Source organism: Pinus tabuliformis, chromosome 9, assembly GCF_031772625.1.
Source record: "Pinus tabuliformis cultivar Carrire ecotype Pingquan chromosome 9, CPIR1, whole genome shotgun sequence".
Lineage (NCBI taxonomy): Eukaryota > Viridiplantae > Streptophyta > Pinopsida > Pinales > Pinaceae > Pinus > Pinus tabuliformis.
This window is the reverse complement of record NC_142307.1, coordinates 1177066032-1177138120: the sequence shown is the minus strand read 5'-3', so window position 1 is coordinate 1177138120 and position 72089 is coordinate 1177066032.

Sequence of the window (72089 nt, the reverse complement as noted above, 5' to 3'; positions counted from 1 at the left end):
ATACCAGCAGAAAATGCGAGCGCCTTCTGCTCCATTGCACCCTGTGGTTTCCGTCGGCCCTTTTGCAAAATGGGGCATTGATTATATGACCTGTAACCCTCGCTCGGACGGGGGGCATGGGTTTGTCATCGTTGCCGTCAATTACTTTACTAAATGGGCCGAGGCGATGCCTACATTAACTGAAGACGGTCACACTGCGGCGCAATTTTTATTCAATCATGTTATTTCGCGATTCGGCGTCCCTCAAGCCATTGTCACTGATCACGGAAATCATTTCCGTAATCATATGATGTCGGAGTTAACAACCCAGCTAGGCTTGCAACACGATAGTTCAACTCCATACTACCCTCAGTCCAATGGTCAAGTTGAAGCTGTCAATAAAATCTTGGTTACAATGCTTCAACGTATCGTTGGTGTGCATAAATCTAACTGGCATTTGATGTTATTCCCTGCCTTATGGGCTTACCGCACCTCCGTGAAGGATGCCACTGGTTTCACTCCATTTCAACTAGTTTATGGACTAGAGGCTACCCTTCCAATTGAATGTGAGATCCCTTCATTGAAATTAGCTGTCGAGCTGCTTCCCAACACCACCCCGTTAGAAGAACGCCTTCTTTACTTAGAACGGTTAGATGAGACTCGTCGCCTGGCCTCTTTGGCCATCGAAACGCAAAAAAAGCGAGTCAAGACTCACTTCGATCAGACCGTCCATCCACGTTCTTTCGTTGAGGGAGACTTAGTCCTACTCTATGATCAAGCGAAAGATAAGCTAGGCGCAGGAAAGCTCGAGTCTATGTGGCTAGGTCCTTATATTGTCAAGAAAGTCCTGCAGAAAGGGGCCTACGAGCTGATTGATTATGAAGGAAACCCTCTTGGGAAGCCCCGAAATGGGCTTTACTTGAAAAAGTACTATGCGTGATGCTGGTACATTTTATTGTGTACATACATGTACTTTAGTGTATTGTGTGTCGGTTTTCGAAACATAGCTACCACTTATTGTGTTTTTCGCTTCTTGTGCAGATGCCGGATGCACCTTATGTTGGTTTCACTGATGGTGCCTGCCGCAGTACCCGCGATTTGTCTTCTGCGGCATGGGTAATCTACGATCCTCATAGCGAGCTAATAGATTGCCAGGGTGTGTGTTTAGGCCGTACTACTAACAATGTCGCCGAATACTGTGCTGTAATCGAGCTACTTGCTAGAGCAATTAATTTCGGTATTCGCGCATTGATAGTAAACCTGGACTCTCAACTTGTTGTCCACCAGCTCAACGGGCAATATTCCGTCAGAAACCATCATATACTAAGGTTGTATTTACGTGTAAGGTTGTTAGAAAGGCATTTTGATTTTATTACATATCAACATGTTCCGAGACAATTAAACACATTATCTGATGCATTGGCCAATCATGTATTAGATAGACATCTGCATAATTTGTAATTAAAACATTATGTAAGCAAGCACATGAAAACACAATAATGAACCATGAACATATGTATATATATACGTGTGTGTCAAAATGTTTGCGGCCCGTGCATTACATAATCCAAAAAATAATACATGTCCAAAACTCATACAGCCGTCGACAACATGTCTCTCAAAAAGGTGCAAAAATGAAACCTAGGCATCTAATCGCGGTGATGCTCATGATAGCATGTCACCGCCCACACCAAATGCCTCAACAGACGATGGACGCGAGTAGATGCTCCCACCGTATGCCTCTGGTACGCTCTAGGCACGTCTGCCAGTCTGCCATAATCTGGGATCCCTCGAGTAAGTGCCTCGAGGTTCTGTACTAGGTCATCATCGTCACCCTCTGCCTGAGGGTCCGCTGCAGGTTGTACTCTCCGTACGTTGTGAGGCAAGTCGGCTGGTCGCTCTGCACCAACGTCTGCATACATATATATAGGTGCTGTAAGAAACAGACATGAATTATAAAAACTTGAATATGTAAAAATATTAAAAACATAAAGGGTTCTTACCTAGCTCCTCGTCCCAGTCCTCTCCCTCAGGCAACGGGAGGTCTGGATCTCCAGTAAAATCAGTGCCCGCATAGGGCCAATCCTCCACGACGATCAACTGGTGTTGGAGCCAAATGAAGAACTCGGGCCTCCAGGCCATCTGCTGGCCCCCACCTCCTCTAGGCATAAGTGGTGCCCATCGAGCCAACCTCGGCTCCCGTGGCGCTGGATCTGCCACTATACCTCCTGGGATCCGGAATATCGGTAGCCGCTCCAGGAAAAACGATACTATGATGGATCCATATCCGAACTGTTTATTTCCATCATGCTTACATTTGGTAAGCTGCCTCTTGATATTTGTTGTTACTGCCATGGCCCAATCAAATAATGTAGGGTGTAGGCACTCAGTTTCCAGCAGCAAGTGATTCTTGCTGGCCTCGTGGGGTGCTTGTACCCCAGCCGCTCGAGTGATAGTGAATAGTACCACTCGTAGCACCAAATCTGGGATAGTGACAATGTCCACCTTGGCACTGTTGGATCCAAAATGGGCCCCAGGATAGACTCTGGCCATTACCTCCCCCATCTTTTCCCCAGAAGGTCTGCTACCGGTCAAGATGGGCCGTGCACCCCGCCGTGATAATCCTGTAATAAAGTAGACATCAGAGACATCCAACTCCAATGTCTGGTCCTTCAGGCGGAATACCTAATCCTCTATGTCCCAAGCATCCACAATAAATCTCAGTAACTCAGGTTGTGCACGTAAGTATGAGGTAAGGAAGAATTTTTTCAATCCGCAATCTCACAAAGCATCCATGCATGCGTCATCTTCCAATGCCAAAGCATCTATGGCCTCATGTTCCCTTTCTCTCCATTCTATAGCCATTCTGACCAATCCCTGCAACCAAAACACCAAAATGTCATCATAAGATCAATGGTGAAACCAAAAATCAAGGAAAATTGCAGGTTCAACAGTCAAAATTATGTGAAAATTGGTTCGTGCAATTGGCGCGACTGTTTTCCAAACAGTCGTGAAAATGGCGCGACTCCTTTTAGGAAAATAGCCCATTGGCGCAAACCCGCGCGGGAAACTCGCGCCAATGGGCGCAACCCTATTTTTTGCAATACCCCTTGCAGAGGATCATTCTGTGGATGGAAAACTGAAATAATGGAATAAAAATGAAGCTAAGGATGAGGCCCCTTACCTGCTTCAGACGGCGGCTCGAATGGTTTCCTGGATTGATCGCAATCAGCAGTTGAAGTTTGCACCCAAAACCCTCCAACGGTAAACTTACAAGGTAAAAAGTGAAAAGTAATTTTATTTTTTACCATTTCACTATTTATAACTTCTTTTGGCTTAAAAAATACATTAAAATCATGTTTTTGTGAATGTTTTTATGTCAAAGTAGGGTTTTACGCTGTTTTTGTATGTTGACAGGGATTAGTGCTACTCAAACAACATAACGAGCTCCTTTTTTCGGTTTTTCGAGCTCGGTAAAACACGAGAAAAGGTTACTTCAAGGTCCGCTTTCAGCTCTTTTCTGACCATTTAAAAAGGAAAATATTGCCGAGTCGCTCCTCTTGACTCGTTAAATGGTAATAAGGGGCGGTCGTTTTAAGTTCTTTTTTACGACCGTTAAAACATAAAAAGATTACCGGGTTTTTGTCATTTCAAACTCGTTAATGGTTACGAAACGACGTGGTTTTGACCGCTTTTTTACTTTTTCGGGTCGAAATCACTAATTATGAAAAGTACTCCTCGATCGTAATGATCGGGCGGTTCTTTCGGGTATTATTTTATACTTTTTCGGGCCCGAGAGACACTACTTTACGAAAAAGGACATCCCTGGAGTTTCCTTTTCTGCTGTCTTTTCAAACTCTCTAAACATGAAAAGACGCCGAGTTCTTCCTTTGTCAGACTCATTAAAACTTAATGACATCGGATTTTGTCACAACACAAGCATATGCTATCCCCATCAAGCTTGTTAAAAATAACTGGGGTACTCGCCAGAAATGGCGGGGGGAAAAGAAAATTTTTGAACCATAATTATTACCGTGACGACAGTATGTCGCTCTTGAACATGGCACTTTTCTGCTTTCGTGTCCAGGGTGGGGATATTTCATCTCATATCTTTCACTTGCTTCCATGGACTTGGGTACCTTATTTGACCTCTCGTCCACTCATTGCCTCGTCATCATGACCTTTGATACATTGATGTCAAATACTGTCGATTCCATTAATGTGCCGCCGATATGTTCAAGAGAAGTTGACCTCTGCAAAGAAACAACCTCCCTCTGATAGTTCGCACAATCTCAATTCACAACATTATCTCTCTGTCTCGTGTCGATGATGTGGGAAACATTATGGCCCACCTTTGATCAAGGTCACTTCCTATCGACTTCAACTCATTATCCAGGAAGTTGATCTAGAGACTCCTTTTCGGTGCCTTGGAGCCTGCATGCCTCAATGGCAGGTTCTTCGTGTTCGACGTGAGGTTTTCATCATTGGCCTCCGATCGAATAATTCTAAGGGTGTTCGACTTCGAATCATTGATTCACACGTCGTAGATTGTACCTATAGTACCTTGAGGGCCATTGTCATTATTGGTGGTACCTCTCGCGTCTGTTAACAGTTTCCACTATTGACTGGTAATCAGACGATGTTCATGCATGTTTGACTTCAGCTCATATATTCACATGCTTGAACTTGTACTCTTGTTCGGGGTGAGATGGAGCGCAAGACCCTGGATTGTGTCTATTGTAATCCAGGCGTGATTCTTGATACTTGACTCATTCACTGGATGGCTGCGACCATACCTGAGTCAATTCATTGATCCTAACCAGATGGCTGCGTCCATACTATGGATCTAGATTATTTATGTACTCTCTTATGGATGGCTGCGACCATACCACGTACATCATGTAATTGAACTATCAGTCATGTCTCTTAATACAGATCCTCAGCGGCAGTAACTATATGTGCTCTTATGTGTTCTTGTGTGTTCTTGTAAAGCATTTCACCCCTCTCCACCTCTCGGACTTCATGCTTTAGGGGGCATCGGTTACACAGTAATTTGTCACCATCCCTGTTACTCCTCTTGTCGTACCTTGGAGGACTCATCCCGGGAGTTATAAGAAGTGACAAAGTCTAAAAACACTTGCATTATGTTCCCCTGAGTATGTACTCCATGTTCCCTGAAGACACCTTCTGCAGATTATCCCTGAAAAGTGCTCTTTTTCCATTGGCGCAAGTCCACAGTATCTTACCCGTGCCAATCATGGAGATCCTCAAAAGAGGGCGCGACCATTGGCGCTCTGTCTTAGAGCAACAGTCGCGCCAACCAAGTTTAGTCATGCTTTTTGCCTTAACGCACGCCCGACTGTTGTTTCCTTCGTTACATGGAGCTTTTTGAAGATAAAAAATCAGCCTTATGTCGAGCTCTATCCTATCTCCATCTTTAATGGCTTTTGGGGGATAATGTTAATCCACAAAAGGTGTCCCGGTTCATCGTATCCTCCTCCCTTCTTCATCTATATAAGCTTGTCATTATGCATTGGACAAGCTAGTGATAGTAGTGATAATCGTTAGTCATGGATTGTTAGAGGTTGAGTTCTTGAGTTCTTGGAGGAATGTTAGTGAATGCTAGAGAGGTTATGCTGCCGGAGAGGAGATGCATTGCAAGACACATATAGTTACTCGCCCAGCCAGGAGAGGTTCGACGTCAGAACCATGGTTGTAACTTTTCCTGTTTATTATTAATTAATGAGCGACTGCTATTATAGTTCCAATCTCATTGTCTATTATGGTGATGTGTTGATTTATTTCCTTTCTGACTGAAATATAGTTGTGCCTTGGTAGATGTTATGTTGGTATCTGTCTCTTTCTTTTCATGTGCAGGTGTTCATTTATGATCTGCTGGAGCGAGGGAGCGGGGATATCAACTTTGCTTCAATCATAGCGTTGGACTCCAGGTTGGTCTTCTTAATTCATCTTTGATGCATAACTAGGAACTTGCGTAGCAGCGTGGTTTGATTGTGGCTAGTTCTGTTTTAGGCTAGTGGGATCGCCTCTGTCCGCAGAGGGGATTTACCTGACCAACAGTGTTACCGGGAAAAGTGTCTATTTAGAACTTCTCTATCCCACTAAGGTGTGACAGCTGCCTTAGAAACAAACAGAGAAAAACTACTTTTGTATTTCCTTTATGAATTAAAGATAGAGGGGTATAGAAAGAACCGACCTGTGTCTTGCGCTAGTTCTTTGATCCAATCCCTCTCTTCTTTGACAGCTTCCAGCTACTTGCTCCCTTACTTGCCCAGCTTCACCAAGTACATATAAGATCACAGAAGAAGAAAACTATACAAAGACATGGATCTATATTCATAAACAGCTTAGGATCAGATTTAAGCTAACCATACAAATGTAACAAGCATCAATGATACAAAAGCATGGAGGAGAAACTCAAATAGTTTTTATTGATATACAAGAAGATCCAGGAGGAGTTACAACCGATGATTCCTGACCCAGCATCAACCTCCCAGCAAAGAAGCCCCTCTTCACCTCCAACCAAGCATAAATCACCCAATACTCTGATATCTATCTCAAAACCAACAACAATTCCTTACAATGTGCAAAATTCCAGCCTCTGGATCTCTGGGATGAGGGATCCATATATAGATGTATGCAAGGAGGATGAGTTAGCCTGTGATTTGATTAGTGTCTTCTCTCTGTCAGTTCTTGCTTCCACTTGGAGACTGAAAGCCTCTTACTCATCCTTGGTCGAACTCAGTGAGGCAAGTGTCATAGGAGAAGATTCTGGAAGCTTCCATTGTCTTTCCACCTCGCAGAATGGCACTGCCATTTGTCATTTCCTGCTCAACGCACCCTCATAGTGCATTTAGGTGCGTTGCAACGCACCTAGCTAGTGTGTTTAGGTGCTATGCAACGCAGCTAGCCAGTGGAGCAGCTGAAATGATCCTGTTTTGACTTATTCTGAGCAGTTTCTGGTGGAGAACTTCTGGGAGAAGCTGTAATTTGTTGACCTTGTTCCTTTAGGGGTTGGAACAACACTTTTAGGGACTTAGGAGCCCTTGGTTTATGGAAATTTCATGCTTGGAGCTGCAAGGCACAAAAATGTCTATAACAGTTGCCCCCTAAAGTATGAGGTCGTTAATCGGGTGAAATGCTTTATTATGAGGATCCGAAGTTCTTTCAATGTTGGGAGGAGACCTGTAATAAGATACAATACAATACATTATCTTCATACTATTTTTCATGATCTAGCTGAGGTGGGAATTCCCATGCTCAGCTTTATAAATTCATTTTCATGTACATAGGACAGACAATCGTCTGAGTGTAGACTGATGATTCTGATAGAGCCATCATCCTTTTGGTAGGATGATTATCTGTGCTGCAATGCTGTACATTTAATGTCTTTATTTCCCTGAATATATATCGCAGCCCGGATGGATGAAACTAGATCCGGGGTCTTCAATCTCGTCCGATCTTCACTCGAAGTACAAGTCGATCCATGTGAGAAATGTTTTGAAGTCGAACATGGAAAGACATCGCTTGATTACCAGTCAATGATGTAAATTGTTAACAAGTGCGAGAGGAATCACCGATAATGATAATGACCCTCAAGGTACTACAGTACAATTCACATGGTGTGAATAGAGGACTTGGCGTCGAACACCATGCAAAATCTTTCGGTCGAAGTCCATTGATGTAAACCTGTCGCCGGAAGTGAGAAACTTGCCATTAAGGCATGCAAGCTTCAAAGTACTGAATGGGGTGTTCCTAGATCAACTTCTTGGATAATGAGCTGATGTCGACAAGAAGTGATCCATCAAAGGAGGGCCTTAATGAATCCCACATCAATGACACGGAATGGAGCAAATGATTTTGATGGAGGTGAAAACGATCTGATGACATACGGTTCAGGGTGGCGGTCATGAAAGTATGGAGTATAATGTATGGTAGTGGGTGGGACACAGGTGACTTCTCTTGAACATGTCGGCGACACTAATGTGATGGATTGGTAGCATTAACCCCAAATGTGGATGGTATGGTGTGACCATGGCGATGTGACCGGTGAATGAAACAACCCAACCCGACTCGGACACGGAGTGGAAGTGTCATGTTCAAGAGCGACTTGCTACCAATAAAGATTCTTTGAGTTTTCTTCCAAATTTTTCCCCAGTCATTGCTGACCAGTACCTCTTTATTTTTGTCAAGCTTGAGGAGGATAACATATGCTTGTTCTATAATTTGCCCTTCGGGAAAACCCATCGCTATGTTTTAACGAGCCTAGCGATAGTGAAACTCGTTCTCGTCTAAAGACAAGTTTGTCGCTATTAATCTTTTTAACGAGTTTAACGACAAAGATAACTCGGTCCTTTTCATTTTTAGAGAGTCTGAAAAGGTACATAAAGGTAACTCCAAAATTCCCTTTTCGTCATCTAATCCCTTAAGTCCGAAAAAGTATAAAACAATACAGAAGGGATGAATTTTCGATAGTTTTAACGAGCCGAACAAAACAAGCGCTCGATCGTTTTGTGCAATAATCCCTCAGGTCCAAAAAGATTAAAATCTAGATGAGTTATAGCACTTCCTGTCCCTTTAACGAGCTGGAGAGGCCAATGGCTCGGCAATCTTTTCATATTTTACGAGTCAGTTGAAAAGAGCTTAAAGGAGACTCGTCTTTTGAGGAACGAGTGATATAACGGGTAGCAGCTGATTCCAGGTAAGGTTTGGAATTTTCCAATCATGGCAGTGTCACAAGGATGGCTAGTGAAATCACTCTTCGCAGCTGTTCCTCAAAATGGGTAAACAATCAAATGGAGGTGAATGATCGGCCAATGTAAAAGTGGAGGTGACGGTGCAAACACAACCAAGGCTTTAATGGCTGAAGTACTACATTCACGGTTGTTATTTACTGGGGAATAGTTCATTTTTTAATGAGCTTAAATGCAGGTGGAAACATTTGCTCATGTCTTATGTTTATTTTTTAACGAGCTTGAACTATGTGCTAAAACTGCCCGATTAATCCAGTCGTATGATAAGAATGTCTGATATAAAATGGCAATTTTTAGAGTTTTGCCCCACATCCTTTCTTTATGCAAGTTAGGAAACGACTAATCCAAAAAGAAGATAAATAATCGCTCTTTGCTTGCACTCCAAAAGGTTTGCATGCCCCCATGTATAAAACAGAGTTTCAAGGTTACCTCTACTTCTCTCCGCCAAAACATTTGTTTTGACGAGGGAGGCCTACCTCTTACAGGTTACCCAAAGATTGTTCTATTTGCGGCGCAAACAAAACACTTCTTCGGCGATGTCTACCTAGATAAACAAAGGCAAGTGGCGGCGCTCGCCAACTCACATAACTTTGACAAGAGAATCTTGTACTAGAATAACCCCCTCTTCCACTCACGGACGGGGGTACAGACTAGGCATATTCTCCCGCGGAAACCTACTCTATACCCGAAGTTTTCCTGCCGAAGCAGACCAGGATGCATGCCCACTGGGTTTCAGTCATATCCCTCCGAATTACTCGCGCTCATCGGGAGGACGGACTGGAAATTGAGACATTTCTTGCGTGAAAAGAACATTTAGGGATGGTATATGACTATTTGCTATGCGTGATCCGGGAAATGAAAGCTGGTCCATGAGCTTGACCACTCTTCCTTCATGCAGAAAACACATTACTCTAAAGAGTGAGGAGACAATTGCTCCCATGCAATAAATATAGTCTCGTCCAAGGAGTAGATTGTAATCTAGGGGTCCTTGAACTACCATTACGTTCAGGTGAACGGTTTTCCCTCTCAATGTTATGGGCACATCGGGAAGGATCCCTAAAGGTCGACTGGTTCCTTTATCAAAGCCTGTCAGATTTCTCATCTCAGGTAAAAGCGATGGTGAACCAAGCGCTTTCCAAGCAGTTGAGGAAAGGATACTCACAGAAGCCCCCTCATCTATGATGGTACCAGCCATAACCATTCTATATATTTGAACGATAATTCGGAATGGTATGCTAGCTGGTAAACGGGGTCTGCCTAGTTGATTCCAGTCAAAGGAGACAACTAGGTTGCTTGGAGGTGGGACCGAATAGACGGCCGGGTACGACTCTGACGAACTTCCTTCCTGCGGTAAAGGAACGGGTAAATTGCCCCTGTTATCACAAAATCAAGCACTGGAAGGCTGCTGACCAGGTAGACTCTGTGTAACTGTTTCAGACCAATCTTTTGACTAAGGCTTAGCCTCCTTAGCCTGAGAGGGCTCTCTCAAAAGGTTATTGATTTTGACTATTGATGAGATGGTTAACTCTTGCAAAGTGAATTTAACAATTATGTTGGCTGGACAGGCATTACACAGACTTCCATTGGGCTTATGGAGTTAATCATCCTTCAGTAAACTATAACACTACTATTTCATAGAAGTTAGGGCATGTAATGTTTAAATACTCAAAACACATCTCATAGAAACCTCATCTTATAAATACACACAGGAAATCAGAGCAGCAAAGTGAATTCTGAGTGATTGTGTATCTATACAACTGTAAAAACATAAAGGATAAAGCAAAACCACATATCTTGAGCATTTGAAACACTGTATGAATCTTGAGAAGAAAAGCAGTCACTTGTATTACTGAAAATGAGTTTGTACACAAGCCAAAATAACACTCTGTTTTCTCAAATATCCAACCCTCATTACATAAAAGTTTCAACTATATATAGAAACATAACTTTAACTACTTTGAGCTTCCTCCTCCAGCATGAGGGGAGCTCGATGACTGCCACTAATGATACCTATCTGCTTTGCAACAAACTATTTAATACAATAACCACTAACTGAAGTTCTAAAGAGTTCTAATTTAATTATAATTCTAACTCTATCTCCTTCGTAGAATGATTCCTCCTTGCAGATTTGACACCTGGTTTCCTTTTCGTTTGGCTGAGATGGCATGAGATGAGCAGTTAATGCCCCATGTTGGCTTTGGATACTGAAGGCTTTAATCTGCTCCGTGTTGGCTGAGAATATCCCTTACTTTTCGGTTCTGGTCCCCCATCACTTTGAATATGCAGCAGCATGTACTTTAAGTCTCTTTAATAACCCAAAAACAATAGAACACCACCATGTTTCCTGATGAGTTGGATGCTCCATCGATGGCCAAGTGTGCAAGCCAACATTCCATGTATGCAATTCATTCAACACCCTATGACCGGCAATAAAGTGGCTTTATAACCGAAAAATTTACACTTAGGTTAAAACATTTCACCTTTTTGAAGGCACACCTGTCTTGATCGGAATGGCTGGGTGTCTTCATTTTATCTTTCACATAACCTTTAGGTGTTCCCTTTTGAAAATTCCTGCACATATTACCAAACTGTTTATTTGCTTTGAAAACGCCACCTACAGCAGTTTCGTAGCGCGCTACGAAACTGCTGAATTTGTTAAAACAGCTTGTATTTGCCCTGAGGTATTTACTGCTTAGACCTTTAATTGCTAAAACACCTTTACATATGGGATCACTGAATGTATAGAATTCGTATGTAACATCATGAAATAATCACTACCTACACAGAGATCATGGGAAACTGACAATTCCTCCACATCATCTTCACAGTAAATAATTTTCATCATCTCATCAGGTGAAATCCACTCGAACCCTTCACTGTTTCATCATATTTTCTCAGTTTGTAGCAGGAAACAGCACGATTGGCAAAACCCATTGAACAGACTTTGTTGGCCATGGGATCCTCTGGGGCAATTTCCAGTGCACTTGCATAGTGTGCCAAAGCTGCTTCATATTCTTCAGCTGCAAATGATCTATTTCCCAGCACAGAACAAGCAATATACTTGCATGTTGTAGACACATGACCTTGAAGTTCATCTTCAATCCTCAGGGAATGCAATGTCATCCTTACAGTCCAATCATTCTCCTGCTGTATAAGATTCACCTTTTGGATATCAAAACCTCTGTTGCTTATGGCTGCACTAAAGTGAACCATCTCCAACACTGATAAATGAGCCTATATCTAGCTCCACATTCAGGGTATTGTCATTTTTGAACCCACCCGAGCCAACAGAATCATGAGTTATCAAAATAAGAGGAAGACTGTCCATACTTTATTTATAGAAGGAGTCAGCTGTATTAAGAGATTTGATTAGTTCCTCGACAACTGAAAAGTTCAGTTGGGACTCACTTGTCCTTACCACCACTTCTTCAGTGCATTGATTTGCCTCTTCCAAGGAAAGAGTGCTCCAGTTAAACTTATTAAAACACCATCTGCTGGGGTACTAAAAACCTTATAATCTGACAACTGTTGATGCAAACCAAATGGATTTTGATAAACATGACAGCTGGGTAAGGTCTGCTATGGATTAGGATAAATCCCTGATTTCGTAGCGTAGCCAGTGCAACATATGAATTATGCGCTACGAAATCACTTAAAACATGCCGCGCTGCAGAACTGATAGAAAGGATTTATGTGCCTTTGACAAACAATCGAACTGTTGTGAAAAATTTAAATTTTTTTCCTTGAGTGATAACAGTGGCTCCACTTGGGATAGTGTGCTCCTGTAGTACACTAAGAACTTGTAGCTCTAGTGCTTTATCCATTTATTTTGCTTGACAAACATCCCTCTCCAGCGTTTTGGGCCTTCACCTCAGGCTTAAGCTTAATGATCACTATAGGAGAAAGAAGTCTATATCTACTGAAAAATAAAAATGCTCAGTCACCTTGAGCTTATTTTCACTTTCCTACCTACCTACCCTAACAATTCAAATTTCTTTCAGCTCAATCAATGTGAAATTTCCAATGTAGCCAATCATTTGTCTTATCTGATATTTGAGTTTTTTGACTGCATCGGAGTTCAGAGCCACTATGATATGGCGATGACCACTGCCACTGAAATTGCCTCTGACCTTCATAGAAGAACTGAAACACTGGAGAGTAAAACTCTTCCATGTAGTCAGCTACAGGATCCCAGAATACATGATCAGCTTGATGATTCTTGTAACTTTCTGGTTGTGCCAACTGATCTTCAACAACAGTGTTCAGTTCCTCCATCGTGAAAAAGAAAGGAATCAACACTCTCTCCTTGTGTTCTGCCATAGTAAGCTTCTGAAAATAATGATCATGATTATGAAAATTATATGCCTGAATTTGACCTTCTAAACCTTCAATGTCTTTCTCAATGTCCTCAGCAACTTCATCCAAAAATTTCATCTTATCTTCTGTCTGGCAGTCAAATGATTTTAGATACGAGGACAAGGACAAAGAAAAACTTTCATTTGTATCTCCATTACTATGATCATTATTCCATTGTTTGAAACCTTGAATTGAAGGAGAGTTTTCCACCACATCTGATCTATCTATCCATTCATCCAAAAACATAAGCCAAAACTCTTCAAATGACTTAATGGATTTGGCAGGAAAGCTTTCAATCCACTGTTTGCATTTCCCTTGAAATGAATCATAGAACAACATAATGCAAACATCCTCATGTTTAACTCTAAGAAGCTTAGTAAAATCATAGAAATCTGATATATGCTTCAAAGTTAAACTCAAATCTTCTCCATTGAATTTTGGACCATTCCTTAGAAAATATGCATCCTTGGGAAAATGATTTGGGAAACCATGAATTCCTGAAAAATCTATGCATGCATACCTTGAGATAAGAATGGTAGCATCTGGGTCCTTCATAACTCCAGTGGAATCACCATGAATGTATGAATTTTTATTTCTTCAACAATGGAGTCGCCAAGGTAGATTTGCAGCCTCAAAAAGATGTCTGAGCTCCTGCTACCTTCAGAAGTTCAGCCTCTTAATTTTGGGAAAGAATAAGCTTCAGACTCCCGGCAGACGCACCAAAATGTTATCACAAAATCAAGCACTGGAAGGCTGCTGACCAGGTAGACTCTGTGTAACTGTTTCAGACCAATCTTTTGACTAAGGCTTAGCCTCCTTAGCCTGAGAGGGCTCTCTCAAAAGGTTATTGATTTTGACTATTGATGAGATGGTTAACTCTTGCAAAGTGAATTTAACAATTATGTTGGCTGGACAGGCATTACACAGACTTCCATTGGGCTTATGGAGTTAATCATCCTTCAGTAAACTATAACACTACTATTTCATAGAAGTCAGGGCATGTAATGTTTAAATACTCAAAACACATCTCATAGAAACCTCAGCTTATAAATACATACAGGAAATCAGAGCAGCAAAGTGAATTCTGAGTGATTGTGTATCTATACAACTGTAAAAACATAAAGGATAAAGCAAAACCACATATCTTGAGCATTTGAAACACTGTATGAATCCTGAGAAGAAAAGCAGTCACTTGTATTACTGAAAATGAGTTTGTACACAAGCCAAAATAACACTCTGTTTTCTCAAATATCCAACCCTCATTACATAAAAGTTTCAACTATATATAGAAACATAACTTTAACTACTTTGAGCTTCCTCCTCCAGCATGAGGGGAGCTTGATGACTGCCACTAATGATACCTATCTGCTTTGCAACAAACTATTTAATACAATAACCACTAACTGAAGTTCTAAATAGTTCTCATTTAATTATAATTCTAACTCTATCTCCTTCGTAGAATGATTCCTCCTTGCAGCTTTGACACCTGGTTTCCTTTTCGTTTGGCTGAGATGGCATGAGATGAGCAGTTAATGCCCCATGTTGGCTTTGGATACTGAAGGCTTTAATCTGCTCTGTGTTGGCTGAGAATATCCCTTACTTTTCGGTTCTGGTCCCCCATCACTTCGAATATGCAGCAGCATGTACTTTAAGTCTCTTTAATAACCCAAAAACAATAGAACACCACCATGTTTCCTGATGAGTTGGATGCTCCATCGATGGCCAAGTGTGCAAGCCAACATTCCATGTATGCAATTCATTCAACACCCTATGATCGGCAATAAAGTGGCTTTATAACCGAAAAATTTACACTTAGGTTAAAACATTTCACCTTTTTGAAGGCACACCTGTCTTGATCGGAATGGCTAGGATGTCTTCATTTGATCTTTCACATAACCTTTAGGTGTTCCCTTTTGAAAATTCCCGCACATATTACCAAACTGTTTATTTGCTTTGAAAACGCCACCTACAGCAGTTTCGTAGCGCGCTACGAAACTGCTGAATTTGTTAAAACAGCTTGTATTTGCCCTGAGGTATTTACTGCTTAGACCTTTAATTGCTAAAACACCTTTACATATGGGATCACTAAATGTATAGCATTCGTATGTAACATCATGAAATAATCACTACCTACACAGAGATCATGGGAAACTGACAATTCCTCCACATCAGCTTCACAGTAAATAATTTTCATCATCTCATCAGGTGAAATCCACTCGAACCCTTCACTGTTTCATCATATTCTCTCAATTTGTAGCAGCAAACAGCACGATTGGCAAAACCCATTGAACGGACTTTGTTGGCAATGGGATCCTCTGGGGCAATTTCTAGTGCACTTGCATAGTGTGCCAAAGCTGCTTCATATTCTTCAGCTGCAAATGATCTATTTCCCAGCACAAAAAAAGCAATATACTTGCATGTTGTAGACACATGACCTTGAAGTTCATCTTCAATCCTCAGGGAATGCAATGTCATCCTTACAGTCCAATCATTCTCCTACTGTATAAGATTCACCTTTTGGATATCAAAACCTCTGTTGCTTATGGTTGCACTAAAGTGAACCATCTCCAACACTGATAAATGAGCCTATATCTAGCTCCACATTCAGGGTATTGTCATTTTTGAACCCACCCGAGCCAACAGAATCATGAGTTATCAAAATAAGAGGAAGACTGTCCATACTTTATTTATAGAAGGAGTCAGCTGTATTAAGAGATTTGATTAGTTCCTCGACAACTGAAAAGTTCAGTTGGGACTCACTTGTCCTTACCACCACTTCTTCAGTGCATTGATTTGCCTCTTCCAAGGAAAGAGTGCTCCAGTTAAACTTATTAAAACACCATCTGCTGGGGTACTAAAAACCTTATAAGCTGACAACTGTTGATGCAAACCAAATGGATTTTGATAAACATGACAGCTGGGTAAGGTCTGCTATGGATTAGGATCAGAGCTGCGAAACTGATAGAAAGGATTTATGTGCCTTTGACAAACAATCGAACTGTTGTGAAAAAATTAAAATTTTTTTCCTTGAGTGATAACAGCCCCCATGTTCGTTGGAGTCTGTTCTTATGAAGAGAATTTGGACGGTGTCATCCTTGTTCTCCTCAGTGACTGTATCATCTGAAGATGAAACCTCTAGAGGCAAGACCGGGTCAACTGTCGCCTCGACCTTTTGAATTTCGTCTGGTATGGATCCAGATGGTTTATCTTCAATGATAGGTGCTTCAGCCGACCACCTGAGCGGGCCAGCCGGATTTTCAACTAGTGACGAACTCGGCAAGAGTTTTTTATATCCAGGAGGAAGTCGTAACAGTGAAACCGAACGATCATCCAAAACTCTTTTAGCTTCGTCTAAGAAGGGACAACAGTGGACGGCATGATCGCCTTCGCACAGCTTACAAGGAAATCTATATTTTCCTTTTTGTCTTGGGGCTTCACTTTCACTAGTCGACGGTGTGCTTTCAACATGGTCATCAGAGGTTGACGACACTGGGCTGTGCAAACGAGGAGACCAGTCCCTTAATATCCGAGGGATGCAAGGACAATCTCTGTGAAAGTGGTCTCCTTTGCAAATGACACATGGCGATTTAGGCCTGGTCGGTGCAGTGTGTGGATTTTCGGTAAACGACACTCGTTTTCCCCCATTTGCCTTTGGCTCCTTCTTCTTCTTCTCTTTCTTCTTCTTTTCCTTCTTCTTCTTAGGAACTTGACTTTTGGCCTTACCAGCCCCATCAAGCGAAGAGGAAGGAGGAGAAGAAGAATTAGAGGAAATAGAAGGCTGGTGGGCAACTCTGGACTCGTCTAATTGCTGATTCGATTGTTCAGGAATAGTGGTGTTCTAAACGACAGAGGTTGAGAAGAGCCATACAGGCAAACCAATTGTCAGTCCTGGAAGCGACAATGTGGCCATATGGGGTGCACCAACATCTCCCCAAGAGGAGAAGGGACTAGGATTTCCTCCAAGGGGAATTCCTTGGTTGGTAGACTCCATTTTCTCAACCCAAGATCAACGTAGGAAAGGGTAATGATTGTTCCGTTTAAAATAAATTTTTTAGACGCTTTGACACAACTTGTTTTTTCAGTTTTTAAGAGTCGAGAAAAAAAAAATATGACTCTATTCTCCTTCGATTTTTAATGAGCCTGAAGTGACAAGTGCTCAGATGGACCTTTTCCGTTAAAGAGTCTGAAAAGGAACGAAAGGGACTGCTCTGGAGATCTAGGTAGAGGGAGTACCAAACCAATCGCAAAACTGCAGAATACTTTTTACGGTACGGCAGTCAATCTTCCCGAATGTTGTGTTAAGTGCATTGCGATGGATAGGGCGGCGGACACGGCTTCCTATGGATAAAGGATTTAAGCCTATAGGGGTCTCCCAAAATATACTCGACGGTACGTGGGAGCACAAGTCCGTACTGGTACTTATCGTCTCAAAGTGGAGGAATCACCCAACCATCAGTGAGGACAACAGTTACCAGGCTTTACGATGCTGGAATACGTCTCTAGCCTAGACCTCTAAATGTTGTGCGTTAAGTTCCAAAGCGTTGTTAGATTCATTGAATTTATTTTAAGTTGATCTTTATTATGAAGTTTTCCTTTTGGGTTCACCATGAGATGTAGATGTAATTCCTAAACTGCAATCGAAAGATGATAAGCAAACTTTTATCTCTTTTCTGCAATGAAAATCCTAGCTACTAGGGGAAAAGAAAGACACAATCTTTTCACAAAGAGCAAAGAGCACATTGTAAATGCACTTTCCTAAATCAAGCCAAACAGACTGTCAATATGCAAAATGCACATGTGCATGTATTTGTTTTCGACTTTCTTAGTATTGATGCTAAAAAGAAAGTTGATGTACAAATCTAAATTTGCTTTCAAGCAACAAACACAAACAAGCTTCTTTTCGAAATCAAAAGATAAAGACGATTACGACACTTTAAGATTTTGAAATAAATACTCGTTTTTGACACTAGAAAGTCACAAATTCAGACCAAAGGCAATAGTAAAAATATAATCGACCATCAATAGTAATCAAACTTTCTCCTATGATCGAAATCGACACTTGCGACAGATCTAAATCAAAGGACGACAATACGACTATTCTACTTTTGCAATGGAAAACTGTAAATGACACAACAAACACACAAAAACATCTACAGTTCGTTTGTACAAAGGAGTCGGAATAACTGTAAGGAAAAGGGGTTTTAGACAGACATATACTGATCACAGACTGCAAAAATCAGAGACAAAACTGGAAAGAATGAAGCACAAGAACCTCAGCTGCACAGGGCTAGTCTGATCAGCGCACCTATAACACAAAGAAACTGGATTGCAGCGCAGGTTGCCCTTTCGGGAAGTGCGCTGAAATGCAGGAACTCTTAACAGTGCCTGCGCTGGGCCAGAAACGAGAATCTGTCCGGGTTCTGGGTCACGATTTGCAGTTCAATCTTTGGTTTTTGGCCGAGTAAAAGCAATCAGTAATGCACAATTAGGGCTAGATCTATGGAGGGTCTAAGAGCTATCACAAGGGCAATCAGATCATTTGTGAATCAGCTGTTCAAATCATAAACAGATCTAGTGAATGGATTGAAGCAGCAGATGTCTACTTTGCATTTGCTATGGCAAATGCAATTCGAATGCTACTTATAAGTTTATGAAACAAACAACAAAAAGATGCACAAACAAACTAATTAGACAATCTTCCCCAGCGGAGTCACCATTTTGTTACTGGGAAAAGTGTCTATTTAGAACTGCTCTATCCCACTAAGGTGTGACAGTTGCCTTAGAAACAAACAGAGAAAAACTACTTTTGTATTTCCTTTATGAATTAAAGATAGAGGGGGATATAATGAACCGACCTGTGTCTTGCGCTAGTTCTTTGATCCAATCCCTCTCTTCTTTGACAGCTTCCATCTACTTGCTCCCTTACTTGCCCAACTTCACCAAGTACCTGTAAGATCATAGAAGAAGAAAACTATACAAAGACATGGATCTATATTCATAAACAGCTTAGGATCAGATTTAAGCTAACCATACAAATGTAACAAGCATCAATGATACAAAAGCATGGAGGAGAAACTCAAATAGTTTTTATTGATATACAAGAAGATCCAGGAGGAGTTACAACCGATGATTCCTGACCCAGCATCAACCTCCCAGCAAAGAAGCCCCTCTTCACCTCCAACAAAGCATAAATCACCCAATACTCTGATATCTATCTCAAAACCAACAACAATTCCTTACAATGTGAAAAATTCCAGCCTCTGGATCTCTGGGATGAGGGATCCATATATAGATGTATGCATGGAGGATGAGTCAGCCTGTGATTTGATTAGTGTCTTCTCTCTGTCAGTTCTTGCTTCCACTTGGAGACTGAAAGCCTCTTACTCATCCTTGGTCGAATTCAGTGAGGCAAGTGTCATAGGAGAAGATTTTGGAAGCTTCCATTGTCTTTCCACCTCGCGGAATGGCACTGCCATTTGTCATTTCCCGCTCAACGTACCCTCATAGTGGATTTAGGTGCATTGCAATGCACCTAGCTAGTGTGTTTAGGTGCTATGCAATGCAGCTAGCCAGTGGAGCAGCTGAAATGATCCTGTTTTGACTTATTTTGAGCAGTTTCTGGTGGAGAACTTCTGGGAGAAGCTGTGATTTGTTGACCTTGTTCCTTTAGGGGTTGGAACAACACTTTTAGGGACTTAGGAGCCCTTGGTTTATGGACATTTCATGCTTGGAGCTGCAAGGCACAAAAATGTCTATAACACATGGGAGTTGGAGAAAGAAGGAAAAGGAAGAGAACAAAAGTGCAAGAGGACATCGGGATCAACAACTACAATGAGTTTTTCTTGCGGGTATTCAGTTGCATATATGATTTCCTTGCTAGTTTTGGCATGCATCACACATGCATCTGGTTTCTTGGTTATGATCTGTCATTGGCATGGAGGATTACCTCAATTGATAATAGTTTTGCCTAGACTTACCATTCCATTGATAGCCATGGTGTTGTGGGTTTATTTCCTCTTTTTTTCTAGTTGGTCCTTGTTATCCCCCACAATATCCGAGGCTTAGATGAATCAATGAAGGTAACCACAGACCATGATTTTATTTTGGTAGCTAGCCCTACCAAACCAGAGAGGGCTCTCTCTATGGAATCACAACCAGCAGATGATTGAGATGTAGATTATTTTAGGCCATATAGCTAGGCTCAGGTAGGTTTTGGGAAATTTAGGGTTTTTGATGCTTGATAAGGGAGAAAAACCAAGTAGCTAGGTCAGAGGCTCAAAGGATTACAGTAGAAAAGATATGAAGGAGTGAGGTAGCAATACTTTTATGATGGATTTTAGGTTTTGTCAATGTAGTATGGTGTTTAGGTGAAGCATGAAGGTCTTAATGAGCATAAAACATGAATTCATTAAGCAAGAGAGAAAATAACATATAATAATTTTCCATTAAAACAGAGCTTAGTTAAAAGAATTTTGTTAATCGATTGCAAGGAAAACTATTGAATACACTATGAATCAAAAAGGAAGCTAAACATCATTCATATAAAGTAATAACAGAGGAAGAAAACATCATAAACTTACTGCACAAGAATTCCTAAATAATAGCTGCAAATTGTGTCCTTTGATTTCCAAAAATGTCAAATACAATGGTTCTCCCCTCCGATGTCCAACCAATCCAATGACTGAGAAAGTGATACATAAATACAAAAAACAACTTCTCCTTAGGCTGAGAGGTAGAATCCATGACTCTAGGAGTGGTTACATGAGTGGTTTTAACCAAACCCTAATGTCTAGGGAGGTTGAAACAAATTCTACAATTAGCTTTGCCTGCAACTTCCTCATAAAATGAGGCTCAATTTACATCAAAAAAAGACTATCCATACATTAGTACATCATATTTACATTTACATTCACTCTATCATTCATTTTCTCCACCAATTTTACCTTTACCTAGATCAAACTAGAAATTCTGAGAAATTACACAGTGAAATTTTTAATTAAAAATCTTAGAAAATTGTAGAAGCACAATGCCAAGTTTGAGGCTAATTTTAAGTTCCTTCCTGAAGTCAAAATTGAAATCGGAAACAATGGTAAACTAGACCTATCTTTATAGTTTCCATAACATATTTAATTTCTTAAAATGACCCACGGGAAGGCCTCCAAAACCTCATTCGCCCAAGGTATCTACAGAAGTGCACCGCATGTCAAAAAAAAATGTTGATTTTTGATCCATTTTTCTCATTTTTCTCAAAATATGAGCCCTATCTAAAAAATATGAGGAAATGGGTTTTGAGAGGAAGTCATCCAATTTCTATAAATTCCAGCCACTTTTCATTTTGAGCTCTGAGGAAAAAGCGCAGAGCCAAGGCACTACATTTCTGTAACTAGTGTATTTTCCTGAATTTGCACCAAATTTCACCAAAACCAAAAAATGATAAAAAAAACTCCCAAAATTGGTCCAAAAGTGCCAAATGAGTTGTAATATGCTATCATGGATGCTTGAACAAGCATCTCCATTTTTTCCTTCTCATCTTTTCCTTTTAGGGTTTCCTTCAGCTTATTTTGCATCTGTTTGACCTTGATGTTGCAAATCTTGTTTCTGGTTTGGTAGTGGTGGGCCATGTGCCTCAACATATGGTTATCCCTATTAGCCTTGTCAAGAAGCTTCTCTAGATGGCCATTGACTTTGTCGATCCAATATTCCCCATCTTCAATGATTTTCACAACAATTTTGTCTTCACTACTCAAATCCTTTACTAGTAGGTTTTGGTCGCTTTCTTTCTGCATTTTCTTTTTGAGACCCATTATACTAGGCCTCTTCCTTCCAACCTACTTCTCTTGTTCACCATTCTTATAATGTTTTAGCACCTCTTTACCTTTGACCTCTTTCCTCATCATCCTGACTTTTTCTTTTTCCATCATTAGATGTTTGACTATGAGTTGAATATTTTCTTGCATAAGGAAAGAAGAGATAAATTTGGCCCTTGCAAATTGTCATAGAGCTCCATGATCTGGGAATCCTTCTATTTGATATATTTTTTCAAGGTTGAATGATCATCTGCTACCTCCAAGTCAACTAGGTAAAAATCATTCTCAATTGGCTCCTCATCGTACAAATGTGGTCCATGTTGTGCTGATGTAGAAAGCTTGGCCCTTTCCTCAACTTGAGGAGCAAACACAAGTATTTTTCCTCTTTGGTATGTTCTAGTCACCTGAGGTCTAGGTGCCTTGGGAACCTCTTCTGATTTTTTTAATGACCCTACCTCCACAGGTTGTGATGATGTGTCTTGGTGTTGGCTTGGTGAGGTAGTCTCATGCTTCTGCAAGGCTGCTTCAATAAATGTATCCCATGTTATATTCTTTTCTACCAATGAATGGAGGACTACAAGCTTAATCAAATTGTGGTGGAAAAGGCTAGGGTTATGCTCTTTCTTTTTCATTTGCACCTTTTCAGACATTTTTATGACACTTCTACACAAGTAGTTACACAAGTTAAGAGGCTTCACAAATTTGAAGTGCATGAGCAGCCTAATGTGATATTGATACAACCTAGAAAACCTCCCCTCACAAGTGAAAAACTTCATCACAACTTGCATCAGTGGTGCATACATTTCCAACAAGTATCTGAATGGAATGATGTGTGAATGAACCTTTTTGTAGGGTGATTTCAAGAAGGGTTTGTATTGCTCAAGGTCTAGGCTCATGCCTTTGAACCAATACGCCCCAAGATTTGGTATCCTTGTGGCAAGAGAGCTGACATCAAATGAGAATGTGGAATCAATCCCTGCAATGGTGGCATTTTCTCCCTTCAAATTGTTGGCAATCAAATCAGTGAGTTGCTCATGAAAGCCTATCTTTCCCACTCTTTGACAAAACCCTAGGAAGTTGATATCTTCAAAGCATTGTCTTATGAATCGTGAAGAATTGATCTCATTGCAATTTTTGGGCTCATACCTCAGAATCTTCCACCCTTTATGATGTTTTCTTTTCTCTGATGGTGAAGAGTCTCCATCTATTTTTGAAACCTTAGATGATAGGAAAGGAAAAAAACAAACAGTGAAAAGTGATTGAAGTGGTGAAATGAAGGAGTTAGGGAATGGAGATGGGAGTAAGGAAATTTTGGGAGATGGAAAGGGGTTTTAGGAATCCTTAGGAAGTTAATGAAGGGAAACGAATGAGGGAGATGAGCTAGGAAATTTAAACATAGTCCTAGCTAGGAAAATTGCCCAATTTTATAGATTAGGGCTAGGGTTTGTAGGGAGGTGAAGTGGAATGAAGAGAAATGGTTTGTTCGTGAATGGGGATGATGACTTGCATGAAAATAGAGGTATAGGCATAGTGATTTTAGGGTTTCAAAGCTCCAACTGATCATTTGCAAGCTCAAAACATGAAATTCATAGAAAACCCTAGAGAACTAAACTCACAATCACTTGTTTGTTTTGCCAAAGCAAGAGGGGATGAAAAGGAGTGTACTTACCTATTATATTGAAGCTCAGAGAATACAAATGTTGGATTTAGAGGCTTGAAATCTCGAATTTGAGTGATTTGCTGCAATTCCGAGAGACTCTGTGTCGTGCATAGCGACACCTCTAGAAATGCAACGCCTTATCTGTAAGCATGGCGCCAAGCAAAGGTTTTAAATTCAATTGAAAAAAACTTGTGTTTTCTCACCTAAGGAGGAATTAGCTCGATGACAAGGGAAGATAAGAATGTAAATGGAATGTGTAGGAATCTCTTTGGGATTTTATAGACATGTCACAATACTCTTTTGAGTGATAATGGACCCCACATGTCTTTTTTAAATATGACTTTCATTCTTTTGAACCTGGCAACCTTGGAAATTTGTAACCTATACTTTGTATCTTCATTTGAATAGTGTATCTTCTTTTAGATATTAATTTGGTATTCAAATGCGTTAAGTAAGTCATTCACGTATGACCATTTCCATGAGAGGTAGTTGTAACTGACTAATTTCTCATGATTTTTTAATAGTTTACTTAGCACTCATTGCATCGGGTGATGCTCACAAGGGTGAAGAAGTGGGATTGAAACTAGTGAAATGAATCACATAGCGTCAATAATCACTTCTGGGGCTTGCACCTTATTTTTGTAACTTTGAAACTGCAACTATGAAGTACTTATTACATATAGAAACATGAAATTACATTTGAAATAATAATTTTTTTAAAGGGACTTGCTTATCACAACTCATCCTATGCCAGATTTATGCATGAAATGAAATTTTTGGTGACCTTGAAATACTAACGACCTAATTGAGACACTAGACTGAGTGAAAACATGATGGTGATGACTGACATGATGATGATATTCTCATAATGATGATACACTCAACTGAATGATGAAAGTGACCGGCACGTAAAAAATTCTTGAGAAAGTGAAAATAACCCTAGACATACTAACCATTGACCAAAGTTTTTGAATGGAGGACCTAGTAAAATGACAAAAACTTGACCCTAAACCCTAATGGAAATGTTGAAAGAGAGCATTTCTTCACTGGTGGTAGGAAAAAAACACTGACACTAACATTGGCTCCATAAGGGATGGCAGCTCGATAGGAGGTGTCAAGAACATTGTAGACTAGGTAGCCTTGCTCATTAGGCAATGGATTCACTGCAGCTTCAATCTTCAAACTAACTCAAGTTAAACTGAAAGTTGAACTGTACATTGTCAACTACAAACTCTACTAGAAATTGAGACTAAAAATATGCTCGTAGTGTTGATCTTATTCATCACACCTTGTCTATTCTAACTGATCCATAACCTACTCACTCAAGTGATGCGAAATATCCAATGAAGCCAAAAAAGGAGATGACCATTCACTAAAATTCTTCTCACTTCCTCTGTAAGTAGACAAAATGATGTACATGTAGGAAACTCACAATGAAAACTGAAACTAAGACTTATGCTGACAAACAAAACAACATTCATATTCTCTGATGCTTTCAAAAGACTACCCAAGGGGTCTTGGAAATCATGAAGCATTACCTCTTGTGGATCAACAAATGGAAGGAGGATGCTTTCAAATATAATGGCTAATTGTTCTTCTTCATTTGGGTGATCCTTCTTAAATGGAAATGCAGCAATGTCATCTTCCATACCATCCAAATCGGAGACAATATTTATATGTTCTTGCAGATATTGAATTGAGGTAGCCAAATCAGCATCAACACAAATATCTACAAGTGGCTTTTCATGAATATTAGAAAAGGAATTGTCTAGGCTTTGAAAAAATTCTATATCTTGATCATTTGAAGGCTGCTGAACATGTTCATCAAACTCAAGATAACAAATTTGTTGTACACTATTTTTGACCTCAACAAATAAATCATGACTCTCTAGAGTTTCTATACAAGCAAACTCAAAATTATGATCTACACATATTTCTTATTGAATTAAAAACTCAGAAGAGGAAAGAAATGAATGGAATCTGGAAGGAACATCTTTATATATATCTTCATCACTTGAATATTGGCAAGACTGCTGCAAATTATTATCAACTTCTTATGATGGAAGACCACAATCATCTTTTGAAGAATTCTGCTCAAGTTCACTATCATCTAGGGTAGAATCCATGATCTTATCATGGTGGTGAAAATGGTTTTCATTCAAAGCATCCAAGATTTCATCATCCACAAACTCTTCATCACCATACGCACTTTCCAGCTCTTGAATAAAGTTCTCAAAATGATCATAGCAATCCTCAATCAAAAGAAAAGAAGGATAGGCTTCTCTATACTTATCAAAAAATACTGAGTGAAAATCTTTGAGAGAATAAATACAAGCATGAGGCAAGACTTCATACCAAAATTATGCTCTTTCTTCAAATGTGACCATGAAATATTCATTAAACAATATTCATGAAAATTAACCTGATCTTACTCACATGCATATAAAATCTTATTAAATGAGGTGTAACATCATCACCTTTTCCATTTTTGCAAGTATGTTTGCCAATATACCTGAGGCATACAATTTGGAAAGCCTGGAACATGATCTCGATGCATAGGAGCATACCTTCTGGATTGAGAATTAATTTTGATTTATGGATCCTGCTACCAATGGAGTATTTGAATCAAGTTGGATTCTTGAGGTGAATGTTTCAGCCTTCATATGTGTCTGACCGTTGTCCACCATCAGCAATCAGATCTAAACTTTTATGATCTTTCCTGGGGAATATGAAACTGTTCAGTCCCCAACAACGACGCCAAAATGTTATCCCCCACAATGTCCTAGACTGAGAGGAATTGTCTGAGGTAACCATAGACAAATATTTTAGTTTGGTAGCTAGCCCTACCAAACTAGAGAGGGCTCTCTCTATGGAATCACAACCAACAGATGACTGAGATGTAAATGATTTTAGGCTAGATAGCTAGGCTTAGGTAGGTTTTGGTAAATTTATGGTTTTTAATGATGGATAAGGGAGAAAAACCAAGTAGATAGGTTAGAGGGTCAAAGGATTATAGCAAAAAAGATATGAAGGAGCAAGGTAGCAATACTTTTGTGATGGATTTTAGGTTTTTTCAGTTTAGTATGGTGTTCAGATGAAGCATGAAGGTCTTAATGAGCATAAAACATGAATTCATTAAGCAAGAGTGAAAATAACATATAATATTTTTCCATCAAAACAGAGCTTAGTGAAAAGAATTATGTTAATCAACTGCAAGGAAAACTATTGAAGAGATGATGAATGGAAAAGGAAACTAAATATCATTCATATAAATTAATAATAGAGGAAAAACAACATCATAAACTTATTGCACAAGAATTCCTAAATAATAGCTGCAAATTGTGTCCTTTGATTTCCAAAAATGTCAAATACACGCTACAATGATTCTCTTCTCAGATGTCCAACCAGTCCAATGACTGAGAAATTGATACATAAGTACCAAAAAAAACTTCTCCTTAGGCTTAGGGGTCGAATCCATGAATCTAGGAGTGGTTACATCAGTGGTTTTAACCAAACCCTAATGTCTAGGGAGGTTGAAACAAATTCTACAATTAGCTTTGACTACAACTTCCCTCATAAATGAAGCACAATTTACAACAAAAAAATACTATCCATACATTACTACATCATATTTACATTTACTTTCACTCTATCATTCATTTACTCCACCAATTTCACCTTTACCCAGATTTAACTAGAAATTCTGAGAAATTACACAGTGAATTTTTTTATTAAAATCTCAGAAAATTGCAGAAGCATAGCACCACCTTTGAGGCCAATTTTATGTGCTTTCCTGAAGTCAAAATTGAAATCTGAAAGAACGGTAAACTATCCATGTTTGTATAGTTTCCATAACATCTTGAATTTTTTGTAATAACCCATGTGAAGGCCTCTAAAAACTCATTCTCCCAAGGTGTCTCCAAAAGCGCAACGTCTGTCAGAAACAGGGGCAGAATGTTAATTTTTGATCCCTTTTTCTCATTTTTATCAAAATCTGAGCCCTGTCTGAAAAATATGAGGACATGGGTTTTGAGAGGAGGCTATACAATTTCTACAAATGCAAGCCAATTTTCATTTGGAGCTTTGAGGAAAAATCGCAGCGCTAAGGCACTACGTTTCTGTAACTAGTGTATTTTCCTGAAATTGCACCAAATTTCACCAAAAACCAAAACTACTCACAAAGCTCCCAAAATTGGTACAAAAGTGAAAATTGAGGTTTACTATGCTATCATGGATGCCTCATAAAGCATCTCCAATTTTTCCTTCTCATATTTTCATTTTATGGTTTCCTTCAACTTATTTTGCATTTGTTTGACCTTGATGTTGCAAATCTTGTTTTTGGTTTGGTAGTGGTCGGCCATGTGCCTCAACATCTGGTTATCCCTTTTAGCCTTGTCAATAATATTCTCTAGATGGCCATTGAATTTGTCTAGCCAATATTCCCTGTCTTCATTGATTTCCATAGCAATTTTGTCTTCACTCATCAAATCCATTACTAATAGGTTTTGGTCCCTTTCTTTCTGCAATGCCTTTTTGAGACCCATTGTCCTAGGCCTCTTCCTTCAAACCTGCTTCTCCTGTTCATCATTCTTATCATGTTCTAGCACTGCTTTACCTTTGACCTCTTGCCTCATCATCCTGAATTTCTCTTTTTCCATCATTAGTTGGTTGACCATGAGTTGCTTGTTTTCTTGCTCAAGGAAAGAAACGATAAATTTGTCCCTTGGCAAATTGTCCTGGAGCTCCATGATCTGGGAATCCTTATCTTTGATAGCTTGTTGCATGTTTTAATGATCATCTTCTTCCTCCAAGTCAACTAGCTCAAAATCATCATCACTTAGCTCCTCATCCTGCAAATGTGATCTCCGTTGTGTTGATGTAGAAAGCTTGGCCCTTTCCTCAACTTGAGGAGAAAACACAAGTATCTTTCCTCTTTGGTATGTTTTGGTCACCTCAGGTCTAGGTGCCTTCAGAACCTCTTCTAATTTTTTTGATGACCCTACCTCCATGGGTTGTGTTGATGTATCTTGGTTCTGGCTTGGTGAAGTAGTCTCATGCTTCTACAAGGCTGCTTCAATAAAGATATCCCAAGCTATATACTTTTCTACCAACTGATGCAGGACTACAACCTTTATCAAATTGTGGTGGAAAATGCTAAGGTGATGCTATTTATTTTTCATTTGCACCTTTTCAGACATATTGATGACACTTCTACCAAAGTAGTTACACAAGTTAAGAGGCTTCACAGCTATGAAGTGCATGAGCAGCATAATGTGATATTGATACAACCTGGAAAACCTCCCCTCAAAAGTGAAAAACTTCATCACAACCTTCATCAGTGGTGCATACTTTTCCAACAAGTATCTAAGTGGAATGATGTGTGAATGAGCCTCTTTGTAGAGTGATTTCAAGAAAGGTTTGTATTGCTGAAGGTATATTCTTGTGCCTTTGAACCAATACTCCCCATGATTTGGTATCCTTGTGGCAAGAGAGATGAAATCAACTAAGAATGGGAAATCAATCCCTACAATGGTGGCCTTTTCTCCCTTCAGATTGGTGGTAATGAAATTAGTGAGCTGCTCATGAAAACCTACCTCTCCCACTCTTTGACAAAAACCTACACAGTTGACATCTTCAAAACATTGGCTTATGAATGGTGAAGAATTGATCTCATTGCAATTTGTGGGCTAATACCTCAAAATCTTCCCCCCTTTATGATGTTTTCTTTTCTCTGATGGTGAAGAGCCTCCTTCCATTTTTGAAACCCTAGATGATAGGAAAGGGGAAAAAAATAGTGAAAAGTGATTGAAGTGGTGAAATGAGGAAGTTAGGGAAGGGAGATGGGAGTAGGGAAATTTTGGGAGATGGACACGGGTTTTAGGAATCCTTAGGAAGTTAAATGATTGGAAATGAATGAGGGAGATGAGCTAGGAAATTTAAACATAGTCCTAGCTAGGGAAACTGCCCAATTTGATAGGTTAGGGATAGGGTTTGTAGGGAGGTGAAGTGGAATGAAGGAAAATGGTTTGTTAGTGAATGGGGATGATATGTTGAATGCAAATAGAGGTATAGGGATAGTGATTTTAGGGTTTCAAAGCTCCAACTGATTATTTGCAAGCTCAAAACATGAAATTCATAGAAAACCTTAGAGAACTAAACTCACAATCACTTGCTTGTTTTTCCAAAGGAAGAGGGGATGAAAAGGGGTGTACTTACCCATTATATTGAAGCTTAGAGAATAAAAGAATTGGATTTAGAGGCTTGAAAACTCGAATTTGAGTGATTTGTTGCAATTCTAGGAGACTATGTCCCTTGCGCAACACCACCTCCAGAAACACAGTGCCTTATCTGTAAGCGCGGCACCAAGCAAAGTTTTTAAATTCAGCTGAAAAAACCCGTGTTTTCTCACCTAAGGAGGAATTATCTCAATGACAAGGGAAGATAAGAATGTAAATGGAATGTGTATGAAACTCTTTGGGATTTTATAGACATGTAATAATACTCTTTTGAGTGATAATCAGCCCCACATGTCTTTTTTAAATATGACTTTCATTCTTTTGAACCTGGCAACCTTGGACATTTGTAACCTCGACATTGTATCTTCTTTTTGGAACTTTGAAACTGCAACTATGAAGTACTTATTACATATAGAAACATGAAATTACATCTAAAATCAATTTTTTTTAAATGACTTGCTTATCACAACTCTTGTTATCACTATAAAAAAAAAAAATTGGACAACTTGTATGGTTTCAAAGTTGTGAGTCAGTCTTGGTCAAGTCATTTCTACTATTTTTTTTAGGGAGTCTAAAGCATAGGATAGAGTCTTTTTCCCATTGTTAAATAAGGACAACAATCTCGTTTTAACTGTCATTAGTCCCACATTGGTTCATAGGTGTCATGTGTTAAGACTACTTTAAATTTGGTATGCGCTACAAAATCAACTAGGAGTTTTTATAGCACAAACTCATAAAATACACTATGTGTGCTACGAAAACAGGGATTCATAACAGGAGATTTCGTAGCGCAAAACCCAGAATTTTCACTGGTTGTGATATGAAATCAGGGATTCATGCCAGATGTTGTCTAGTTGTCTTTTCCATCAAAATCCGTTAATGTTTCATCACCATGTGTCATTCCTTGAACCATGCCTATCACATGTAGCCATTCATTATCATCATTAGGTTCGTTAGATGTATTGTACACATTCTTTCAAATTTCACAAAAAGTAAGGTGAGGTGAGTTAGTCTTGGTTTTTCCCGTGTTCTTTTCATGCATAAGAAGACAATTGGCAAGCTTAAGGATGACACTCATCAAAACTTTTTGAAAGCTCAAGCGAGGTAGTTCTCAATTTCAAATTCAAGCGAGGCAGTGTTCAAACCAATACAGTGCAGGTTTATCTTCAAGTTTCTTTGCAAGGATTTCATAGACATGTCTGAAGAAAGGAAAAATCACAGATCAGGCCGGTGTCTTAGAGCTGAGCCTGAAGGCTTAGATGTGCTCATGAGAAGTAGAGAGGTTGAACATGCATTCAAATAGGTGGGTTGTTGGATATTCTGCGAAAAACTTCAAGGTGGTCATGTTCAAGTAACCAAAAAATTTTCTTTCAATTTCACTGGTTTGAATTCAAGAGTTGGAGTGCTAGAAATTCCAATTTCTCCTGAGGTCATATCTGTAGTCACTAAGATACCAAGAGCCAAAGAAAGATGGTCTAAGAACTTTAAATTTGAAATGGCACCCTGCCAAGAATTTTTGAAGCCAGAATTCATAGGCTCAAACTTAACCAAATCAGTGCCCAGAAGCTATGTAAAGGATTCATATGCCAACCTATTGACATGCATCCAAAGATATTTTACCTGTGAAGGAAGATATCATAAAGTGTACTCTTACCATTTTAAGCTCCTCTTACATTTCAATGGAAAGATATCTCTTGATTTACCTTTTTATCTGTTTTGTAGCTTAAGCAAAATGCCTGATAAGGTTCAATTGAATAAAGAATCTTGTGAAACCTCCTTATTCCATCATGGGTTGATCAAGTTGATTTTTTTACATGAGATTCAGAAGATTGGAAGCGAATGGTATACTTTCTTGTTTATGACAGGCTTTAAAATTGAAACAGGACTTAGCCCTAAGGCTAAGGAGATTTCTGCACCAGCAGTAAGTCATGAGGAGGAAACAAGATCAAGAAGATTTGTGAAATTGAAAGCCAGAAAGTAGGTGAAGGAGCCTATGACACCACTAACAATCCAAGACACCCCTCAACAGTCATAGAGGAAAAAGGTTCAGATCAATGAGGTGGTACAAGTGCAGTCTGTTGATAAAATTTTCCAAATAAGAGTAACAAGAAGTCAATTAGCCAAGGAGAAGGGGAAGACTATGATTGTTGATGAAAGCCTAGCTTCAAAGGGAAGTTTGAACAATCTCCTCTATGCCATCGACATAGAAGAGACACCTCTAGTCCAAGCAGAGCTACTTAAAGCCAGCAAGAACAAAACCAAAAACGTTAAATCTTCCAAAAAGCTTCAATTTGATGACCAGGTCTCAAAGTTTGTGTTCAAGTTGAGAAGACTTGTGACAAGGCATTCAAGAAGGATACAAGAGTCACGGCCAGAAGCAAGTGAGATAGGGTAGGTAGCAGAATTACATGAAGAATGTGTGGTTCCATCAGAAACATCATCAAAACTACATAAAGATGACAGAGGTAAGGCAGTTATCACTCAGCAGAAGGAATGTGGTTTTGAAGAGGTAAAAAAGAAATTGAAGCTTGCCAATCTTAAGATTTCCAAACTTAGAAAAAAAGCAAGGAAACATGTAGTTAAGGAAGCCAATTTCAACAGAATGGAGGCTCTGTGGGGAGATAAAATAGTTTCAATACCTGAAGTAGTTAGATGTCATGCTCAATATTTCACTTGGACGGTCCCTAAAATAAAAGAGGTAAGATATATCAGAAGGGTCAATGTTATGAAACCAGCTCAAGAAAAGATAGAAAAGAAAGATCAACGCCTTAGAATTCAGCCTCTTCGAGGGGGCAACCTCCTTTACATTACATAAATGAACAATTCTTGGATGATACAAATGAAAAAGCCTCCTTTCTATATATAGGAGTCTAAGGAGTCACAATATAATCCAGCCGACCTAACAATAATAATATAAAGCCACAAAAATAATAATAGAGGGATTCTATGGGGCACAGAAATAACAATATGTGGGTAATAGGGGCACAACAATATAAATAAGGGGTATAACTACAATAGTAATGGGGTAATCACTAGTATAATAGGGACCCAACATGCCCCTCTCCTTCAAAAAAGTGTTGTCCTCAACGCTTGAGCAGTTCTGGATACTTCTGCATAAAATTCTCATCCTCCCATGTGGAATCTTCAGCGGATAAGTTCTTCCACTTGATAAGATACTCTGAAATTGATCGATTTCGTAGCTGTCGAGTTCTTGTTTCTGTGACTGCTTCTGGTTCCAATATAATTTTTCCTTCCTCGTCACGTTCTGGCAATATTGTTTGAACTGGGAGCTTGTCGCCTATAACCTTCTTTAAACATGAAACATGGAAAACTGGGTGCAATCGAGAAGCTGCAGGAAGCTCCAATTTGTATGCCATAGTACCAATCTTTTCCAACACCTTGTACGGACCATAATACTTTGGTGATAATTTATTATCCTTCTTAGCTTGCTTTAGGGACATTTGCTTATATGGTTGTAGCCGTAGGAATACCCAATCACCTACATCAAAACTTCTTTCACTGCGATGTTGATCTGCCTGTTGTTTCATTCTATTTTGTGCCAACACGAGGTTATCCTTTAAGAGTTGGAGGACTTGTTGTTGATGTTCGATGTAATGTTCCACTGCCTAAACCTTAGAATTTTCTCTTAAATATGATGTGATTGATGGTGGTTGGTACCCATAAAGTGCCATAAATGGGGTCATTTTTGTTGCTGTATGGAAGGAAGTGTTATACCACCATTCAGCCAGAGGCAACCATTTGACCCATTGTGTCCGTTTATCAGATACAAAGCAACGAAGATATCCTTCCAAACATTTGTTTACTATCTCAGTTTGCCCATCAGATTGAGGATGATAAGATGAGCTATGAGCTAACTGAGTACCAAGACAAGAAAATAATTCTGTCCAAAAATGTCCAGTGAAAATGGGATCTCTGTCACTTACAATAATTTTTAGGTTTCCATGTAGCTTTTGAACTGTTTCCATAAATGCAGTAGAAACTGTACTGGCTTTAAATGGATGTGATAATGCAAAAAAGTGTGCATACTTGGTAAGTCTGTCAGCTACCACCATGATGACACTCTTTTCCTCACACTTGCGTAAACCTGTGATAAAATCCATTGAAACCTCCTCCCAACGTTGGCTTGGAATGGATAAAGGTTGTAATAGACCCGGTGTCTTAATTGTTTCAACTTTATTTTGTTGGCAAACCAAACATTCTGCTACAAACTTTCGAATATCTGATTTAAGGCCATCCCAAAAAAATTCCTTCTTAACCCTGTGGTAAGTTTTTAAAAATCCTGAGTGCCCTCCTAAGGGAGAAGTGTGCAATTCCATAAGAATCTTTTGTTTTAGCTGGGAATTCTTACAGAGGTATAAGCGATATTTGTACCATAACGAATCATTTTGCCAGCTAAATGTATCAGAAGTACTTGAATCTTGTTGTAGCTTTCGAATAAGTGCCCACACTTCTTCGTCATTCTTCCATTCCTCCTTTGCTTCATTTATCCAATCTGGTTGGGTAATAGAAATAGCACACAACAATGCTTCCATATCCTCATCCTTTCTTGAGAGTGCATCTGCCACCACATTTTGCTTCCCTTTTTTGTAGATGATTTCAAAGTCGTAACCCAACATCTTTGTGACCCACTTTTGTTGCTCTTCAGAGGATAATCTTTGTTCTAAAAAGTATTTAAGACTATCATGATCCGTTTTTACCTTGAAGTGTCTTCCCATTAGGTAGGGTCGCCATTTCTTAAGTGCATGGAGTATTGCCAACATTTCCCTCTCATAAATAGCTTTGCTTAAAAACTTTCCCTTGATTGGACGACTTTCAAAAACAATGGGTCTTTCATCTTGCATTAGAACAGCACCAATTCCATTTCCCGAAGCATCACATTCCACAATAAAGGTTTTTGTGAAGTCCGGTGTAGCTAAGACTGGTGCTTGGCACATTGCCTCCTTAAGATGTTTAAAGGCCTTTGTTGCTTCCGGAGTCCATGAAAATGAATCTTTCTTCAATAATGTTGTTAGAGGTGCTGCTATTCTCCCATAATTCTTAACAAACTTGCGATAATACCCTGTCAACCCAAGAAATCCTCGCAGATGCTTTATGGATGTGGGGATTTTCCATTCCTTAATGGCTTTAATTTTGCTAGGGTCTACCTTAACTCCTTCATGAGATACAATATGACCCAAATATTCCACCTCCTAGACTCCAAAGAAACATTTGGATCTTTTTGCATATAATTGTTTCTCCTCCAATAGTTGTAGCACCTTGTCAACATGTTCAACATGATCCTTCCAAGACTTGCTGTAGATTAGTATATCATCAAAAAATACTAACACAAATTTTCTAAGGAATGGTTTGAAAATTGAATTCATCAAACCTTGAAATGTTGAAGGTGCATTGGTAAGGCCAAAAGGCATGACCAAAAATTCATAATGACCCTCATGAGTTCTAAATGTTGTTTTTGGAATGTCTTCAATCTTCATTCTGATTTGATGATATCCCGAACGAAGATCCAACTTGGTGAAGTAAATTGATCCATGCAATTCATCTAGTAATTCATCAATGACAGGAATGGGGAACTTATCTTTAATAGTGAGCTTGTTGAGCTCCCTATAATCTGGACACATGCGCCATGATCCATCCTTCTTGTGCACCAATACTACTGGAGCTGAGAAAGAACTTTGACTCTGTTGAATTATACCAGCCTCTAGCATTTCTGCAACCATACGTTCAATTTCACTTTTTTGGACATATGGATATCTGTACGGCCTGATGTTTGGAGGAACACTTCCTGGAATTAGATGAATAGCATGATCATGATCACGCATAGGTGGGAGACCTTTGGGAGCCTCAAATACCTTGGAATGATTGTCCAGGACTTTTTGGAGATCTGGAGAAATAGATGATTCCAATGTGGAAACATCTAGCGAACATAATTGTGCAATTACACCTCTTTGCTCCTTTTTTAGAAGCTTTGTCATGCCATTAGAGCTGACTATCTTTCCTGGTTTCCCTGTAATACCCCTTAATTCAACTTCCTTTCCTTCCACAGAAAATTTCATGAAAATTTCTTGAAAATTAAAAGCTATTGTACCCAAGGATTGTAGCCATTGGACTCCTAGTACAACATCAGCACCTCCCATTGGAATGGAAAGCATTGGGCTAGTCAATACATATTCTCCCATCGATAGCTTGATATTATGGCACTTTCCAGAACAATTTATTGTTCCTCCATTTGCAATCATCACTTGACACTCTGGTGCTGGATATAGGAAGCAATTCAATTCTTTTGCTACCCTACAATGAATAAAATTGTGGGTGCTTCCTGAATCAATCAACACTATTACCTTTTTCTTCTTGATTTGTCCTTCTATCTTGATGGTTTGAGTGGTAATTCCCACCAATGCATTACAAGATATGGTCGGGTTTATTTGTTCTTCATCTAGGCTTTGTTCCTGGAATATATCCTCTTCTTTTGACCTTTCTTGCTCCTTTTCTTCTTCCTCTTCACAATCTATGTAGAATAGTTTCTTCTCAGCACACTTATGAACTTTTGTGTATTTGCTATCACAATTGTAACAAAGCCCTTTTGCTCTTTTTTCTTCCAATTGTTGTGGTGTCAACCTTGTAGGTTGTGGAAGACTATGGGCAACAACACTTCCGTCTTTATAGTTGTGAATGGTATGCTTCCTAGTTGCCATAATTTTGCTTTCCATTTTTCTTGCTAACCTGAATGCCTTTTCTAATGAATCAGGTTCCCAAAGGCGCACATCATGTTGGATATTATCCTTTAAAGACCCTATGAACACATCAATCCTATGCTCCTCTGGAATATCTTTTAACCTTATGTTCAATTTTTGGAACTCCTCAATGTGCTCCATTATTGAACCCTTTTGTTTGAGACTTATCAATTGGCTAAAAAAAGTGTTGCTTTTTGTATCCTCATAATGTGCTATCAATTCTTCCGTAAAAATTGCCCAAGTGATAAACTGTTTACGAGAACAAAGCCATTGATACCATACAAACTGATTTGGTTCCAAATATAAAGTTGCCATACGTACCTTTTGTGTGTTTTGCACATTATTGAGATCGAATAATTGCTCCATCTGTAATATCCATGTGGCGGGATCCTTGCCATCAAACTTCCTCATATCGATTTTTGGAATATGGTGAGTCTTCGATCCAACATTAGAGTATATGGAATCATGATTAACATTTCTTTTGTTCTCATCATGAGTTTCCTTTAGTACTCTTTCACCCTTAGTGACTATTTCTTGTAGCAACTTATCCATCTTATCATCCATGCCATCAATTTTAGCGTCCATGCCATTCACCTTAGCTTCCATGCCATCCATCTTAGCTTCTACACCTTTCTTTAAACCATCCATCTTAGCTTCTACATCTTTCCTTAAACCATCCATTTTAGATTCTGTTGCTTTTTGTGCAAGTGACACTCGTTGCACTTGTTCTTGTAATTTTGATATATCATATAGCATTTCTTCTTCTTCTTCATGAGTCATGCTAGAGCTTTCAGGCTCCTTACTAGGTGTTTGCATTTTCTTTCCTCGGGGCATCAGTTACCGATAATAATTCTCTAATATGCCCTTTGAATTCCTTCAAAATAAATTTTCAAACCAAGCTTAAGCAAAAATTAAAGAAAATCTACACACCTTTTTTTCACTTTGTAGGAGCTCGATATTGCCTCCGATGTATCTCTGTACTTTCTGATTATCTAGTTCTGAATTTGTGACCTGTAGTAGCCCTCTGTGTCCTCTTTTCAATGCCACAAGTCTGACCCAAATTGGATTCTCCAAGGAAGAGTTATGCGAAATCTCCCACAGTGACTTGATTATAGACTAGTTCAGTAGAGTGAACTTGTACGACGTGCCACGTGTCACTGTTTCAACCTTTGACTCTGAAAAATATATAAAAGACAACTAAATTCTGTCCTCTTTCTGTACCTTCTTATGAAATTTCAATCTGATGCTCAGAAAGAAAGTTATGATGATTTTCCCCAGGTCACCTGTTTTGAGTGTAATTCAGGAGTCTGCAAAAAGACCAACTTCCTCAGATCATATCTCCGAAAATATCGCGCGAAAAACTCTGAAATTCGGACCCAAGGTTCAGCGCGATTTCTTCTCAAATGGGGTTTTTTTGTGACTTCTGAAACGTCACAGAAAAAAAATTATAGTGAAAATGCCACGATGACCTGTTTGGAGCAGCGAAACCATAGAATCCAAAGCTCTGATACCAAATGTTATGAAACCAGCTCAAGAAAAGATAGAAAAGAAAGATCAACGCCTTAGAATTCAACCTCTTCGAGGGGGAAACCTCCTTTACATTACATAAATGAACAATTCTTGGATGATACAAATGACAAAACCTCCTTTCTATATATAGGAGTCTAAGGAGTCACAATATAATCTAGCCGACCTAACAATAATAATATAAAGCCACAAAAATAATAATAGAGGGATTCTATGGGGCACAGAAATAACAATATGTGGGTAATAGGGGCACAATAATATAAATAAGGGGTATAACTACAATAGTAATGGGGTAATCACTAGTATTATAGGGACCCAACAGTCAATGAAAAATTGAGAACTGGAATTCGAATGATGAAAAGACAGATTGAAGATTTTAATATTCAATTGAATTAACCAGAAGAATAGCCTCAACATAAATGAAGCAAACAGTAAGTGAAGAAATTTTGGGACAATTTTGATGTGAAGTTTACTTTTTGAAGATTGAAGGTTATTTTGGATAGATAATGTCAGATTCTTTGGCTCATAGCATGTGGATAAGCCATCAAAAAATCCCAAAAAATGACAAAAGTTGTGTTCTTGAATCACACAGCAATTTTGTAGCACACTACAAAACTGCTAAAAATGACATATAATGCACAACAATTTTGTAGCGCGCTACAAAACTAATGAAGCTCCCAGTTTTGTTTTTTGAATCAATTTTGAAATGAAAGGGGGGACCCATTATGAAAGAATTCTACTGCAGAAGATACTAAAGGGCCACCTCAAAAGTTTTGAACACTAAACAAAGGAAAATTCAAAGAATTAGAGGCATTTAATATCTCCAAACTCTGCGCTACGAAAACAACAGTCATTTCGTAGCTCAGAGAGTTTTCATGCTTCAACCATCATCTAAGGGGTTTTGTCTTAGCATGAGTATATGAGCAGGACCTTTGGTCTAATTCAAGGCATCACATGTTATTAAAAGAGATAAAATGGTTAGCAGAATTCAAGGAACCACTTTGGAGACCAAAGCAGAGAAAACAAGGGCAGTTTTCCTAGTATCCAGGGACAGTTAAAGGACAAGCAATCAAAGGCCAGCATGAAGTTTAAAGTCATCACTCAAGCCAAACATGAAGAAGGACAGATGTCAAAGAACAAGTTTGTTTTCATAGCTAAGGTTGTTGCCAGCATAGGTAAGGAGTTACACTCCTAGTCAAATTAGGTCTCTAAGACTGTTAGTTTACAGTCAGTTGTAATTAATAGTTTGTTTAAAGTTTGATACGTGTTAGGTCTAGAGAAAATCGAATTCCCCTCTTACTGGAGGAGGGAATTCAAGCTTGTAAAGAAAATCTATATATGACAAGAGTTGTAATGCACCAAGGGTTGGAAATTTTCAGAGAAACACTCATATTGTGTCATTGTAGAAGATTATGTTTTTATGAATATAGACTTTGGCTTTACTTCTTAGGATTCAGAAAGAGTTCAATGGTGGCTTGTTTTATGTTTTTCCTCATTTCCTTATTTGCATTAGTATGAATGTATGATACCTAGAACTCATTGGCAATGCTCTAACTTCCTTCATGCATTTGTACCCTATGTTTCCTACATGTTTCTATGTGTTAACTGATATATTGAACTTTTGATGCCCTAACTTCCATGTTCAGTTGATATTGTTGTCAGACTAAGAATTATTTGACTCCATAAGCCCAATGGATGTTTATTGATTGTGTTTCAACCATTTACACTCCTTCATTTATTTCATATATTTAGCCATCTAATCCATTATCAAAATCTTTAACCTACTGAGAGAGCCCTCTCAAGTTGAGGAGGCTAAGCCTCAACCAAAAGTTGGTTTGAAACAGTTACTCAAGGTCTACCTAATCAACAGCCTGTCAGGGTTAGGTTTTGTGATAACACATCCCATGCCGGATTTATGCATGAAATGAAATTGTTGGTGATCTTGAAAACCTAATGACCTAATGGAGACAGTAGAATGGGTGAAACCATGATGGTGATGACTGACATGATGATGATATTCTCATAATGATGATACAACTAGTTTAATGATGAAAGTGATCAGAATGTAAAAAATTCTTAAGAAAGTGAAAATAACCCTAGAAATACTATCCAGTGACCAAAGTTTTTGAATGGAGGACCTATTAAAATGACAAAAACTTGACCCTAAACCCTAATGGAAATTCTGAAAGAGAACATTTGATCACTGGTGGCAGGCAAAAAAAACTGACACTAATAGTCCTCATGTTCCTTATGGTTGTGGGTTGAGTTACTAGTTGTTGGAGCCTTGTTTGGACAAACGCTCTAGAAGTCCTATAAAAACTTGGGTTGAGATACTAGTCTAAGATGCCTTGGTTGGAAAAATTCTCTAGAGCCCTTGGTGGGTGAGATACTAGTCATGGAATCCTTCGTTGGACAAATTCTCTAGAGCTTGACAACAGTTGTGGGTTGAATTACTAGTCCTGGAAGCCTTGGTTGGAACAAACACTTTGGAGCCCTAGATATCTTGGGTAGAGACCAATATGGTAATGGTTAGTGATGTCTGACCAAGAGGTGGAATCACTAGTTTAGGGTTGAGGTGGTTTGGCCTCTGGAAGCCCTAGTTTGCTTTCATTCGATTTCTTTCATGAGATCCCACATTCATGCTTGGAATATGGCATGGGGGTGATTGGCTGAAAGAGAGATTTGGTTCAGCCGATTCTATGGTCAGGTTGTACATGGAAGTTGTTGACTTGGTTGGATTTGTATATGTTAATAAAAGCTCCTTTTACTTTGGTATTTCATGAGTAAATATTCTTGCCATTATGTGGCTTTAATGGTTGTTTCCTCATTGAAATATCTCTGGTTATTTGTTGGTTATAAGGATGTTTTATGATAGTTGTGACGTATGGCTCTCATCATGTTTTGGTTAGTATATGAAATGTTAATGAATGAATTAACTAATAGATAAAAATAAAACTATTGTGACGAGGTATCAGTAATATTTGTCTATTATTAGATAAGTATGAAATCCCTATTTTTAAATCTATTGTTATGACCCATAAATTTCATGTTTATAATATGTTTGACGAAATTTCTGTCATGGCTAGTATGGACCAGATAAACTCCTTGTTAAAGTGTTTACATTATTAACCTTGTTTCAATGTTATTTATCGTTTCTGGAAGATGAAGTTTTGGGCGGTGGCTTGAGTCCTAGCCCTCAAAAGGTGACACATAATCCAGGGTTGTTAGCACTGAACTGCCTAAAAAAGGCCATAGTCACATGGATGCCTTGCTATGGGAGTGATTGGAGGGTCCTAGTTGCATGCATGCCTTGCCATGGGAGCACCTGCAGCTCTAGGATAGTGAAAAATAAATTTCTCTCAAGGGTTGGGCACCTAAAGGAGTTGGTTGGCTCTTGAAGGTTCTGTAGCTTTTGAGGAAGTTCATATTGGTCTTGTCATTTTGATTCCACTTCCTTAAATGTACATGGGGAGTTGAATCATATCATAACTCTTCATCACATGTTTTCCCGGTGGATCAATTATCTTGGATAAATGTGGGAGGAGGGTGGTTACATTTTGTATGCATTGTCTTTATGGTATCCTTTATATTACTTATTGTTTAAGTATTTGTACATATGGTTTCTACATGATCTTTCATGCAGTTCTGCTAACATCAACCAAAGAAGAGATATTGGATAATTTTGGTCAATCATAGGTTCCTGACCAGGTTTGTTATCAGAGTGCTCTTCTTGCTAATGTGAAGTGTGAGTGTGAATGATAACCAAAGATTGGACATGAAATACGAAGAATGAAAATGGAGAAGGAAAAATCTTTCCATAAAGCCTTCTAGAGGATGGAAAACATGGTAGATATATTGTTTGCATACCATGAGAAAATATTGGAAAATAAGGAAAAAAAGAAGAGATAGAAAAAGACGATGCTTTTGTAAATGAAGGAGAACATCAATCTCCATATTCAAGTGAACATTCTTCTTCTTCATCTTCTTCTCATCATTCGAATGAGGAGATCAACTAAAGCATTCAAGTAGAGAAGTTGGAGTTGAGGAGACTACTACAAGAAGCGAAAGAGGAGAATCAGATATTTTAGCTTCAATTACGAGCCACAAAAGAGGCGTAGGAAAAGTTGAATTGCAGTGAAAGCTTATCAAATCCGTCATCACCTGCTTCATAATCAACTGAGGTAAATATTGATTCTTCAGTTTCATCTTCTCATTATAAATAATGATTTTGGTGCTTTTGAAAGGCACACTATAGGTATTGGTTTGAGGTTAATGAAGATGATGGGATATGAAGATAATGGAATAGGGTTTAATGGCCAAGGAATTATGAATCTCATCCAAGTGGTGGAATCACCAGAATATGCAGGATTTGGCCATGTCAGAAAAGAAAGAGACAAGAGAGTATTAAAGTGACAAGTCCGAGACAGTGAAAATCACATCACACCATTCCGGTGATCATGATTGTTGACCATATCTAAAAGGAGGTGAACATTCAAATAAATATCTAAGGTACAATCTCCTTCTGAGACTTGCACCAGAGACAATAATTCTAGGAAGGTTATGTTGACTAGGAAGGAGTCACAACATAAGGATCCCTCTCCACATCAAGGGAGAAAGAAGGTCAAGAAGGTATAGAGGAAGAAGAACCATTCCAACCATAGCAACAAAAAATGACCCCAAAGAGCTACCTATTAGGAACTCCATCCAGAGTTGCATCCCAAGAAGCTCCATCCAGAGTTGGAAGCCTTTTTAAGTAGTTTGGTATGGCCACCATTGTAAATCACATTTTTTGAAAATGTTTGTAAAAGTGATGGATGTATAACATTACTTGTACATGCAACATAGTGATATTTTAGCCTCTAGTTGGATAGAATGGGGTATGGTTTCTGATATAAACTTGACCATGAGTGTGTTATAAACTCATGGAAAGTATGGTTTTTTTTGTTCTTGCAAGTTAGACATGTATTTAAAGCTACAGATTTGAATATGGATAGAGGTGTTGGTTTCATCACTTCAAGCTCTAAAGTACAAAGGTGAAGGAGACGAAAGTGTAGCCATTTAGATACATTTTCTATGTAGGTCATGATTGAAATATTGTTTATACTTTTGTAGGACTAAAATTTGTTCAGTGGGGAGGAATGATCTAGGTTGGTTTGGAGAACCTCAAAAACCAGTGTGTTTGAATTTCAATGAAACCAACGTCAACTTGAATATCTTGTCTCTAGGATTCCAATGGAACAAACGACTCTTCAATGAAAATTTGTATGACCAACTTATCGTAGTTTGAAGTTGACAGGACAAGCAGGAAAAGAGGCACCCACAATGTGCCATGTGGGACCCACTTCTTGCATGGCATCCACCTAGAAGCCTACTAGCCAATAACACTTGTCACTAGATTATTGGTTCCTTGGGCCCACAAAAGATAAGAATAATAATAATAATAATATTAAATTAATCATATGAAAGAAAACCGTTTAAAAATATAAAATATGGTTATATAAAAGAAAATTCATAACTATTAAAATATAGTTATTAATATAACCATATAATTTTTTTGTTAAAATATAGTTATAATCATATGGTTATAAAATCCTACCCATTTAACAAAACATTTGTTGGCCCATGAGTTATATGAAAAACATTTAATATATATAAAACAAACAAAAAAATGTGGCTATACAACCATCCAATGACATGTGGTTTTAAATATAATGAATGAATATACTAAAAGGTATGGTGGGTTTAAAATTCAACGGATAAATAACGCTTAATGACAACAATCCTAGTCACAAGTTAACAAATTTGGCAAGGGGTGGTTGTTGTAACCACAAATGTTTTATATTAAATGAAAAATGGTTCTATTGGTGTGATTCAAACCCATGACCCAAGGGATCACAACACCATATTTACTTCCAACTAACCAACCGACCAATGGACAATTTTTGTATATGCCCGTCAACCCCTTCATATAAAAAATCAATAATTCCATTCAAGTGACCAACAAAGGGGCCACGAAGAGGAGGCCATAACAGAGCAGAGTGGAAACCACAATAGAACCCAGAGCATGGAACCTCGCATGGTGGAACCATGATGACATAGTTCTAGGAGGAATATTCTAAGGGGATATTTAGAGAATATTCTTAGCAAAATCTATGAGGAATCTTGAAGATTTCATGTGGAGCTAGAATTGATAATGCTAGAATAGGGTCAACTTTATACTCATTATAACCAAAATTTCATAAGGATCATAATGGTATAGTCAGTTTTTGCATCTTTGCAGTGGATTTTAGGGATCATGGCAGAAACCTACCTTCTTCATTAATTGTTGGGCATGCAGTTTGAGATAGCAATGTGTCTTTTAGAAGTGGGTCATGTTTATAGTCAAAAGTCTCAAGAGACGAGACAACCTAGCTGATGTTGTGATTGTTTTCTGTTGAGTAGTCAAATTTCAAGCCACTCCCAGTATTGGAGATATACTGATGTATTTTACCATGTATTTTCCTTTATTTTTTATAATATGAATGAAGAAGCCCCCCCATTATTGAAGCATGGCCCAAAGACATAGTCCACTATAGACAATATCCATTATCAAAATTTTGTGTGCATTGTTTGTATGGTCTTCTTTATGTTGCTTCTTCTTTAACTATTTTCACATATGGTTTTTACATTCTATTTTATGCAATTCTACTAACATCAGCTGAAGAAAAGATCTTGGATAATGCCAGTAAATCAAATATTTTGGATCACCAATGGACCTTGACAATGATCATTGTGAAGTGGTCCCATGAGTTTTTTAGGACATCTCTTAATTCTTTTTCATATTTGGAATTTTATTTTTTAATGCAATTTCAATTATCTACACATTCATAAGACCGTGAATGAGATCTTTACATCCTTCTAACAAACCACCTTCATCATATATTAGATCAAATACATGTCAGAAAAGATGATTTTCATTGATTAAAGTAGATACAACAATCTAAATTCTAATGGAATGGTTCATTTATAAGAATGTTTCCATCTTAGGGGCTATCATTAAAGAGTAACTGATCCTAAAGGCCCAATAATTAAACCTATTTTATTCCCAGTTTAGGATGCATTATAAAATTTACCAAGTACACCTGCCTTAGACATTGATAAGACAATTTCAGGGTCCTATTCTAATGATGAGATACAATCTTTTCAAAATGCGGTGGAAAATTAGGTTATGAAGAAATCCAAACTAATTTCCATGTATATTAACACCCTCGCTATTGCATCATATGCTCAATCTACCCAATATATTTCCTAGATATCAGATATCTATGTAATTTAGCCTATGAGACCAAAAAGCATTTAACAATCATCCAATAGCATGAAAAGAAACTTAAAATGATATAAATAACCAGGGAAAAGGGGTTCAAACAACAGAAAAATATATTAAAAACAATATTAGGGGGAAGAACAACAAAAAATAAACTGAAGCTCCTCTACAATTTATGGACATATGATCATTTGACCAATGAATGTCCCATATTTGGATGAAGTACAAAAATTATTATCTCAACGTGCTTCTCAACAACAACAACCACCAACAATATTACAAAACTTTTTTTCTCTTTAGTAGAATCACTAGTTGTAAATAACCCTACACCATCATAAGGGTGGCAATTAGGGCACATGTCTTCAAGTGGAAGAACCATGGAACTTGTAATATCTACATGTGTATTATAGAGTTCAGGCTTCTGTGATCCATATCAAGTTTGTGAGAGATTTTTCGGTGAAAATCACATGGAATACCATTTGTCGACGCATTTCGAACCAACTAGTGTGGTTCATCGTCAGGACAAGCTTGTCCTGACAATGAACCACACTAGTTGGTTCGAAACGTGTCGACAAATGGTATTCCATGTGATTTTCACCGAAAAATATCTCACAAATCTACATGTGTAATTAGGACATCAACATCTAGACGTGGGCTCATAATTATGATGTTTTTGATCTTGGATTAGATGAGAAGGAAGTTTCAATGTCACAACCAAATGGACATCTACAAACCCAAAATAAATCAATGGAAGAAATTTCATTCCCTCCCAAGGTTGTATTTCATAAAACTATGTGTAATCTACATGTCTGAGCTACTAAGAATTGCATTATTGTGGAATATTTATCCCATACCCCATGTCCAATGTCTAGTTTAGAGTTACTTTAGATCCACTCACCATAGTAAAAGTAATATTCAAATGTTATTGGAAATATTAATCCTTCGACACCAAACTTATTATCTTTAACCTAGACTAGGTAGTTTCTAGGACCCCTCATCATGTTTCCTATTAAATTGAAACATTTATTGTGGCACAAAGATCTTTGGATGTATTACTAGTGAAGGAACCTCCATATACATTATGTCACTTTTAGTCTAGAGACTTGGGTTTCTCTTGAGATCATCCCCTTGGATATCTTATTGAAATATATGGTAGGTATTTCAAGCTACATAGAAGCATACCTAAATTATTACTCGAGTTCTAATCTCAATAGAAGTATAATTAGTCAGTGATCTTACTAATTATAATATTTTTTTTGGGACATAGTTGGATGTTTGAGATGAATGAAATCTTGTATTTTATCTTTTGGTTAGTCAAGTTTTGTCACTAGGAAGATTGTGACTATCAGTTAGTTGTTGTAGTATTTTCCCAAGGCTAGCACCAAAACTAGGACAAACATTAATTTTTAGATGGTTCTACTACCTTGTTTGAGAGCATGGGTGTTGGAATGTTTAAAAAATCCTATTTTTATGGGTAATTTTTTATTCCTATGCCTATCATTTGTGACATCATTGGTAACTAGTGAATCCTCTATTTATCTCCAATATTTATACTCTAAATAAAACTTTGTGCCATTTCACTCAATTCCATTTTGATTATCTTATTTTGGGGAGGTCAAGGGAATCATGCTAGAAACTTCCAATTTAGAGTTAGGAATGATATATATAAGTTTATTCATTCCATTTTTTCAAGTGAAAGACACCAGGTATCAAATTATCGAAAGGACTATCTAGGACCTAATTAGGATCTTCGACATAGAAAGAATTATAATTAGTTCACCTTTTCCATAATGACTCCTTTTAAATGTTGTTTCCTTTTGTTGAGGTTATTTTTGGAGCAATGATAAATACACAAAGTCCTTTGGAGGACATACATCATTGATAATAATTTCTTATAAAACTAGATTAATTAGTGATTCCAAATATAAGTTTAGTTCCACCTATAGAGTTGAATTGGTATCAAATCTTAAGACCTACACTTGAATTATATGAAGAAATTAAAATGGAAAACATTTACAAGAGTATGAAAATTGACATATCCACTAATATTGTTATTGTGGAATATGTCCTTATATGAGCTATTCTATAGAAGAATGTGATGAATATGCTAATTATAGGACTTTGAGGATAATTTTGTGGATTTGATGGCCCTTTATTATACAATAAAAGACCTATTTTGAATATGATTAATATAAATATCTTGGGATTTTGTACTTGACTATTATGAGAAGACTGAATAATTTAAGTGTGTGGTATATCTTAGTCTAAGTTGTGATTTTACTAAAATTATGCATCCATGAAGGTTTACTAAACTATTTTTCAAATAGGACAAATTCCAAGGAAATCCTTCATCAACCTACTTGAGACAAAAGGGGGAATTATGTTTCCTCTTCATTCTCCAAAGCGTGATAAGTATTAGTGTCTCAAGAAACTCAATAAATCAATATATTTTCTTAATTTGTTGATGGGGAAGATAAATGATGAGAGGATTTGACTCCTGAAACAAATATCCCTGATTCTAGATATCCTAAAGAAAAAATTTGTTTAACCAATGACTAAATTAATGGGATGATTGATGAGTAATTTTCATATAAGTAATTTAAGAACTATATGTGATTCTAGTTTATTAAAACTTGTCAAGCAACATTAATTTTCAAGAATTAGGCTCCTAATGCAAAACTTGTGTTTTCATATTTCCTACTTATAATGTTTTATCTAAGTTCCTTGTAGAGTCCTTGAGGAGGGTCCAATTTGTGCTATACAAGGGACATTTGTGTATTGTTATCTTTAGTTTATATATTTTTCTTTAGTTAATTTTATTAGTGTTTGTTGTTATGTAATATTTGTTGCAAGTAGTCTTAGTTTGATGTCATAATTCTCAAGCATATAATTTCATTACAATTAGTGCTTTATGCCAATTCATTAGTGGAAGACCTCCACTTTGTTATGTAGAAATTAAAATTTATTTTTTAGGCACATCATTTCATAGATAGTTAGTTGCTTTATGTCATCTCATTATCAGATGATTTTAACTCTATTTGGTATCCATTTCAATTTTTACTGATCTTTCACATTTACTTTGCATCACATGTTATTTCGAAATGTTTAGTTTCAACATGTTTGAATTATTAACCCTCTTCCTCGATCAATATCATAGTTTATCATATGACTCTGAGGTGCATTAGAGAAATTTTGAGGTAAAAAATGGGCATAAAAAAAATGTACAACAAAAAACAACTTTATAAGAACCAATAGAATTCAATATAATGATGTCAACCATGGGGGATGATTCACCATTTTTGGAGTAAAAAGGTTAAAAAAAAAACTACTTTTCAACTCCTATTTTCTACTTATCTCCTTGTGATTTTACTCAAATTTCGAGCGGGAGCACTCGTTAGATGTAGAATTTAATTTTTCATCCAAGCATTACCGATGTTGTATACTTTCTATGGACCCTACTACACAAAAAATGTTAAATAAATGAAAAAATGTGATTGCAATCATGTATTTTCATGTATTTAACATTTTTCTTGTAGTAGGGTCCATCAAAAGTATGAAACATGGGTACTCCTTGGATGAAAAAATAAATTTTGCATAATTTTGCATCCAATGAGTGCTCCCGCTCAAAATTTGAGTAAAATCACAAGGAGATAAGTTGGAAATATGACTTGAAAAAGTAGTTTTTTTATTTTTCCCTCCAAAACTTGACGAGAGAATCTAATCTTATTTTATTATTTCCACTATCATTCTATAATATTCCTTATGAGGCCAATTTAAGACCTCAAAATGTCTCTAATGATTATTCCTTCACATCATTGGATGATTGGATATCCTTTTATTGTTGTTTTGTTCTTCTCTAGCAAAGAATTAAACACTCTCCAGACCCTATATTCCTGATGCCCTATACTTGTGGTAGATACTATACAATTCCACCAATAAAGAGGTTGATATTTGGCTTCCTTATTATTTTTAGAATAGTTCCCACATTCCTACAATTATCATAACAACACCCCACTTACCTTAGTGGGATGGATACTGCTAATCCAATTTGTCTTGTACTATTAGAAAAATGGGATTCTTCTTTTTCTCCTTTATATATATAAACCACACCTTGCCAATACACCCTTGTGGTACCCACTGATGCCCAACTACATTTGATGGTTAATATTAAACATGGTAGATTGATGGTTTGTGCAGGGGCACTTCTCCCCACTGATGTCACAGGGTGGAGGGCGGTTGGGTGGGGGGGGGGGGGGGTTCTACCAACATCTTGACCGTCGATCTCAAGAATTGGATTGACGGTATGCACAAGGGGGTACTCATCTTGCTGACATCATAGGGGTAGGGGCTGCACATGACATAGATCGCAGGTTAGTTAATATTTTTTGTCAATCAAAGAGATGGTCTCTTTCCGACATCACATCCCACTTTCTATCATCTCCACCATCAAATCAATGGCCCACATTACTCTGTGTTCAAGAATAATGGATTGTGCCAAGATAATAAGACCAAATTTTAATGAGGTAGGGGGTGGTGCAAAGTGGGTTGTTAGAACATGGTCATTGCCAAATCTATGGCGAGGATTAATTGTGACACCCCTCCTGCACCTCTTCTGAAACCGTTGTGGGAGGTGTCACAAGGCAGTTTTTGATTTCCTGAAATCACCTATGGCATTTGTTAACGGGTGCATAATGACAATATGGGCCCCATATCTCCAACTACCACATCATCCTGACACTTTCCACATTTTCTCCCCTTTGTACCTCTAGGACACGCCATCCCAGTCCCGTCACCCTGGCGATCCTCCTTGCCCACTCCACTTTATCTCTAGGGCATTCCATCCTGATCCTATCACCCCACCAACATTTTGAACATGTGCCCCTTCAGGCTTGTGGGGATAAACCATGGGGACATGTTATCCCCATCCCCGTCTCTGTAATACACACACACACACACACGCACACACACATATATATATATATAGAGGTGGGGACTGGGATAACATGTCTCAATTGTTCATTCCTAGAAGCCTCAAGGGGCACATGCTTGAAGTGTCATTAGGGTGAAAGAACTGTGATGGAGAGGTGTGTGTGTGTGTGTGTGTGTGTGTGTGTGTGTGTGTGTGTGTGTGTGTGTGTGTGTGTGTGTGTGTGTGTGTGTGTGTGTTTGCTTGTGTGTGCGTGTGTGTGTGGGTGTCTCTATGTGTGTGCACGCACACACGCATGTGTGTATGTGTGTGTGTGGGTGTCTCTGTGTGTGTGTGTGTGCACACACGTGTGTGTGTGTGTGTTTGTGTGTGTAAACACACACACACTCTTTAGTAGAGCATGATTTTAGAAGGATTGGTTTTCATAGTTAAAATGTGATCTCCTCTTCAGACCATTGTGCACAAGGTTGCATTACTTCAACTTAACACTTAAGTGAAGAGTTATTTAACCAACAAAGGTGGAAATTCCCTCCTCGGTTCTTACTCACACTGACTTTATAGTTATGACAAGTTAGTGCCTACAACACTAATACTAATGTATGTCTTCCCACCTACAGGGCATTAAAGCAAATTTTAGTCATAAGGACCAAATAAACAAAACCTCATTCTTTTAATTTAACATTACAAACCATGCATAGTTCAAGAAAATAAATTCAAATTTCATTTAACGGGCCATACATATACAAATAATTTCAATAGAACATAATGCATGTACGAGAAATAATCTTGGATTAAGAGAAAAAAATATGGGAATTTCAATTTGGGAAAAGGACTCTCCACCCAACCATAGACAATTGCATCCAGTCCTCACTTATAGTTGTCACCCCTAAGCTAGATTCCATAAACTAAGGGGTTTTGCTTAAGGGAATGAAACATCAATTTCTAGCTGAAACAAGGACTCCATAGGTCTTCCTTCCTCTACCCAACAGCTACTCAGATGTTACCAAAATGCATAGGTAACCTAGAGGCTAGCATCCCCCACCGTCCAGATATTCAATAGTAGCTAGACAAAATACATAGGGAATCCAAAGGCTTCCTACCTCCACCCAAGGATGTCAAGGGAGTCCAAATGATCTAGTCTCCGCCCTTCAAATAATACACAGTGGTACCACCCAGCTTGGGAGATCTAGAGTCCACTATAATACCAAATAACAAGAAAGGCTCTAGAGATCCTCCTCTCTGGAATCCAAGGAAAAACCCTCCACCCTAGCCATCAAGGGAATCAAGAGAAATACCATCTCCACCCTCTGGATATACAGGGAATCGAGAGGGCATTTTTCCTCACCTAGGAGATATCTTGTTTCTGGCAGCCTTTCCAACTAGACTAGTATCACTCTCTTTCTTTTCTTCCTACAAGTCTCCTTTTCTATTCCTCCTGCTCTAGTACTCTCTTCCCTCAATCATGATCCAATGTATCCCTCTTTTTTTTTAGTTGTTCGTACAACCTCCAAGATTCATAAATTACTTTTCCTTCTTGCCTTGTAATGTTTTCCAAGGTAACATGGGCCTGTGTACTTCTCTTGCAGGCCAATTAATTTAAAAATCAAGTCCATTAAAATTCACCAAGTAGACTTTAATGGTTGTCATAACCAATTTAGATTTCCTACAACAAGAAAAACTTGTACATCCTAAGCAAGCAACCTCCTCAGTTGCAAAATAAAAATATATAGTTATACTATTTTGTGAGCCTTTATATGTACAACTCTATACATTATTTACAATTATATATACATTTTCTACAACCAACAAACGAAAATGGATAAATAGACATCATGGTATCATCCATTTCCCAAGTGGCTTCCTCGGGCCCAATGTGCTTCCACTACACTTTGACTTGGTCTATGGCTTGATTCTGGGGCATGAGACTCCTCTAGTCTAGAGTGCAAAATGTCTCTATCTAGAACTCTCCTTCGGGTTCCACCTATAGCACAGACCAATCAATCACATGATTAGAATCCTTATCTTTTAAGCAAGGAAACATGGAAAAAAATCGTGAAATTTAACTAAAGGAGGTAAATCCATCCTATCGGCCGCTGGTCCAATCCTTTCGAGGATGTCAAAAGGACCATAATAGCATGGTTCCGACTTGGCACATGACCCAATCTTCAAGGAACTCTTCTTGGGTTTGATTCTCAAGTAAACATGTTTCCCTACTTGGAACTCTTTATGTACCCTATGATGATCTACATAGCGTTTTTTCCTATCCTGTACTACCTTCAGATTCTTCTTGATGACCTAAATTTGCTACTCCATTTCCAACAGATTAGGCCCAATATGCATTTTGTTCACTAGATCTCTCCATCTGACATGAGTATTCGAACTCCTCCCATACAATTCCTCAAATGGACTCATATTTATGGATTACTAGTATCCATTATTGTATTCAAAATCTACAAGTGTAAGATACTCCTCCCACTTCTTGGGATGATGTATTAAATATATCCTAAACATATCTAATTTGATTATATTTTTCCTATCTATTTTTTCATCCATTTGTGGATGATAGGTTGCAATGAATTCCAACTATGTCCCCAAACCTACAAATAGATCCTTCCAAAATCTTGAAGTGAACTTTAGATATCTGTCTAAAATAATTTTCTTGGTATCTCCATGCAGTATCACAATATCTTTTATGAATATTTGTCCCACCTCACTAGCTGAGTTGGTGGACTTGATTGCTACAAAATGATCCACCTTTCCCAACCTATAAATCACCACCATAATTGCATCATCCTTCCTGGAGGTTCTAGGAAAACTTGTAATGAAATCCATAGATATTACCTCTCACTTCCATTCTGAAATGAGAATGGGTTGTAATAGCCCTGTTGGATGCTTTCATTCAACATTCACCTACTCGTACTCTATGGATTTAGCCACAAAACCAGTCACTTATTTCTTCAAATTTGGATAATAGTATAACTTTTTAATGGTTGTGAGAGTCTTTTGGTACCTTGGGTGGATTTAATATGGCTTGACATGGAACTCTCTCATTATGAGTCTCTTCAATTCATCCTTGTTTGGCACATAAATTATATTCATGAAACTAATTAGGTTTTCATCAGTGAGGTGATGTTCCTCATTCCCACCATTTTGTTGTAGCTTCTCTCTTATTTTCTAATATTTTTCATCATATTGTTTTATGGCCTTGACCCTTTCTACTAGGTCTGTTTTGTAAGAGCTTATGGATGCCAAATGATTCATTCAAATCCTCTTACTAAGTGCATCAGAAACCCTATTCCCCTTGCCTTTAATGTACTTGATCTCAAATTCAAACTCACTAAGTATGGCTAACCATCTAGCTTGTCTTGGGTTCAACTTGGGTTGCTCAAATAAATACTTGAGCCCATTATGGTCTGTCATAAATGTAAATTTCCTTCCAAGGGAGTGATGCCTCCACATATTCAATGTATGAATACTGATAGACAACTCTAGGTCACAAGTCATGTAACTTTCCTCATGCTCATTTAATTTCCCTAACTCATAACATACTACCAGCCCTTCCTGCGTGAAGACTCCATTGAGCCCTTTCTTGTAGGCATCTGTGCACACCAAAAATCCTTGTCTGGATTTTCAATCCTCAATATTATTGCATTTTTGAGCAATTGTTTCAATTTCTCAAAGCTTGCTACACACTCAACTATACATTCAAATTTATTTTCTTTCCTTTGTAATGAGGTGATAGGATGACCTATCTTGGAGAAGTTTCTAACAAACCTCCTATAATAACATGGTAATCCCACGAATGATCTAATCTCACTCACATTCTTCGGTGTTGGCCACTCCATTATGGCCTTGATCTTCTTTGTATCAACTAATATTCCTTCTTTGGAGACAATATGCCCCATATAATGTACTTGTGATTGAAAGAAATCACACTTGTTGAGCCTAGCCTAGAGGTTGTGTTCCATCAACAATTGTAGTACTATAGCTAGATTCTCTTCATTCTCTTCCTCAGTATTTTAGTACACTAATATTTCATTGACAAACACAATGACAAATTTTTCCAAATAAAGATGCAACACACTATTCATTAAGCACATGAAAGTGGCAGGGGCATTAGTAAGCCCAAAGGTTGCCATTACAAACTCATAGTGTCCATATATTGCCTAAGAAGTAGCCTTATGCATGTCGTCCTCCTTAATCCTTACTTGATGGTATCGTGACATCAAATCAATCTTGGAGAAGATTTTTGCTACCCTCAGCTTATCAAAGAGATCATCAATTCATGGAAATGGGTACCTATTCTTTATGGTCACCTTATATAATTTCTTATAATCAATGAATAATCGAAGGGTCCCGTCCTTCTACTTTACAAAGAGTACTAGAGCTCCCCGCGGTGATACACTTGGCCTTATGTATTCCTTGTCTAGAATCTCCTTTAGCTACAAGTTTAGCTCAACCAACTTAAGCTACTCATCTATTATGGTGTCTTAGATGCTAGTGTTTCTCCAGGTACCAAATCAATAGAAAAATATACCGCTCTATGCGGAGGTAATCCATGAACCTCCACTACAAACACATCTAGATTCTATTCCAAAACCAAGAACCTTTCTAGCAATTAACTTTCCTCATTCTCAGTATCACTACTAGCCTTATTATCACTAGAGACTTGCACTGCGAACAACATGCATCCCTTTCTGTTGTTGTGATTTTCGTGCATTCATTTAAGCATTAAATATCCTCTTTTAAAACAATCCACTTTGGTCCTGTGTAAATACAACCAATCCATATCCAACAGTATGTTGTATGTACCTAATGGCAATAAATTCAAATGTGTTTTTGTGGGCATGCCACTAAGCTCAAATGCACATGATCTCACCCAATGAATAACCTTTCTTTTTTTTATGGTTTCCAATTGAACCAACCATGGTTCTACATGCACTTCCTTAGCCAAATTACAATTTTCAACAAGCTTTGGGCTGACATAGTTGTAGTTAGAACATGGATTAATTAGAATAGAAACAATTTGATTACATAGATTACCTTCCATATTAATAATGGATGCATGGATGCCTGGTGATATTCTTGGAAATTATCCATTGGTGCATAAACTATGGGAAAACTATGAGTTACGTCACCCACTCTGCGAGCCTCCTGGAGATTGTAATTATTCGTTCCAACATTTCACTAGTGTGGACAGTCTCCTTTTTTGTGATTTTCTCCACATGTCCAACACTTTAATTGATCTCTGCCTTCAAAATTGTGTTGTTTTGATACTAGATGTTGTGCATTTCCCATAGAAGCAATATTATCTTTATGCTAAAATTGATTTGTATGGGTTGAATTCTTAACTTCCCTCTTTTCAGAAATTTTCTTAGGCCAATTCTTCTTATTTCCAATTCTATTCCTTGCCTTCCAGTCACTCTTAATTTCTAGTCTATGTTTTGCATGTTCATAATAGTGTTTCATCTTCTTAATGGCATCCTTCAAAGTATGGGGTTCCAACAATTCAATTTTGTCCCTGAATGTCTTTCTCTGTATTTTTTCCTTCTCATCCCTAATATATGGCACATACCCCAATAGTTCCAAGAATTAGTGAAATACTCATCATTTGTTATTTTCTCCATCTTGAGTTCATAGAAATATTTTTCCTTGACATCATAATAGCACTCAAAAAAAATATTGATCTCTAAAGAGATTTTCAATCTCGTTCCAAGTTAGTTCCTTATCAACAATGCCTCTAACATTTTTCAAATATTCCCACCATATCTTCTCTTTTCCCTTCAAGTTCTAAGTGGCGATCTTAGATTTTAGATTTTCAGAATAATCATGAATTCTAAAAAAACTCTTCATGCCAAGTAACCAATATTTTTCCTCTTTTTATTTCTTCATATCCCCATCAAATGTGGGTGGACTATATTTATTGAATTCCTAGGGCATGTAATCATTTTCCTTTCCTCCCTAATAATGATAATGGTGGTAGTGATAGTGATGGTGGTTCCTCCTAGTAGAAGAACTAGGTGGCCTGCTAGAGTGATGCACATAAGTGTGTGTTCTTCCTCTTGGGGTGCTCAAAGGTGCATCCCCCAACACAGTATCCTCACTTTCCTGCTTATTCCTATTCCTGGACCTACTACCATCTACTCCATTTGTTTACTCTTCTGACTCTCAAGGGCTAGTCTCAAGGGCTCCTCCTATATCTATGACTAGCCCTCATCGTTGGTTGTCTCTATCTCTATAAATTTGACAAACTTTGCAAAATGAATGCATTTACCTTGGCTTGTCTCTCTTGAGCTCTAACCGGTCTCTCATCATCTACCTTGAAGCTTCTAACTTCAATTATTAGGCTTCTCAAAGTATTCATCCAATCTGGAGAGTTAGTCCCTCCCCCTTGGTCAAATGATCTTTCTTTTCATTTTCCATAACCTCTTCACTTCCATGTTGTGATTGATATGAAATAAAATGCAAATTCCTGTCCTCATTTTGATGTTTTCCTTTTCCTCATGTTTCTTGTGATGTGTTTTCAATCATACACATTGTTAGATACTTTACGTGATAAATAAATAAACGAAATCATCACCATGAACTTGCATTCATGGAGCTACCATGGAGATCTCTACGATGAAAAAACAACCATGTTTTTATGTCCATGATACTCAATATTTCATATGCATCAATCATAATTCAAGAAATATCAATGACTAGTGGATCATTAGTAAATAAAAAACAAAATTATGCCCATGGTCCTACTCTTACAGAGCTATTGTAACAAACTATCTACAATAAAACAATCCACATTAGCACATGTTTATGAGTAAATCATTAACTAAAATATACGAGCTTGCATAATTCGATAGCATTTAATTGTTAATAAAAAATATTAATTTTTTCATGACAATGAAATATGTCACATGTTTAGCTTTTTTCTACTTAGGTAAATCAAAGAGTAAATATGCCAATTAGGCATGTAGTTAAGTTGTTTAAACGAGCTTTTAACACCTAAATAATTGTTTAGTCAATTTTATAAAAATCATTGTGAAGTTCTCTTGTGGGTAACTCTATCCTCACCTTCTCATGATAGAGCCCATCCAGTCCAAGTGTTGAACCTGGATGCTTTGATGCCACCTGTAACAACACCCCACTTACCCTAGTGAGATGGCTACTGGTAATCCAATGTCTCTTGAATTGTTAGAAAAATGGGATTTTTGTTTATATTGTATATATATCTATATCTATCTATCTATCTATATATATATATATATATATATATATATATATATATATATATATACATACCACACCCTAATGGTACCCTCGGCGTCCAATTACATCTGACGGTCGAGATTAAATGTGGAAGATCAACTATTTACACAGGAGCACTCCTTCCCATTGATGTCACAGGGGGTATGCCTAGACCTTGACCATTGATCTCAATAATTGAATCGATCACATGCATAGGGGGTACCCCTCCCACTAAGGTAAAGGGGTATAGGTCGTGCATATCACAAATATCAGGGAAACTTATTTTTGCCATCCGATTAAAGTGGTGGTCCCCGCCCAAGAATAGGATGCATATACTAATGTATAATATGTTGTTAGATCTAAGACTTTTGTGATCCATAATGTAGACATAAGTCTTCCGAATTAATCACATAGATAGGATTAGGTCGATGTTTCAAACCAACTAATGAGGTTCATCCTCGGGACAAGGTGAGAAATCAATCAATCTAATGGAATAAATAGCATGGATGCATCATTGCCTAGGGTAAGTCCTTGAAATATAGTCGGTGAATTAGTTAAAAATATTATTAACAAATAGTGTTATGTAGATATTTAAAAATATAGTTGTTATGGAAAATATATTATTATTAAATTATTAATTAAAAATATAGCTGTCATGGAAAATATATTATTATTAATATATTAATTTATATGATATTATTAGTCATTAGTTTGACTTGTTTTCATATAGTTGAAAACTAGTCCTTGGGAAAAATCAATTCAAAATAAGTTAAAACAATAATAGTTTGTTACTCTTAAAAAGAGGTCCTAGTAATATATTCAACTTATATTCATTTAATTAAAATCCTTCAAGTAGAAATCAAGTAAAGAGGGACTTTTAGGTTAATAATTAAAGAAGGTTGATGATATTAGGGGTATTTTAAAAATAAAAATAAAAATAAAATAATAATAATAAAAATAAATAAATAAAAATAAAAGTTTTAGATCCCAAAGGTTTATAAAAGTGAGAAAGCCAAAAAGGGTGGGGGGGCATGGTGGTGTTTAAAAATTATTATTAAAAGCAAATGAAAAAGGAGCGAAAGGGGAAAGATGATGTAGCTAGGCAAAACATGAAACAAAACAGAAAGGAGAAAGAATCAGGAAGAGAGAGCTAGAATCCAACTCTTGCTCAATTTTCAACCATCATCTCTATTCATATTTTTTGCATGCCTCTCGATCTCAATCGCATCCCTAAGTTTCCTGTTATGGAAATTATCAACCCTAGCAATGACCCTGGAATCCTAGATGTAGACATGGTGTTTAGATTTCTCTACATGTTTGGCTAGCGCTGATGTGCAAGATCAATTGTGTCTAATATCAGCAGCATGTTTACCGATTCTTCATATAATAGACCTACCTGTTTCTCCATTGTAGGGAATACCGCAGGAGCAACGAACAAGGTAGACCCCTTCCGTGTCCTTAGGGTCAATAGGGTCTTTTACTGACCTAAGATAATTTTTAATGGTGTTGAGAGGCTTGAATGACGAGGAGATATTACTCTTTCTAAGGATATGGGCAATCCTATCCATGGTTCCTTGGATATACGGTAGATGAACCTTGGAGATAGGATCGGAATGAGCAGGTTTGACTCTTGGTTCTTTGCATGCCTTTTGAAAGGCCTTGAGGCTTAGAGATCTGCTATACCCATTATTTTTAAAAACTTTGAGAAGATGAGATTTCTCTTGCTCGAGGTGGCCATCATCAGAGATTCTTAGAGCACGGGTAGCAAGAGTGCTGAGAACCCCAAATTTCTGAGCCAGGAAATGATGAGAATTGGCATGGAGATATTGTTCCATGTGAGAATTTTTTCGGAAAACTTGGTGACAAATGGAACCATCATCCATCCTTGACAGGAGAATGTCAAGAAATGGAAGACATCCATCCACTTCAACTTTCATGGTGAACTTCATGGAATCCGATAGATAATTAAGGTCAGAAAGAAACATATTCAGCTTCTCACGAACATGAGTCCATATGACACAAGTATCATCAACAAACCTCTTCCATTCTTTAGGGTGAAATTGAGCTGTGCCTAAGGCCTTAGTCCCAAAATCCTCCATAAACAAGTTAGCGACGATATGGGAAAGAGGGGAACCCATCACAACCACAATTCTGCTCATAAAAATCACCTTGGAAACTGAAGAAAATTGACATGAGGTAGAGTCCAACTAATTTAGCTGTGTCTTTGTTGGTGATGCGATTAATGATATCAATGGCCTCTTGGATGGGGATTTTGGTGTATAAGGATACAAAGTCGAAACTGACTAACAAAAATCCAGGTTCCAATTTGATACTTTTCCACTCTTGGATAAATGAGGCCGAGTCTTTAATGAAAGAATCAGTGCAACCAACAAGAGGTTTAAGCTTTTGGGCTAAGAATTTAGCAAGAAGATAGGTAGGTCTGCCTATTGTGTTGACAATAGATCTTAAGAGAGAACCAGATTTATGGATCTTCAAGAGGCCATATATCCTAGGCGTAAGGGGATTTCTCTCAATGAGTTTCTGGGAAAGAGAGCTAAGAGACGGATTCGAATTAATAGCGATTGTTAAATCCTTAGAAACGAACTTAAAGGGATTTTTCTTAAGTTTAATGTAACTCCCACCATTGGCTAGATGATCTACCATTTTGTGGATGTAGTCAGATTTATCAAGAATGACAACTGCTCCACCTTTGTCCGCTCTAAGGATGGCTAGGTCAGTATTGTCTCTAAGGGACTTAAGGGCAAGAAACTCAACCTTGCAAAGGTTTTTCTTTGGAGGCTTGGCCTTCCTAAGAACAACCACACAATCTTGCATAATAGTTTCCTTGACATTATCTAGAAGGTCCTTGATACCATATTCAACGTTACAAATAATGTCATCAGTAGGAATCTTATTAGGGGCAAGGGCGAAATTGAGACCTTTATTAAGGAGACTGAAGACCGAGGGGGGGGGGGTGGTGTTTAAAAATTATTATTAAAAGCAAATGAAAAAGGAGCGAAAGGGGAAAGATGATGGAGCGAGGCAAAACATGAAACAAAATAGAGAGGAGAAAGAATAAGGAAGAGAGAGCTAGAATCCAACTCTTGCTCAATTTGCAACCATCATCTCTATTCATATTTTTGGCATGCCTCTCGATCTCAATCGCATCCCTAATTTTCCTGTTGTGGAAATGATCAACCCTAGCAATGACCCTGGAATCCTCAATGCAGGCATGGTGTTTAGAATTCTCTGCATGTTTGGCTAGCGCTGATGTGCAAGATCGATTGTGTCTAATATCAACAGCATGTTTACTGATTCTTCATATAATAGACCTACCTGTTTCTCCATTGTAGGGAATACCGCAGGAGTAGGGAACAAGGTAGACCCCTTCCGTGTCCTTAGGGTCAATAGGGCCTTTTACTGACCTAAGAGAATTTTTAATGGTGTTGAGAGGCTTGAATGACGAGGAGATATTACTCTTTCTAAGGATATGGACAATCCTATCCATTGTTCCTTGGATATACGGTAGATGAACCTTGGAGATAGGATTGGAACGAGCAGGCTTGACTCTTTGTTCTTTGCATGCCTTTTGAAAGGCCTTGAGGCGTAGAGATCTGCTATACCCATTATTTTTAAAATCTTTGAGAAGATGGGATTTCTCTTGCTCGAGGTGGCCATCATCGGAGATTCTTACAGCACAGGTAGCAAGAGTGCTGGGAACCCCAAATTTTTGAGTCGGGAAATGATGATAATTGGCATGGAGATATTGTTCCATGTGAGTATTTTTTCAGAAAACTTGGTGACAGACGGAACCATCATCCATCCTTGATAGGAGAATGTCAAGAAATGGAAGACATCCATCCACTTCAACTTCCATGGTGAACTTGGTGGAGTCCGATAGATAATTAAGGTGAGCAAGAAACACCGGCGGGCGCCCCTGAACGACAATGCGACGTTTACACGAGTTTTATGCGACGATACTAAAAACGATATGCGACACTCTGGAAATGCGACTAAGTGTTGAGCATTTTATATGGAGGTTAAAAGGAGCTTGGAAGCCGACTTGTAAAGGAGTCTTGTGGGCGTATCATGGTGGCTTTGGGGGTCGGCCAAGGGGCTGCCAACCCCATGTAAACCCACACAAAGAAGCATATGTATAACACATGAGGAGAGCTCATTTGGTATCGAATTCTATCATCACTTCTATGCATAGCTTGAGAGGTAAAACAAGAAGTGCGCAGATTTAAGTGGAGCTGCGCATAGCTCATGCGCACTACTTGGAGGTGCACTTGGAGGTTGTCTTGAGCTGGTCAAGGTGTGGGCAAGGTGTGCCCGGGGTTCGGTGGATGTGCAGAATTGTTTAGGACTTGGCAAGGGTATCTAGGTGGCTCGGGTGAGCACCGCCCTTCGTGCAAGAGGTGCACACGGTTGTAAAAGGCAAGGTTGCCTCTCTTTGTAATATTTGGCTAAGTGTGAGACTTGGTTTGGCAAGACACACTTGTATGTTGTAAACTGATATTCTTAATATATTTTTGGGTAGACTCACATTACGGGGAGTTGCCCCTCCCCTTTATACTTGTTGCAATTGTTGTTGTTCTTGTTATAATTGCATGATGATAATGAATGAGTATGGGCTTCATTAAGTATAAAAGATAATTGTATGTTTACTTGGTTGTGAAACACAAGCTAAGTAATGTTAATGTGAAAGTAGGTGTAGTCCACGAATGTTAGTATTGGTGAAAAGAAAGCGTTCAATGGTGCCGCACCTTGCTACAAGCGGTTGGAAGACTACCGCAGGTGTAGGGGCATGACAGGTGGTATCAGAGATGCTGATTCTGGGTATTGAAGGGTGAAGCTGTTGAGCAGGGTTGCTCGTGACAGGTACTTGCAGGTGAAGGAAGCCATTTCACATGAAGTGGAACAAGGGTCGGTTCAGGTTGCAAGTAACTTGGTAAAGATGTCTATCTTGCGAAAATTGGGTTTTGCAACCTTCGAAGAATTTGAAGGAATTCTACTTGAAGAGTCAAAAGGAGTAAGACAAGGATTTGCAGAGTGTGGCAAAAGGTTGTTTGAAACAAAAGATGATCTTCGTGCCTTGGTCAAGGAAGGGGTTTCTGACAGGAATAAGGAGGAAGCCTATCAACTTGCGAAGGAAGTGGACTTGCTTGAAGCAGAACTCAAGGAACTAGAGATAAGAAAGAAATTGAATCAGAAGAAGTGGGATTGCCTAGCTCTTGAGGTAAGGCAACTCAAAGCCTTCAAGAAGAAGGTTGAGTCTGATGGAAAGAATGAAGATGCTTCTGTAGGGATGGTGCAGATACTTGGTGCTTCTGCTACTACAGAGGTGGCCTCTGGGAGGGATCCTGAAAGGAACAAGTTGGAGTATGCTCGAATGAAGGTTGGAGGTGCTGAAGTGCTCACTATGGTGGATAGTGGGGCTTCTCACAACTTCATGGGTGAAGATACTACGAGAAGAATTTGGCTGAAATTTGTACCACAAAGGCACAAATGAAGACAGTGAATTCTCCTCCTACTGAGATTCTTGGTATAGCTGAGAGGGTGGACACTACACTTGGTGAATGGACCGGGAAGGTGGACTTCACTATAGTGCAGATTGATGACTATGAGGCTGTATTGGGGATGGAGTTCATGAAACAATTTGATGCTATGATCGTTCCACATTTGAAGAAGCTCTACATTTATGATGGAAGGGAAGATGTACCCATTGGTGTTCCAACCATTGGTGTGACAAGGCCTGATTGTAAATTGGGAGTGATGCAAATGGAGGATAAGGAGAAGGTGAACAAGCGATTGTCTACTGTTGAGACAAAGCTTGTGGAGCAGTCATTGGTCATTAGATCACTTTCAGATAGCATCTTGGATTTGACAAGAAGGCTAGAGTTGGTGGAAGATGATGATGATGATGATGAGGTATATGTAAGGCCGGAAGTCTAGAGGGAAGACCGGGTTGCTTATATACAAAGGATGGAGATTGAGGATCCTGATAGATGGATCGAATTGATTAGTGAGGGAGAGCCTTCAGGCTCTACTCCCTCTACATCTTCTTAGATGGATGAAGAAGATGGGGCTCATTGTTAGCTTCTCATGGCAGTGAGTCCTTAAACATGTTTGAGCAGGTATGACTGATGGTGCAGGGATGGCTTGGCATCAAGCATCATGACATGTTGCAGATGAGATGGATGGAGTTTCCATGGACCTCAGCATGGATTATGGAGGTAGATTCTTGATGAGTCAAGGATGTGGCAGATGTTTGAGGAACAACTGATGATGGCATGAGGATGTTCACTCTCATGGATTGAGCATGATGGTTGGATTAGCTACCCAACTAGTTCAGACATGGGGTCCGGAAGTGTGCAGAGATATGTTGGCATCGTGCTGGAGTATCATGGCAGAGGTTCACATGGGGACACATGATGAGGTCGACACGAGATGTTGCAGTGGAGATTGTGGTAGAGGGGTCGATGATCATGGATCGAGATGATATCTGATGGAGAGCATACCGTTGAGGTGCATACCTTGGTATGGTGAGCTTGGTGGCAGTTGGTCACTAAGTCGAGATATGATGGAGATGAGACTCTACATATGTTGCAGGGATGTTTGCCTTGTGTAGAAAGGTCGACATCATGGATGATGATGATCTTGGTGGATGGCTACCGGGATGGTATGTTGTCGAGGATGACAATGATTTCAGGTGGAGGAGGATGTAAGGACCTCTGGTTGTGGGTGCGACTGGTGCCGGCGAAGTCTCATGCACGATGGGCGCAAGTGCGGACAACGGCGGGTCGAGTTGCACGAGGGTGCGCGGGCGGACATGGGCGCGCAGGCGGACACGGGCGCGCAAGCAGACTCATGCACACTACTTGGAGGTGCACTTGGAGGTTGTATTGAGCCGGTCGAGGTGTGGGCAAGGTGTGCCCGGGGTTCGGTGGATGTGCAGAATTGTGTAGGACTTGGCAAGGGTATCTAGGTGGCTCGGGTGAGCACCGCCCTTCGTGCAAGAGGTGCACACGGTTGTAAAAGGAAGGGTTGCCTCTCTTTGTAATATTTGGCTAAGTGTGAGACTTGGTTTGGCAAGACACACTTGTATGTTGTAAACTGATATTCTTAATATATTGTCGGGCAGACTCACATTACGGGGAGTTTCCCCTCTCCTTTATACTTGTTGCAATTGTTGTTGTTCTTGTTATAATTGCATGATGATAATGAATGAGTATGGGCTTCATTAAGTATAAAGGATAATTGTATGTTTACTTGGTTGCGAAACACAAGCTAAGTAATGTTAATGTGAAAGTAGGCGCAGTCCACGAATGTTAGTATTGGTGAAAAGAAAGCGATCGGTGGTGCCGCACCTTGCTACAAGCGGTTGGAAGACTACTGCGGGTGTAGGGGCGTGACACCATAGATCCTAGGCATAAGGGGATTTCTCTCAATGATTTTCTGGTAAAGAGAGCTAAGAGACGGATTCGAATTAATAGCGATTGTTACTTCCTTGGAAACGAACTTAATGGGATTTTTCTTAAGTTTAATGTAACTCCCACCATTGGCTAGATGATCTACCATTTTGTGGATGTAGTCAGATTTATCAAGAATGAAAAATGCTCCACCTTTGTCCGCTCTAAGGATGGCTAGGTTAGTATTATCTCTAAGGGACTTAAGGGCAAGAAACTCAACCTTGCAAAGGTTTTTCTTAGGAGGCTTGGCCTTCCTAAGAACAACCGCACAATCTTGCCTAATAGTTTCCTTGACATTATCTGGAAGGTCCTTGATACCATATTCGATGTTACAAATAATGTCATCAGTAGGAATCTTATTAGGGGCAAGGACGAAATTGAGACCTTTATTAAGGAGGCTAAAGACTAGGGGGGTGTGGTGGTGTTTAAAAATTATTATTAAAAGAAAATGAAAAACGAGCGAAAGGGGAAAGATGATGGAGCTAGGCAAAACATGAAACAAAACAGAAAGGAGAAAGAATCAGGAAGAGAGAGCTAGAATCCAACTCTTTCTCAATTTGCAACCATCATCTCTATTCATATTTTTGGCATGCCTCTCGATCTCAATCGCATCCCTAAGTTTCTTGTTGTGGAAGTGATCAACCCTAGCAATGACCCTGGAATCCTCGATGCAGACATGGTGTTTAGATTTCTCTGCATGTTTGGCTAGCGCTGATGTGCAAGATCAATTGTGTCTAATATCAGCAACATGTTTACTGATTCTTCATATAATAGACCTACCCGTGTCTCCATTGTAGGGAATACCGCAGGAGCAGGGAACAAGGTAGACCCCTTCCGTGTCCTTAGGGTCAATAGGATCTTTTACTGACCTAAGAGAATTTTTAATAGTGTTGAGAGGCTTGAATGACAAGGAAATATTACTCTTTCTAAGGATATGGACAATCCTATCCATGGTTCCTTTGATATACGGTATATGAACCTTGGAGATAGGATCAGAACGAGCAGGTTTGACTCTTGGTTCTTTGCATGCCTTTTGAAAGGCCTTGAGGCTTAGAGATCTGCTATACCCATTACTTTTAAAAGCTTTGAGAAGATGATATTTCTCTTGCTCGAGGTGGCCATCATCGGAGATTCTTACAGCACGGGTAGCAAGAGTGCTGAGAACCCCAAATTTCTGAGCTGGGAAATGATGATAATTGGCATGGAGATATTGTTCCATGTGAGAATTTTTTCGGAGAACTTGGTGACAAATGGAACCATCATCCATCCTTGACAGGAGAATGTCAAGAAATGGAAGACATCCATCCACTTCAACTTCCATGGTGAACTTGATGGAGTCCGATAGAGAATTAAGGTGAGCAAGAAACATATTCAACTTCTCACGACCATGAGGCCATATGACACAAGTATCATCAACAAACCTCTTCCATTTTTTAGGGTGAAATTGAGCTGTGGCTAAGGCCTTGGTCTCAAAATCCTCCATAAACAAGTTAGCGACGATATGGGAAAGAGGGGAACCCATCACAACACCACAAGTCTGCTCATAGAAATCACCTTGGAAACTAAAGAAAGTTGAGGTGAGGTAGAGTCCAACTAATTTAGCTGTGTCTTTGTCGATGATGCGATTAATGATATCAATGGCCTCTTGGATGGGGATTTTGGTGTATAAGGATACAAAGTCGAAACTGACTAACAAATATACAGGTTCCAATTTGATACTTTACTCTTGGATAAAGGAGGCCGAATCTTTAATGAAAGAATTAGTGCAACCAACAAGAGGTTTAAGCTTTTGGGCTAAGAATTTAGCAAGAAGATAGGTAGGTCTACCTATTGTGTTGACAATATGTCTTAAGAGAGCCCCAGATTTATGGATCTTCAGGAGGCCATAGATCCTAGGTGTAAGGGGATTGCTCTCAATGAGTTTCTGGGAAAGAGAGCTAAGAGACGGATTCGAATTAATAGCGATTGTTACTTCCTTAGAAACGAACTTAATGGAATTTTTCTTAAGTTTAATGTAACTCCAACCATTGGCTAGATGATCTACCATTTTGTGGATGTAGTCAGATTTATCAAGAATGACAACTGCTCCACCTTTGTCCGCTCTAAGGATGGCTAGGTCAGTATTGTCTCTAAGGGACTTAAGGGCAAGAAACTCAACCTTGCGAAGGTTTTTCTTAGGAGGCTTGGCCTTCCTAAGAACAACCGCACAATCTTTCCTAATAGTTTGCTTGACATTATCTGGAAGGTCCTTGATACCATATTCAACGTTACAAATAATGTCATCAGTAGGAATCTTATTAGGGGAAAGGGCGAAATTGAGACCTTTATTAAGGAGACTGAAGACCAAAGGGGGGGGGTGGTATTTAACAATTATTATTAAAAGCAAATGAAAAAGGAGCGAAAGGGGAAAGATGATGGAGCTAGGCAAAACATGAAACAAAACAGAAATGAGAAAGAATCAGGAAGAGAGAGCTAGAATCCAACTCTTGCTCAATTTTCAACCATCATCTCTATTCATATTTTTGGCATGCCTCTCGATCTCAATCGCATCCCTAAGTTTCCTGTTGTGGAAGTGATCAACCCTAGCAATGACCCTGGAATCCTCGATGCAGACATGGTGTTTAGATTTCTCTGCATGTTTGGCTAGTGCTGATGTGCAAGATCTATTGTGTCTAATATCAGCAGCATGTTTACTGATTCTTCATATAATAGACCTACCTGTTTCTCCATTGTAGGGAATACTGCAGGAGCAGGGAAAAAGGTAGACCCCTTCTGTGTCCTTAGGGTCAATAGGGTCTTTTACTGACCTAAGAGAATTTTTAATAGTGTTGAGAGGCTTGAATGATGAGGAGATGTTACTCTTTCTAATGATATGGACAATCCTATCCATGGTTCCTTGGATATACGGTAGATGAACCTTGGAGATAGGATTAGAACGAGCAGGTTTGACTCTTGGTTCTTTGCATCCCTTTTGAAAGGCCTTGAGGCTTATAGATCTACTATACCCATTATTTTTAAAAGCTTTGAAAAGATGAGATTTCTCTTGCTCGAGGTGGCCATCATCGGAGATTCTTACAGCACAGGTAACAAGAGTGCTGGGAACCCCAAATTTCTGAGCCGGGAAATGATGATAATTGGCATGGAGATATTGTTCCGTGTGAGTATTTTTTCAGAAAACTTGGTGACTGATGGAACCATCATCCATCCTTGATAGGAGAATGTCAAGAAATGGAAGACATCCATCCATTTCAACTTCCATGGTGAACTTGATGGAGTCCGATAGATAATTAAGGTGAGAAAGAAACATATTCAGCTTCTCGTGACCATGAGGCCATATGACACAAGTATCATCAACAAACCTCTTCCATTTTTTAGGGTGAAATTGAGCTGTGGCTAAGGCCTTAGTCTCAAAATCCTCCATAAACAAGTTAGCGACAATATGGGAAAGAGGGGAACCCATCACAACACCACAAGTCTACTCATAGAAATCACCTTGGAAACTGAAGAAAGTTGAGGTGAGGTAGAGTCCAACTAATTTAGCTGTGTCTTTGTTGGTGATGCGATTAATGATATCAATGGCCTCTTGGATGGGGATTTCGGTGTATAAGGATACAAAGTCGAAACTGACTAACAAATATCCAGGTTCCAATTTGATACGTTTCCACTCTTGGATAAAGGAGGACGGGTCTTTAATGAAAGAATCAGTGCAACCAACAAGAGGTTTAAGCTTTTGGGCTAAGAATTTAGCAAGAAGATAGGTAGGTCTGCCTATTGTGTTGAAAATAGGTCTTAAGAGAGCCCCAGATTTATGGATCTTTAGGAGGCCATAGATCCTAGGCATAAGGGGATTTCTCTCAATGAGTTTCTGGGAAAAAGAGCTAAGAGACGGATTCAAATTAATAGCGATTGTTACTTCCTTAGAAACGAACTTAATGGGATTTTTCTTAAGTTTAATGTAACTCCGACCATTGGCTAGATGATCTACCATTTTGTGGATGTAGTCAGATTTATCAAGACTGACAACTGCTCCACCTTTGTCCACTCTAAGGATGGCTAGGTCAGTATTGTCTCTAAGGGACTTAAGGGCAAGAAACTCAACCTTGCGAAGGTTTTTCTTAGGAGGCTTGGCCTTCCTAAGAACAACCGCACAATCTTGCCTAATAGTTTCCTTGACATTATCTGGAAGATCCTTGATACCATATTCAACGTTACAAATAATGTCATCAGTAGGAATCTTATTAGGGGCAAGGGCGAAATTGAGACCTTTATTAAGGAGACTGAAGACCGAGGGATCAAAATTTTTGCTGGAAAGATTAATAACATTCTTGAAATACGAAGGTGAAGGATGATGATGATGATGATGATGATTATTATTATTATTGGAAAGGGAGTTAATGTTATTAATATTATGGAAGAAGAAGGAATGATATTCTTACTTCTAATTTTAGCCATATTCTTATTTCTATTATTAATCGAGTTAATGGAGTTGTTAATAATATTCTTAAAATTGAAATGCCTAATATTATTCATATTTTGCGAGGGTAATAAAGTAATACTATCCTTAGTAATAATACTATTATTATACTTATTGAAGAGGATATTGTTATCCATAGTTATATTATTATTGATATTAATCATATTATTATTATTATTATTATTAATGAAGGGGTATAGATAGTGCATACCGCAAATCTCAAGGAAACTGATTTCCCCCATCCGATTAAAGTGGTGGTCCCTGCCCTAAAAAGAGGATGCATATACTAATGTATAATATGTTGTTTAATAACTTTAAAAGTATCTTGTAAAGAAGATATTTGATTGCTCCCCTCAAACTCATCTCTCATTCAAAGAGGAGAATTGTTGATCCCTTCTAACAATTCCTTAGAAAGCCATTAACATACACGGACTTATGTTTGCTCCTAAACTTTAAACACTAAATCAAATATGTTTTTATTCTAAGTTAAAGAGTGAGCATAAATTCTAGACCGAAATATTTTAGAGAAATAGAAAATATATTTTAAATATACAAATGGTGTTTATAAAATGGTTACTAATTTATATTATCTTAATGAGAAATAAGTCAAAGAATGAACATAAATTCTAGACAAAAATATTTTAGAGGAATAACAAAAATATATTTTAATATAGAGATTGAATATTTATAAAAGGGTTAACAATTTATATTATCTTCATGAGAAATATGAGAATATGTATTGGTTATTAGTCCTTGCCATATGGCAATGGCCAAGGACTATAGTAATCGATTATGCCCATCTTAGCATTAGTTCACCTGTTTTTTAATCCCACTGATCACGCTATAACCAAATTTTCTCGACAAAGACCGATTCGCCATCCAAAGTTTTTCGATACAGATTGAGCAAAACCATATGTTATAATTAGTAATTCCTTTTGTATTTTCAAACTAGTAAATACTAGCTAAATTAATGCTAGCATTAGCAGAGCACATTAAATGCCAGTTCTGTTTCACTGGCATACATGGTGAGTTTAATATGTTTCCTTTCCTAGCTTTCCCTTTTTGACGTCTGGATCTTTCCGACACTGCCATTTGGGCCTTTGTAACACTTATGTGGCATTGGGATCTCCAGAGTTGGGTTTAATACCTTATTGCTGAGAATCCCAGGTCTCTGTCTTCATACCATAACAATCTCGGATCTCACCTTAGAATATATAATATCACTACAACTTGTTGTGCCCTTGCTTCAGCAAGGCAACCGCAACAGCCCGGAACAACCCGCTTCACGCCCCAGGAACAGAGAAAATTGCTATCGTTTTACCTGTGAAAGTAAGAAGTAATTGTTCTGTAGTATTTTTTACCTGTGAAAGTAAGAACAAGGACAGACTGATAGGTAATGTTCATTTCACTATATATTTTTTACTTTTATTCAAAAGAAGAAGGATTTGGATTTTAACAGCAGTAGCATAATTGTGAACAAGGATTTGGATTTTAACAACGGTAGCATAATTGTTTTGCTACAAAATTAAACAGAATAACTTTAAACTAGGACCAGGTTTCTTCTCTATTTCGTTAATGCTACTTACGATTTATGTAGACTATGCAAGGCCAAACTGGATGCCTCCCGCCTGAACCAAGCAGCTTCTTCCATCTCTAGGAGATGCAATCGCCGAACTGGATGCCTGTCAATGCCTGTCAAGGTCGTCTGTGGGAACCGAGCAGCTTATGCTTGTCAAAATCATCTGCGCGAATCGAGCATCTTCTTCACCCCTCACTCTTCCCTCTTTTTAATTTGTAGGCACCCCTTCTCAGTCAAAATTCTTTAATTTTCTTCAGTAATCAATTGCCATGGAAGCTCTGATGCATTTAATTTGAATTTCGATTCGTTGAGTTCTTCTTTTCTGTAACTTCTATTGAATTGAATTGAATTCTTAGATTATTCATTTACCTAGTTCCTTAGCACAAACATTCTGTTGGACACCTAATCCTCAATGGGTTAGTGTGGAAGTCGAATGGACAAAAGCAGTCCAAGAGACCTTGGGATCTGAAACCCAAGAGTCACATAATGTACTATAAATGTATATCTCCTGTTAATAAAAAAATGTACTCACATGATTTATCTTTCCTATTCTATGTTTCCCATGTGTGTTTAACATGGTATCAGAGAAGGCGATTGCTGGTCCTGCTCCAATTTGAGCCATTTGTTTTGTGGCCTCTATGTGCATACATTTCTGTTCACTGTCCATAACACTCCATTAATTCACTGACAGTCAGAAATTTGATGCTTTTACTTTGTCCATTCCTTGGATTATCTCTCTGTGGTATCTCTCTGTTGTGCCTAATCGAAATTCATGCACATCTGCTGTATCTACCTTTGACCATTTCTCTGTCAAGTCTGCGCCTTCTGTGGCAGTGTCATATATGCGTTTTTCTGTCAAGACTGTGCCTTCTGTCTAGACTGCGCCACTCTGATGCATTGCCCTGACATCGTATAATCTGCTGCCATGGGTGCCAAATGGTGTATCAATCTCGGGTGGAATTGAGAAGAACATTTAGGCAACGGTAAAACCTAGAAGAAAA